This window comes from Symphalangus syndactylus, chromosome 11, assembly GCF_028878055.3.
Source record: "Symphalangus syndactylus isolate Jambi chromosome 11, NHGRI_mSymSyn1-v2.1_pri, whole genome shotgun sequence".
Lineage (NCBI taxonomy): Eukaryota > Metazoa > Chordata > Mammalia > Primates > Hylobatidae > Symphalangus > Symphalangus syndactylus.
Genome location: NC_072433.2, coordinates 101,733,121 through 101,805,209, shown reverse-complemented (window position 1 = coordinate 101,805,209; position 72,089 = coordinate 101,733,121).

Genomic DNA, 72,089 nt, shown 5'->3' with positions numbered 1-72,089 from the left:
TCTTCAGGGTCCGGCTCATATTTTGTTAATCCTCCTGACAACCCTTTAGGGCAGTCACTATTATCCCATTGTCATGGAGGATGTGAAGCCAAGTCCTCTAGGTTCTCCAGCTCCTCTAGGAAAGTAACTTGGTTAAGGTCAGACAGCCAGTAAGAGGTATTAGGGCTTGAAGCCTGTCTACCAAATCAGCTGGTCTACAGAGCACCCTCTACCCCTTTTCTGAGAGTTCTGGATAAATAGGAGTTTGCTACATGTTGAAAGGCTTTGACACTTGTGAGGTCAGTGTTGTCACTGTTGTCATTTCTGTTCTTGCTAAAGAGTGATTTGGGGTAAGGTAAGGGCCTATAGATGGAATGACAGAGGCCTATGATCCATTATCAAAATACATGAGGTCTGTGAGGAGAAAAGATGGGCCTTTGCAGGGAACTGATTCATCCTTGTTGACTAATGATCTTGGGGACTTCTGGTTCTTGAGTGCTCAGTTGACGTATGTCATGACCATAACCAGGGTATAGGAAACAAAGGAAATGTCTTCTTGTAAAGCAGAAAGAGTACATGTTTGGAGACTGGCAGACCTGGGTTTTCTTTCCATCTCCACTATTTACTTGAATACCTGGAGTCTTGCTGTTTCCTCATGTTGCCAACAGAGATGAGAACACTGACCACACTGGGATGCAGAGGATGGGGCACAGAGCAGGCAGCCCAGACAACTGCTAGCTTCCTTTCTCGTGCTTGTTCAGCATCTGATGTAAGCCCCGAAAGGTCCCGTCAAAAGCTCCCTCCGCAGGATATTTGGCTAGTGCGGAGAGGGCCATGCCAGCTTCTCCATCCCCTGGACTCCGGAAAGCGGAGACCTCCTTGGCCAGCAGTGTGGCCTGCTGAGCCCACTGACGCAATGGCTCGGGCAGAAGGCCCAGCTCTGCCTGGCCTTTTGCCTGGGCTACTTGAGCCAAAATGCAGGGGGCAGGAGGCCTGGCTGGGGAGATCCAGAGGCCTATAGCCGGCTCTCCTCTTCAGTCCAAGGCCTCCCTCTTCATGCTCAAAGGGATACTGAGACTTTTGCAGAAATAAAATAGGAGAATTGGTGCCAAATATTTGTTCCTCATTCTTCCTGAATGATTTAATTTTGTGTTGTAGTACAAAGACAGGCAAGCAGTAAAGCCATTCCTGAGACACCATCAAAAGTAGCAATTTGTCTCCTGGTCCAGGGCTGCAAAAGAGCAAGGAAGCTACAATTTCACAGTTTTTGGTATTCTTTAGGGGAGAGTAAAAAGTCCTGGTCTCAAAATATTTTCAAAGTCTTTCCTCTTCTCCCTCTGCCTGGCTCTGAGGTAACAGAGGAACCTGGAGCATATGTTCCATATTGATTTGCATTTGCACACTTTCCTGCATCCATTATCTCACCTCATTAGGGCTTGGAAGGGGAAGCGGAGCCGAGTGTGGCAGCAGCATGCGCTTTCCTGAGCCCTGTGGAGAATTGTCCCAAGCAGTAAATGAAACAGTTGCAAGGGCCAGCCAGGAGCCTGTGGGTGGGCGGGCATCTCCGGGCTTGGGCCCAGCAGTGCCCAGCCAGTTTCGAAGGGTCCAGCTGTGCCCAAGTCACATGTCCCAGTGAGGGAGCATCCCAGGCCAGGCAGCTCCATGATTGATGATCCCGCCTGAGCTCAGAGTCTGCACAAGGCCCTGTAGACCCCATGTGCCTGCTCTCCTTGAGCAGTGAAGCTAATGATTAAGGTAAAGCAGCTCTCCTGCTTTCACTAGTGGGAAAGACTAAAATTGACTACCTTTTAAAAGAGAGAGCAGACAGAACCTATTGTATTATCCTTAATGAAAATGGCTTAAGGAAATTCCCAAGGTCAGGGCTGGTCAAGAAGCAGGAGGAGAGGCGTGGTGATAGAGTGGGGAGGTGGGCAACTTGTCTATGTCACTTTCAACTTTCATGTACCCTTTGAATTTATGACCCAATGAGGTTTTAGGTTCATTTGTATTTTGTAAGTGTATTAAAAAGTGTGTGTGTGTGTGTGTAAAGCAACTAGACCATTAAAATACAAGTATGTATATGTATATGCTGAGGCCTCACTAGACCTCCCAGCATCCCTGCCTGGGGCTATCTTCAAATGTCCATGTAAGCGTCAACTTTGCTTCTTTGATGTCTTATGTTTTGCTTCTGAGACTTCTCTCTCTCCTTGAGTGGAGACCTGGTTTCTATACACGGCTCTACCATTCATCAGATGTGTGAACATGATCAAACTATTTACCATTCCTGTGACTCAATTTCCTTATCTGTTGAGTAAATGGCACCATATTGATCCAGTTGTTGAGGTTTCGTAAAAGCAAAATGAGAAAACGATATCTGCCAAAGTGTTTTTACAGTGTTAAAGTGTCATGCAAAAGTGGAGTGGTTATTATTTGGGCACGAATAGAGCCATTTTTTCTTGCCTGTGAAAAATTATCTTTATTGATTATCTACTAAATTTTTTTCCTGAAAGAAATCTGGATTAGCTCTGGCATACCGTAGGCAAAGCATGCTGAGACCAAAAGTTATTCTTTGGGACAAAAAGCCTCTTATAACCATCTCCAAGGCACAAGAAGTAAGCAAATTCAGGACTTACTGAAGAAGTGCTATATAACAAGTGTCTGGTTATCTTGCCTGCACCCAGAATGGAAAGTGGGAAATGAAACATTTGCTGACCTACCCAGTGGTCCCAATGAGAACAGAGGGAAAGGTCCAGGCTGAAGAAATGTAAAGAAGATACACAGAGAATCTGTGGCAAGAGGTGAGTTCCAACCAGCTGTAGGGTCATGGCATGACCCAGGCTCAGGGTGGCAGAACATCATTTCATAGACCCTGATTTCCATTTAATTAATCAGGAGTTGTCAGGACGCTTTTCACCCTATATCCTCCAAGGAAGGTTTCTCATGCATATGTGTTTCGTCAGCTCTAAGTTAAGTGGTTCACAGTGCCATTTGCTTTAAGGTAACTTGAAAAGAAATAATTAGGCCCTAGAACCCACGGTACAGAAAAGTGGGGTGGATTAGAAAGTAAAGTCATGCATCAGGATGACAACAGTTTACCCTCATGGAAAGAAATACTCTGCCAACTGTTCCCATATACTTTTATTTCAAACATCCCCTCATTACTATTTTAAAACATGTGCTTATTCAGCTGCTCTCTGTTTCTGCAACTTGGAAAATAAAGTTGATAATAAAGTATTAGCCCCTATGTCCTAGTTCAGGTGCAAGGCATACTGGATCTTTGACAACTCAAGACTTGAGAGGGTGTACAGGAGGAAGAGGGGAAGGAGAAGCCAGTTACAGAAACTGGAAACCATCAATACCAGATCCTCAATGGGGAATGGGCATCGCAGTGAGGAATATAGGGAAATCCTTGAAAATCTGCAGACTAGGCTGGCTGTGGTTGCTGTCCATCACAGGGGGATCACCCTGTCTTCAGTTTGGAAGGTGTGATTTTATCCTAGAAGAGGATTCTGGAAGACAGTACAGAGGCAGAGTATCTAAACCAATCAAACGGACTGGGTCCTGGGTTGGACTTGAGTATTAGGCCAGCAGGCTGCACAAAAACGTCAGCTGATGCCCTTGGCCTTCTGGAATCCAGACACTAAAGCAGCACTTGGCTTAGGGGCCACATACAAGCTTTGGCTTGGCCCTACTGAGATTAGGCTGGCATTGGGGGAGTGGGGTCCACTTGGCAGACAGAACAAACACCAGCTGTCTTGCTGGGGCTACTAGTAATAATTCAAACCCCTATTGGCTGGTGCTATTTACTGATTGGATTAGGAATTGGGGCCACCTGAATCTGAAGGATGGCGACTTCAAGAGATGCTTCCTTGGCTGGGTGCAGTGGCTCACCCCTGTAATCCCAGCACTTTGGGAGGCCGAGGCAGGTGGATCACCTGAGGTCAGGAGTTCAAGACCAGCCTGGCCAACATGGCGAAACCTTGTCTCTACTAAAAATACAAAAATTAGCTGGGAGTGGTGGCAGGCACCTGTATTCCCAGCTACTTGGGAGGCTGAGGTGGGAGAATGGCTTGAACCTGGGAGGTGGAAGTTGTGGTGAGCCGAGATCACACCATTACAGTCCAGCCCGGGAAACAAGAGCGAAACTCCATCTCAGAAAAAAAAAAGAAAAAGAAAAAAAAAAAAAAAAAAAGGAGAGAGAGAGAGAGAGAGAGATGCCTGTACCGGGACTTGGAGAAGACAGAAGCTGAGCTTTGCGGATAATATGACTCTCTTAAATATTATTTGCTAGTATTCAAGGACAGAGTTATAAAGCAGAGGAAGTTTCCTCTTTGGAATAATCTCTTATACTTTTAACACTGCCTTAGATGAAGAGGGGATATGGATTGGCTCTAAGAGCACTTTACCATTTCACCCAACCCACCCATGATCATTTTCATGGGTTTGCTAAGTAGGTGGCTGGACTCAAGAGTAGTCACTTAACACGGCATATAGAAAAACTAATGGGTTCAAATGGGACTTTTGGCCTTAACCTCATTAACTTCAGCCATCAGTCAGTTGAGCCTAACTCTCTCCCCTTCGTGGGAGGTAGTTTTGATAGCTGCTGATGCTTTGAGGAGACAGAAACAGTGTGCACAGGAGTATTATCATAATTGGGGAAGGGGATTTCTTAGGAAGGGAATTGAGCACAGGGTATGGAAGGGGCGATTGATCAGCATTGCGTAAATAGCAGGGCTTTGTTTGGAAGTAATAAGGAATGTGAAGCCACAAAACTTTACTTTTGAATTTCTGAAGGGGAGAAGTCAGTCTTGTTTGAAAAGGATTTTTGGGTTCTGAACAGCATCCTAATTTTGAAAATGACAAGCATACCAGGACTGACTGAATTCAATAGTCATTTTTCTTAAGTCCCATGTTTCTTTGGCCGGTACTACCTGAGTAATGACCGTACATGCACGTGAACAGTGTGTGTGTCCTGTGCAACTCCCTACCAGTAAGTAACATGATCTATAAATAATAAATAATGTGATTGTGATGATAATAAGCACTGAGGTGCATTTCCTGGACCTAACGTAATATGTTATTATCTGACTGAGAGAGCAGCTTCCTGTTGGGTTACTAAATTATTCTTTTTATTATATTTAAGGCACAATGTTTAGTAATTTACTCCTTTTGTAATTAGGCTGGATGATTAGAGAAATCTCTCAGTGGTTCTGTTCTTTCCCATTAATAACACATTCACAGGGAGTATGAAGGTGAGGTGCTGCCTACCGAGCAGAGGAACATTTAGAGTTAGGTCATAACATTTTTACAAAGTGAAGAGAAATTGAAATCTTCTCCAGAGATTATCAGTAGTTACATCTTATAAATATGCCACAACATTATAATGGCTTGTCCATCTGCATGTTTGGGAAAATAGCAGCTCTTCAAAAGGCAACAACCTAGAGGGAGGTCAGACATCTCAAATTTCTGAAGCTTTGCTCTAAAATAGGCTTCCAGAGGGCAGAATCTGGCAATTGAGTGGTACCATTTTGGCTTTACCTACAGAGATTTTATTTTCAGAAGGAATATATACATATAATGTAAATATATATCAATATATTTATATCATATATTCATGTATATTATATATAACATTATATATTATATATAACAGTAGAGACCCTATATACAGAGTGAGCCTATACATAGACCCTACTATTATATATATATATATATATATATAGACAGAGAGAGAGAGAGAGAGAGAGACGGAGAGAGACAGAGAGAGAGACAGAGAGTCTATATATATAGTCTCTAATGTTATATAGCATTCCTTTCGGAGTTGAATCTAACATGAAGGCTGTTTTTTACATGGCCAAAGGTCATTCAGAATTCAGTTATTTGGTAAGAGTCAAGGTTCTGATTGAAACCTCCAGCAGCTACCTATATCTGCAGATTTTTCCACATAGAAAGTTTGGAAGAGGGAGAAGGGCAGACAATCATTATTTTCTTAAATCATACTTTGTGTGTGCGTGTACGTGTCTATTCATCTGTGTGTATTTGGGAAAGATTATGGTAAGGAAAAGTAGAAAGCAGAAGGATACTGCACAGGTAAACTCTCTGCCCCAATTCCTAGGTCCTTCTTTAGTGAAGCTGAGACAAATATAGAACCAATTCAGTTTCATTCACACATTAGGTTTTGGTAACTGAAGAGGGCGGAAGCATTGGAGTTGCTCTTTATTCTAACCTAGTAGTTTTTGACTGCTATAGTTTGGATGTTTGTCCCCTCAAACCTCATGTGGAAATTTGATTTCCATGTTGGAGGTGGAGCTGAGTGGGAGGTGTTTGGGTCATGGAGGTGGATCCATCATGAATGGCTTGGTGCTGTCCTTGTGGTAATGAGTGAGTGCTTGCTTTGTCAGTTGCCATGAGAGAGCTAGTTGTTAAAAGGAGCCTGCCACCTCCCCTAAGTTGCTTCCTCTCTTGCTATGTGATCTCTGCACATGCCAACTCCATTTCACCTTCTGCTATGAGCGGAAGCAACCTGAGGACCTGACCAGAAGCAGATGCTAGCACTTTGCACATTGTACAGCCTGCAGAACTGTGAGCCAAATTAACTGTTTTCCTTATAAATTACCCAGTCTCAGGTATTCCTTTAAAGCAACACTGAATGAACTAACAAAAAATTGGTACCAAGGATTTGAGTGTTGTTATAGAAATACCTGAAAATGTGGAAGTGGATTTGGAACTGGGGGTGATGAGCAGAGGGAGAATTTAGAGGGTACAGAGGAAGACAGGAAGATGAGGAAAAGTTTACAATTTATTATATGTTGGTTAAGTGGTTATGATTAAAATGCTGATAAAAATGTAGACAGTGAAGGCCATGCTGACGAGGCCTTATATAAAAGTGAGGAAGTTATCGGGAACTGGAGCAAAAGTCACCCTTGTTATGCTCTAGCAAGACTTGTCTGCATTATGTCCATGCCCTAGGGCTTTGTGGAAGGCTGAACTTAAGAGTGATGATGTAGGGTATCTGCCAGAAGATATTTCGCAGCAGCATAGCTTTCAAGACGTGGCATGTCTACTTTTAATAGCTTATGATCAGATACGACAGCAAGAAAATTACCTAAAGGTGGACTTTTTAATTAAAAAGGAAGCAGAGCATAAAAATTTGGAAAATTTGCAACCTGACCATGTGGTAGACAAAGGAAGAGCATTTTCAGGAGAGAAATACAAAGGTGCTTGGAGCAACCACTTGCTAGGGAGATTAGCATGGCAAAGGGGAGCCAGGTGCTAATAGTCAAGACGACAGTGATAAGGCCCTGAAGGCATTTCAGAAATATTTAATGCTGCCTGTCCCATCACAGGCCCAGAGACCTGAGAAAATAGAATGGTTTCAGGTGACAGGCCGGGCTGCTGCTACCCTGTGCCAATTCAAGATGCTGCTTCTTGTATCCTCACTGCTCTGCCTCCAGACACTGCTCAATGGTTCACAGGGACTTTTCCGGCCACCACTTTGGAGGGCACAAGCCATAGGTATTATAAACTTCCATATGCTGTTAAGTCCGCAGGCTCTTAGAATGCAAGAGTAATGGAAGATTGGCAGCTTTCACCTAGTATTTTAGAGAATGTATCAGGCAGCTTTCACCTAGTATTTTAGAGAATGTATCAGGCAGCTTTCACCTAGTATTTTAGAGAGTGTATCTGCCTGGGTGCCCAGGCAGAGGTCTGGTGCAGGGTGGAGCCATCGCAGATTGCCTCTACTAGGGCAGTGCCTAGTGGAACTGTGAGAATAGGGCCTCAATGTAATAAAGGCCATATATGACAAGCCCACAGCTAACATCACACTAAATATCACCAATGGTAGGAAAGCTTTTCTTCTAAGATTAAAAACAAAACGAGGATGCCTCCTCTTGCTACTACTATTTGATATAATGCTGGAAGTCCTAGCCACAGAAATTTGGCAATTAGGCAAGAAAAGTAGCAAAAACGCATCTAAATTAAAAAAGAAGAAATAAAGTTGTCTTTTTTCAGATGGCATGATCTTATATAATTAATGTTAAACATCACTAGTCAGCAAATTAAAACCACAATGAAATATCACCTTATACCTGTTACGATGGTCATTATTAAAAAGACAAAAGATAAATATTTGGGGGAGGATGGAAAGAAAAGGGAATCCTTGTATACTGTTGGTGGAGATGTGAATTGGTATAGCTGTTATGGAAAACAGTATGGAGGTTTCAAAAAAAGTTAAAAATAGAACTGTCGTATAATTCATCAATCCCACTTATGGGTATATATCCCAAGGGTATATATCCCAAGGGAAATCGGTATCTCTAAGAGGTATCTGCATCCCATGTTCACTGCAGCATTATTCACAATAACTAAGATATGGAGTCAAGTTAAGTTTCCATTGATGGACGAATGTGTAAAGAAAATGTGAGATACACACACCCACTGACATACCATGGAATATTATTCTTCCTTAAAAAGCAAGGGAATTCTGACAGATGCTACAGTGTGGATGAACCAAAGGACATTATGCTAAGTGAAATAAGCCAGACCCAGAAACATTAAATTCTTACATGAGGAATCTAGAAACGTTAAACTCATAGAAGCAGAAAGTAGAATGGTGGCTACCAGGGCCTGAGGACTGGGGGAAATGGGGAAATGTTGGCCAAAAGATATCATGTTTCAGTTGTATAAGATGTATAAGTTCTAGAGATCTAATGTATAGTGTGGTGACTATAGTTAATGATACTACATTGTATATATGACATTTGCAAAAGGAGTAGACATTAAATGCTCTCATTCTCTCCACAAAAAACATAGTAACTATGTGAGGTGATAGATATCTTAATTAGCTTGATGGGGTAATTATTTTATAGTATACATATGTAATATATATCAAAATATCACATTGTATACCTTAAATATATACAGTTTAAAAATGTATGTATACAATTTTTATTTGTCAATTATACTTCAATACAACTGGAAAAAAATAAACCAAGGATATTGTGTCCTAATTCCAGAACTCTAATTAATAAAGAGTGGGGTTTCAGTTGAATATTGCGTTTTAAAATGTTTCCTGTGATTCATCATGTGTTATAGCAAGGAAGAGTCTCAACCTACAAGACACTTGGCATATATCGGCTTTTGGGAAGTCTGTTTTCTTAGTGGTTATATTTAGCAACTTTGAGAGCCTGGTGATTTTAGTTTTGAGAATTTACTTTTGTATAATTTGGGTAGTTTTTCTCCTAGGATTAGAAAAAAGAGCATCTTATTTTGCTTTTACAAAATTACATGAATTAATGAATCTGAAGTTTCTTGTGAAAATTTAACGGGGGTTGGCACCATGATTGTTCATGAAAAAGATGGGAAATGCGGTATAGTGAACTCAAATGACATAGTACTCCCATTTTAAGGTTCACAGAGACATAACTCCAACAATTTTTATTTTGTTATTCACAGATTTTACTTTCCCTTGGTGTAAGTCCAGCATTCTAAGAAAAGCCACTTATGTTAAAGGTGACATTGCTTTCTCTTTTGGAACATGCACTTGGCAACGAATTCATTAGCCAGACAGGTGTTTATGTCACTGTCAAATTGCAATTGCTAATTTTTTTTCTTTCTCCCTATGGGAATAACACAAGCTATTAGATGTTAATAAGCAGCAACTAACTTTCTATAACGTTTTCTAAGTTTAGGGGTCTGTAAGAAACCACAAATATTATTTCAAGAGTTCCTTACTATTGTGTTCTCTCTACAAACTTAAAATGTCATGAGACCACAGGTAGCCTGAGATGAATATGCTTAAGATACTGGTTGAAACCCTTTATTAAAAGTTTAACCAATGCAAGAGGTACTTGGGAGCCTCTCATCAGAAGGAAAACATCAAATAACACCTGAAGGAGTTGATTGTTGTTGTATAACTGTATAAAGTGTTGGGAAGAAAAAAAGTAAGAGGGCTAAATTAGCAAGAAAATTGGAGAAGTTCATATACAAGTAAAAACGACATGGATGGAGGCTGAAACAATGGAGGTAGAGGGATATGTTAGAACTTGGCACTGTTAGGCTAGTTATGCAGACAAAACAAAAACAAAATCAAAGATGTCTCCAAGGTTGAGACATTAGGGAACAAACTGGAAATACCAGCCACCATAGGGAAGAAAAGAAAAGGAATAATTAGGGAATAAGCTATTTCTCACTTTAAATGGTAGCAAAACATTGGAGCGGAAAACCTGGACAGCTGGAGCTGGCAAGAAGCCTCCTAATCATTCAGACTGCTCATCCCAGAGATGAGGAGACTGGAGCACACACATTTCAATGAATTGCCTAGTCAGTGACACTTCTGGGACTACTATCTATATCTCTTGGGTTGTGTTTTATACCAAGTTGCCTTGTCAATGCCTTATAGACAATGAATGAAACAGAAGGGATATACTAGTGTTGTAGGTACCCATGGAGCTAGAGGTCAGGATTCAGGATTATACTTACAGGGTGGAGAACCAAGGTTTGAGTATGAAGCAGAGTTCTGGAACTGCTCTTTTGTAACCTGGTGTATAACTATGGAGACATAATGGAAAGGACATTCAGGAAAGACCAATTAGCCAAAAGCTCCAATAGCAGTATTGTGCAACTGCAGGATGTTAGATGTGTGGGAGTTCCTGGGGAGCTCAAGCCGGAGGTGGGATGCACAAGTTCTGGGGCGAATCTTGAGGGTGTTTCATGTAGTTGTAATATACCTAAAAATTTTATAGCGATCCTCTGAGAAGGCCAAGTATGGCTAATATGGGCCATACTTATGATTGGGCCAGATGTTTCCATTGCCTTTGTCATCCTGACTAGAAATTTAGCAATTAGCTTGGTTAACTTGGCAACTTCCAGTGAACCCTCACGTAATAGTAGAGAAGTCTCTGGGGCCTTAGTTCTGTGAGCTGGTCAGAAGCCAAGCTTGGCTATTTTGAGAGTTTGATGGCCTCTCTGGGAGAAGAAGTAGGGATGATGACTGTCATTAATAGTCAATGACTCCAAGGGTTTATCTGGACTCTTTAGGACTATGTTGGACAATCTTTCCCTATTCTGAGTTTCCCTGTTCTGAGTTTCAGAGCATCTCTGATTTGGTTCAGCTGTGTCTCCATGCAAATCTTATCTCAAATTGTAGCTCCTATAATTCCCTTGTGTTGTGGGAGGGACCCAGTGGGAGATAATTGCATCATGGGGGCGGTTTCCCCCATGCTGTTCTTGTAGCAGTGAATAAGCCTCACAAGATCTGACGGTTTAATAAGGGGAAACCCCTTTCACTTGGCTGTCATTATTCTCTTGTCTGCCACTGTGTAAGATGTGCTTTTCACCTTCTGCCATGATTGTAAGACCCTCCTCAGCCATGTGGAACTGTAAGTACATTAAACCTCTTTCTTTTGTAAATTGCCCAGTCTTGAGTATGTCTATCAGCAGTGGGAAAATAGACTAATACAATCTCCTAGGGCCTCATAGAAAACCTTCTTTGTGAGCTATGTTTGAGGGGGAGCTTCTAGCTCTGCTTAGCAGTTCTCAACAAGCTTTTCTGGGCTGGACCATCATGTCATCTGCCAGCCTCTTAACTAGACAAGGCATCTGAAACTGGCTTATAAATGCACAGATTAGTAACATATTAGGGCTGGTTTCAGAGGGCTTGTTAAAGAAATAATTTCAGTGGCAGTATTCCTAGTAGTTAAGTGCATTCAGACTTGACTTTGGCACCTACTAGTTTTGTGATCTTGGGCAAATTGTTTAGCCCTTTTGAATCTCAATTTCTTCATCTGTAAAATGGACATAAAAAAATATTTATCTCATTGAGATTTGAGGATAATTGTGATCATGTATATGAGGTGCTTAACACTGGAGAAACTCAATGGGAAGAATTTATTAAGAATTCACTAAATTAAATGTTATTATTTTTCTAACTTCTGGTAAGTTAAGGACCTGGGCTGTATTTGAAGAATCCCTCAAAATTTTCAGTCCTGGAGTGCTGTGCATCTTTGACCAGCAACCCGGTTAAAATGTCATGAGGCCACAGGTAGCCTGAGATGAGGCTCTTAAAATGTAGCAGGAAAAATATCCCCAGGCCTAAAGGAAACCCACTGATTCAAGTCTCCATGAATTCAGAAGGAAGAAAGAACAGGATAGCAAGAGGTGAAGTTAGCACCACTTCCAGAGAAATAGGGTCTGTGAGTCGCTGTGAGGCTCTAAACCTTGGAATTAACTGGTCCAAAACATTGCATTACCAGGAATCCCAAGGACAAGATCTTTGGGTCTGGGCACTAATAAGAATAAAAGTATTTGGATGTCTAGGGGAGAGAGAAGTTTAGAAAATATTCAAGCTTAAGTGGTCCAGAGATAAGAGGAAGGGACTATGCCAAGTATTCTTAGGCAGTGAAGATAGTGGGCTTCAATAAAGGATAGGAAGAAGAAGCTTTGCTTATTGGGGAAACCCAGGAGCCAGGGCCCTGACATTGTAAGAAATCACTGAAAGCCAATTCCTTATATAGTCTGGGTAGTGTTTCTGGAGACATGGACCACTGTGGGGTAAAGGCTGGGTATTATTCCAAACTGCCAGGCCTGGTTGGTGGGACTGGTGGTGCAGCACAGGGGAAGACCTGAAAGTTCTCAGGGATTCTGAACACAGAGAGAGTTCTTGCTGACCATGGAGATGTTAAGAATAACAATAGTGTTCTCAACAAAATACTAGCAAACTGAATTCAGCAATACATTAAAAGATCATTCATCATGACCAAGTAAGATTTATACCAAGGATGCAAGGATGGCTCAACATATACAAATCAATCAATGTGATACATCATATTAACAGAATGAAGGACAAAAACCATACGATCATTTCAATTGGTTCTGGAAAAATATTTAATGAAATTTAACATTGCTTCATGATAAAAACTCTTCAAGAACTGGGTATAGAAGGAACAAACCTCCACATAATAAAAGGTATATACAACAGACTCACAGCTAGTGCCATACCAAGTTGGGAAAACCTGAAATCCTTTTCTCTAAAACCTGGAACAAGATAAGGAGGCCACTTTCACCATTGCTAATCAAAACAGTACTGGAAATCCTAGCTAGAGCAGTTAGACAAGAGAAAAGTATGAAGGGCATCCAAATTGGAAAGAAAGAAATCAAATTATCCTGGCTTTCAGATGATGTAATCTTATATATGGGAAAACCTAAAGACTCCACCAAAAAGCTATTAGGACTTATCAACACATTCAGGAAAGTTGCAGGATACAAAATCAACATACAAAAATCAGTAGCATTTCTATATGCCAACACTGAACAATGTGAAAAAGAAGTTAAAAAGTCCCATTTACAATAGCCACAAATAAAATTAAACACCTAGGATTTAACTTAATCAAAGAAGTCAAAGATCTCTACAATGAAAACTATAAAACACTGATGAAAGAAATTCAAGAGGATACAAAAAATGGAAGTATATTCCATGTTCATGGTTTGGAAGAATCAATATTGTTAAAATGTCTATTGTTCAAATGTCTATGCCATGCAAAGCAATCTACAGAATCAATGTGATCTCTACCAAAATACCAATGACATGCTTCACAGAAATAGAAAAACAATTCAAAAATTTATATGGAACCACAGAAATATCCAGAATGGCCAAAGCTATCCTAAGCAAAAAGAACAAACCTAGAGGAATCACGTTGCCTGACTTCAAATTACACTGTCGAGCTATAGTAACCAAAACAGCATGGCACTGGCATAATAAAAGACACATAGATCAATGGAATGGAGTAGAGAACCCACAAACAGATGCATACAGCAACAGTGAACTCATTTTCAACAAAGCTGACAAGAACATACATTGGGAAAAAGACAGTGCCTTCAATAAAGTGTGCTGGGAAAAATGAATATTATGTGGAAGAAACTAGACCCCTATTTCTTGCCATCTACAAAAATCAAAATGGATTAAAGACATACATCTGAGACCTCAAACTATGAAACTTCTAAAAGAGAATATTGAGGAAAATCTCCAGGACTTTTGCCTGGGCAAAGATTTCTGGAGTAATACCACACAAGCACAGGCAACCAAACCAAACATGGACAAACAGGATCACATCAAGTTAAAAAGTTTCTGCACACAAAAAAACCAAACAAACAAACAAACAAAATGAAGAGATAACATACAGAATGGGAGAAAATATTTGCATACTACCCATCTGACAAGGGATTAATAACCACAATATATAAGGAGCTCAAACCAATCTATAGCAAAAAATCTAATAATCTGATTAGATTGCTAATGAAAAATTAGCAAAGTATCTGAATAGACATTTCTCAGAAGAAGAAATACAAATGGCAAACAGGCATAATGAAAAGGCGCTCAGCATCACTGATCATCAGAGAAATGCAAATCAAAACTACAAGGAGATACAATCTCACCCCAGCTAAAATGGCTTATATCCAAAAAACAGTCAATAAGAAATACTGGCAAGGTTATGGAGAAAAGGGAATCCTCATACACTGTTGGAGGAAATATAAACTAGTACAACCACTATGGAGAACAGTTTGGAGATTCCTAAAAAAATTTGAGCTACGATGCCATTAAGCAATCCCACTGCTAGGTATATACCCCAAAGAAACGAAATCAGGTTATTGAAGAGATATCTGAACTCCCATGTTTATTGCAGTACTATTCACAATAGACAAGATTTGGAAGCAACCTAAGTGTTCATCAACAGATGAATGGATAAAGAAAATATGGTACATATGCACAATGAAGTACTATTCAGCCATAAAAAAATGAGATCCTGTCATTTTCTACAACATGGATGGAACTGGAGGTCATTATGATAAGTGAAATAAGCCAGGCACAGAAAGACAAACTCCACATGTTCTCACTTATTTGTGGGAGCTAAAAATTAAAACGATACAACTCATGGAGATGGAGAGTAGAAAGATGGTTACCAGAAGCTGGGAAGGGTAGTGAAGGGGTTGGTAGGGAGAAGAGGGGGTGGTTAGTGGGTACAAAAATAGGAAAAATGAGTAAGACCTAGTATTTCATAGCACAACAGGGTGACTGAAATCTATAATAAATTAATTGTACATTTAACATTTACTAAAGTAGTATAATTGGATTTTTTTGTAACACAAAAGATAAATGCTTGAGGGAATAGATGCCCCATTTTCCATGTAGTGATTATTATGCATTGCATGCCTGTATCAAAGTATCTCATGTACCCCATAAATATATACACCTACTATGTAATTACACAAAATTAAAACTTTTTTTTAAAAAAAGCAACACCAACAGTGATCAATAACAGTGTCTTCCATTTGCCTGGAACTTCGCAAAGTGCTTTATTTTGAGGATTAAAAAATATATGATTACTTTACCTTAGAGCACCAGAGTTGGGTTTTTTCCCCCTAAAAGGAATTGTAGTGTATTAAATGTTTTGCTAATGGCTTGAGGAGTAGAAGACCAGGCCTCAAATGTATTAATTTTAAAGAGACAACAAAGAACTGAGCTATTTTATATCAACAGACATAGATTTTGGGTGGTGGGAAAGATGAACGATAAGCTAGTTGTACTGGGGAGAGAGGACATCAATAAGGTTAAGCACCATATTGTAGAAGCCTAATGCCTGCCTTGGTAAATATGGCCAAGAAAGTGTTATACTGTGGTACCTAATATTCAGCCTTAAATTTTTGTGTGTGTGTTGTAATATCTATTAATTTCTTTAAACTTTTAATAATGTTTGCTAATCACTCAATGGCCTTGGTGAATGTGACAGAGTGTATGTGCAAGTTGGTGGGGGGCATGATCTAAGTCATGTGGCTGGGTTATGTGGTGACAAAACCCTTTCAGCCAGCTTCGTGTACTGTCTGGAGGATGAGTAGGGAGAAGAAAAAAGGAGCTCAGAATGGTTTGCCTCTTAGATATTTCATTTGTCCACCAAGTTAAGGTAGGAAAAAAAGATATTAAAAATGTTTCACATTTCTTTCAATACAAATTTATTTTACAGAATTTTTTACAATGGCCACTTCTCTCAGATACTTAATTATGGTTTCCTATTATTAAACAGAAACTCAACTGAGGGAGACCTTCAGCAATCACTGTCAATAGATGGGACAGGCTGACATCTGTGTCTACTGTTGGGGATCTGAGAGCTCATTAACAGCCTCTGCCCAGAGATCACAATTACCCACATGCTATTATCATTTATATAGTCCAGAAGCAAATTATTTTACATCTTTAATTCCCCAGGGATTGTTATACAAAGTGGTACCAAATCATCAGTAAAATGGTTTCAGATCTTTTTACTTTTTTTTTTTTTTTTTGCAGGGGTAGGGGAAGCTTGGCATTCCACATTAATCATTTCCTTATATCTTCCAATGCATATTGTCTTAACCTTCCTTGGGTTCCAGGTACCACTTTCAAATGCCAGCCTTTCCAAATCTCTGTGTGGTTAAACAAGGCCTTCCCCTCCTCCTCATTTGTACTCCATTTGTGATCCACTCCTGTTTTCCACTTTAATGAGATTGTTAATGATATTTACACCACTGCTGCTATGAAAAATAGTGAGAGCTTCCACATCAGCTCATGCATCCTCATATATATTTTTTCCAGTTAAAAAAGCTTTTCATGCTAGCAGACAAATAAATTTACCTTAAAAATCTAAAGTATATAAAGTTTGAATATATAATTTCCTTTTTAATCTTCTTTCATTTGTAGCTATAACACATTTTTCTTTCCCTGGCTACTTATACTTTTATTTGTTAAACACCAAATTCCAAATACAATGCTTAAAGAACAATGTGCCCATAAATTATTAGGTTTCCTTTTCTTTAGATCTCTTTGTTCTAATTTTCTTTTCATTAAAATTCTATCTGAAAATTTTCAGTGATGTCAGACTGTTTAGCTTTTAATATTAATGATCTTTGAATATAAGAGACAGTCAAAGCAACTCTCACTGATAAATTTGCTTCCTTAAAAACATTTTTGGGGCAAAGCCAAGATGGCCGACTAGAAACAGTGATGTCTGGAGGCTCCCATTGGAAAAAAACATAACACACATGTGAATCTTTCACTGGCAACCAAAGTATCCAGATTCGCTCATCAGAACTGACTAGGAGGCTGATGTGACCCACGGAGAGAAGGAAGAACAGTGTAGTGCAGTGACCCACCTGAGAGCCACATGGGGAAGGGGAGCCCCACCCCCCCACCCCAGCCAAGGGAGGTGGTGAGTGAGTGTGCTACTCAGCCAGGGAAACCGTGCTTTCTCCACGGAATGATGCAATCCATGAATTGGAAGATCCCACTTGCAAACTCATGCCACCAGGGCCTATCCTCCCAACCCTGGAATGTGCAGACTCAACATTCTCTCAGCTGGAATCTGCTTAAGCCCACCAAACTCCCGAGGGGAGGGGGGACCAGCACCACAGTAGCTGAGGCCTGCTGTTTAAGTTGTTTGAGCTCCTTGAAGGAAGGGCAGCAGCCAACACTGGGACTACCTAACACACTAAGCTCCCTGGGTTGGGGGAGGGCAGCACTCATCTCTAAAGCTACAGGCTTTGCTTTTCCCTTGCTGGAGCCAAGAAGGTCGGACAAGGCTTGGTCCCAAGACTTGTCCTCCATGGCCCAACACACCAGCTGTGGCAGTCTGCAGCCAGAGTGCCCCGTCAGGCCTGATCCTGACCCATCCTTCCTCACCAGACAGGGCTTCCCTACAGGAACTCCAATACCTCCAACCAAAGGCTGAGGGACAGAACCCGGATACCCTTGGGCCTGACACCCTAGTGAGAGAGGTGGCCGCAGTCTCTGTGGACCAGCAGACTTAGCCTTTCCTCCTGATAGTTCTGAGGAATATGGGCAGCCCAGATGAGCAGGTTTCCTCCGAGTGGGGCACACCCCTTCCACCAATGGACAAAGTGCTTCATTAAATGGGTCTGTTCCCCATGCCACCCAACTGGGTGAGACCCTCCAACAGGGCTTGTAGACACCCTATATAGAAGCAATCCTACTGGCTTCAGGTTGGTGTCTTTTGAGGTCAGAGGTCCCAGAAGAAGGAGCAGGCACTCATCTTTGCTGTTCTCCAGCCTCCTTGAGTGACATCTCCAGGTGCAGGAGTGAATCAGATGAATAAGGCCTGAAGTAAACCCCCAGAAAACTGCAGCAGCACTACAGAAGAGGGACCTGACCATTTAAAAGCAGACAAGCAGAAAGCAACAACCACAGCATCAACAACAACAAAAAACTCCCCACAAAAACCCCATCCAAGGGTCAGCAGCCTCAAAGACCAAAACTAGACAAACTCACGAAGATGAGAAAGAATCAACGAAAAAATGCTGAAAATCAAAAAGGCCAGAGTGCCTTTTCTCTTCCAAATGATCACAACGTCTCTCCATCAAGGGCACAGAACTGGACGGAGGAGGAGATGGATGAATTAATAGAAGTAGGCTCCAGAAGATGGGTAATAAAAAACTATGCTGAGCTAAAGGAGCAAGTTCTAACCCAATGTAAAGAAGCTAAGAACCTTGATAAAAGGTTAGAGCAATTTCTAACTAGAATAACCAGTTTAGAGAGGAACATAAACGACCTGATGGAATTGAAAAACAGCGCAAGAACTTCATGAATCATACACAAGTTTTAATAGCCAAATTGACCAAACAGAAGAAAGGATATCACAGTTTGAAGACAACCTCACTGAAATAAGACATGCAGACAAGAATAGAGAAAAAAGAATGAAAAGGAATGAATAAAGCCTCCGAGAAATATGGGACTTCATAAAAAGACTGAGCCTACGATTGATTGGAGTACCAGAAGGAGACAGGGAGAATGGAAACAAGCTGGAAAACACACTTCAGATATTATCCAGGAGAACTTCCCCAACGTATTAAGATATTCCATGAGAAGATCAACCCCAAGACACATAAGCATCAGATTCTCCAAAGTTGAAATGAAGGAAAAACTAAGTCAGCCAGAAAGAAAGGCCAGGTCACCTACAAAGGGAAGCCCATCAGACTAAGAGCGGACCTCTCAGCAGAAACTCTACAAGCCACAAGAGATTGGAGATTAATATTCAACTTCTTAAAGAAAAAAATTTTCAAACCAGAATTTCATATCCAGCCAAACTAAGCTTCGTAACGAAGGAGAAATAAAACCCTTTCCAAACAAGCAAATGATGAGGGATTTCATTACCACCAGGCCTGCCCTGCCAGACCTCCTAAAAGAAGCACTAAATATGCAAAGGAAAAACCAGTACTAGCCACTGCAAAAACACACCAAAATAAACAGACCAATGGCATTATGAAGATACTGCATCAACTTGTATGCAAAATAACCAAATAGGATCATAATGACAGGATCAAATTCACACAAAACAATACTAACTTTAAATATAAATGGGCTAACTGCCCCAATTAAAAGACACAGACTCGCAAATTAGATAAAGAGTCAAGACCCATTGGTGTGCTGTATTCAGGTGACCCACCACATGTGCAAAGACACACACAGACTCAAAGGGATGAAGGAAAATTTACCAAGCAAAGGGAAAGCAGAGAAAAGCAGGGGTTGCAATCCTAGTCTCAGACAAAACAGAGTTTAAACCAACAAAGATCAAAAGAGATAAAGAATGGCATTACATACTGGTAAAGGAAATAATTCAACAGAAGAGCTCCCTATTCTAAATGTGTATGTACCCAATACAGGAGCACCCAGATTCATAAAACAAGTTCTTAGAGACCTACAAGGAGACTTAGACTCCCACACAACGATAGTGGGAGACTTTAACACCTCACTGTCAGTATTAGACAGATCAATGAGACAGAAAATTAACGAGGCTACTTAGGACTTAAACTCAGTTCTGGATCAAATGGACCTAATAGACATCTACAGAACTCTCCACCCCAAATAAACATAATATACATTCTTCTCAGTGCCACATGGCACTTATTCTAAAATCAACCACATAATGGGAAGTAAAACACTCTGCAGCAAATGCAAAAACCTGAAATCATAACAAACAGTCTCTCAGACCACAGTGCAATCGAATTAGAACTCAAGATTAACAAACTCACTCAAAACAACACAATTACATGGAAATGGAACAACCTGCTTCTGAATGACTCCTGGGTAAATAATGAAATTAAGGCAAAAAATCAAGAAGTTCTTCAAAACCAATGAGAACTAAGAGATAATATACCAGAATCTCTAGGAGATAGCCAAAGCAGTGTTAAGAGGGAAATTTATGGCACTAAATGCCCACATTAGAAAGCTTGAAAGATCTCAAATTGAAACCCTAACATCACAATTAAAAGAGCTAGAGAGGCAAGAAAGAACTAATCCAAAAGCTAGCCGAAGACAAGAAATAACTAAAGTCAGCACAGAATTGAAGGAGATGGAGACACCAAAAACTCTCCAAGAAATAAATGAAGCCAGGAGCTGGTTTTCTAAAAAAAATTAACAAAATAGATAGATGGCTAGCTAGACTAATAAAGAAGAAAAGAGAGGAATCAAATAGACAATAAATAATGATAATGGAGATATCATCACTGATCCCACAGAAATACAAACGACCATCAGAGAATACTATAAACACCTCTACGCAAATAAACTGGAAAATCTAGAAGAAATGCATAAATTCCTGGACACATACACCCTCCCAAGACTAAACCAGGAAGAAGTCAAATCCCTGAATAGACCAATAACAAGTTCTGAAATTGAGGCAGTAATAAGTAGCCTACCAACCAAAAAAAATCACAGGACCAGATGGATTCACAGCTGAATTCAACAAGAAATACAAAGAGGAGCTGGTACCATTCCTTCTGAAACTATTCCGAACAATTGAAAAGGAGGGAATCCTCCCTAACTCATTTTATGAAGCCAGCAACATCCTGATACCAAAACCGGGAAGAGACACAACAAAAAAAGAAAACTTCAGGCCAATATCCCTGATGAACATCAATGCAAACATCCTCAATAAAATACTGGGAAACTGAATCCAGCAGCACAACGAAAAACATATCCACCATGATCAAGTCAGCTTCATCCCTGGGATGCAAGTCTGATTCAACATATGCAAATCAATAAATGTAATCCATCACATAAACAGAACCAAAGACAAAAACCACATGACTATCTCAATAGATACAGAAAAGGCCTTTGATAAAATTCAACATCCCTTCATGTTAAAAACTAACAATAAACTAAGAATTGATGAAACATATCTCAAAATAATGAGAGCTATTTATGAAAAACCCACAGCCAATATCATATTGAATGGGCAAAAGCTGAGAGCATTCTTTTTGAAAACTGATAGAAGAAAAGGATGCCCTCTCTCACTACTCCTATTCAACATAGTATGGGAAGTTCTGGCCAGGGCAATCATGCAAGAGAAAGAAAGGGTATTCAAACAGGAAGATAGGAAGTCAAGTTGTCTCTGTTTGCTGACAACCTGATTTTATAGTTAGAAAACCCCATCATCTCAGTTCCAAAACTCCTTAAATGGATAAGCAACCTCAGCCAAGTGTCTGGGTACAAAATCAATGTGCAAAAATCACAAACATTCCTTTACACCAACAATAGGCCAGCAGAGATCCAAATCATGAATGAACTCCCATTCACAATTGCTACAAAGAGAATAAAATACCTAGCACTATGGCTAATGAGGGATGTGAAGGACCTCTTCAAGGAGAACTACAAACCACTGCTCAAGGAAATAGAGGACACAAACAAATGGAAAAACATTCCATCCTCATGGATAGGAAGAATCAATATCATGAAAATGACCATACCACCCAAAGTAATTTATAGATTCAATGCTATTCCCATCACACTACCATTGACATTCTTCACAGACTTAGAAAAAACTATTTTAAATTTCATATGGAATCAAAGAAGGGCCCACATAACAAAGACAATCCTAAGCAAAAAGAACAAAGCTGGAGGCATCACAGTACCTGACTTCAAACTATAGTGTAAGGCTACGGTAACCAAAACAGCAGGGTGCTGGTACCAAAACAGACATATAGACCAATGGAGCAGAACAGAGACCTCAGAAATAACACCACACATATGCAACTATCTGATCTTCAACAAACCTGACGGAAACAAGCAATGAGGAAAGGATCTCCTATTCAGTAAAGGATGCTGGGAAAACTGGCTAGTCATATACAGAAAACAGAGACTGGACACCTTCCTTAGACATTCTATGAAAATTAACTCAAGATGGATTAAAGACTTAAATGTAAAACCCAAAACCATATAAACTCTAGAAGAAAACCTAGGCAATACAATTCAGAATAGGCATGGGCAAAGACATCATGGCAAAATGCCAAAAGCAATTGCAACAAAAGCCATAGTTGACAAATGGAATCTAATTAAAGAGCTTCTGCACACTAAAACAAACTATCATCAGAATGAACAGGCAACCTACAGAATGGAAGAAAATTTTTGCAATCTACCCATCTGACAAAGGTCTAATATCCAGAAATTACAAGGAACTTAAGCAAGTTTACAAGAAAAAAATAAAACAACCCCAACAAAAATTGGGCAAAGTATATGAACAGACGCTTCTCAAAAAAATACATTTATGCAGCCAACAAACATATGAAAAATAGCTCAACATCACTAATCATCAGAGAAATGCAAATCCACAATTCAAAACCGCAATGAGATACCATCTCATGGCAGTCAGAATCGTGATTATTAAAAAATCAGGTAACGATGCTGACTAGGCTGTGGAGAAACAGGAATGGTTTTACACTGTTGGTGGGAATGTAAATTAGTTCAACCATTGTGGAAGACAGTATGGCGATTCCTCAAGGATCTAAAACTAGAAATGCCATTTGACCCAGCAATCCCATTACTGGGTATATACCAAAAGGATATAAATCATTCTACTATAAAGACACATGCACATGTATGTTTACTGCAGCATTATTTACAATAGCAAAGACATGGAACCAACCCAAGTGCCCAACAATGATAGACTGGATAAAGAAAATGCGGTATATATATACACCATGGACTACTATGCAACCATAAAGAAATGAGATCATGTCATTTGCAGGGACATGGATGAAGCTGGAAGCCATCATCCTTAGCAAACTAACACAGAAACTAAAAACCAAATACCATATGTTCTCACTCATAAATGAGAGTGGAACAATCAGAACTCATGGTCACAGAAAGAGGAACAACACACATCAGGGCCTGTTGTAGGGTGGGGGTGAGGGGAGGGATCTTAGAGGATGGGTCAATAGGTGCAGCAAACCACCATGGCACATGTATACCTATGTAACAAACCTGCACGTTCTGCACATGTATCCCTTTTTTTTTAAGAATAAATAAAAAAAACTTATTGTCTCATCAACATCAAATGATATTAGAGAGTTTCACAATGACTGTGACAATAAATGGCGTAGATGGTAAAAAATATTTTTAATTTGCTTCTTATATAATATGTTCATATAATTTTGGAAAACTTATTAAAATCTTAAAAATGCACAATATTAACTTTTTTCCTAGGTTTAAGCTGAAATGTAGGAGAACAATACAAAAGTCATTGTTTTTGTTGTGTCTTTAGAGGACAGGGTGGCTGTCTTTTAAAAAATATATATATCGAGGGGGGTGGAGCCAAGATGGCCAAATAGGAACAGCTCCGGTCTCCAGCTCCCAGCCTGAGCGACACAGAAGACGGGTGATTTCTGCATTTCTGCTTGAGGTACCGGTTTCATCTCACTAGGGAGTGCCAAACAGTGGGTGCAGGACAGTCGGTGAAGCGCACTGTGCGCGAGCCCAAGCAGGGCGAGGCACTGCCTCACTCAGGAAGCACAAGGGGTCAGGGAGTTCCCTTTCCTAGTCAAAGAAAGGGGTAACAGACGGCACCTGGAATATCGGGTCAGTCCCACCCCAATACTGCGCGTTTCCAATGGGCCTGGAAAATGGCACACTAGGAGACTGTGTACCGCACCTGGCTCGGAGGGTCCTATGCCCAGAGAGTCTCGCTGATTGCTAGCACAGCAGTCTGAGATCAAGCTGCAAGGCAGCAGCGAGGCTGGGGGAGGGGCGCTCACCATTGCCCAGGCTTGCTAAGGTAAAGAAAGCAGCCAGGAAGCTCGAACTGGGTGGAGCCCACCACAGCTCAAGGAGGCCTGCCTGCCTCTGTAGGCTCCACCTCTGGGGGCAGGGCACAGACAAACAAAAAGTCAGCAGGAACCTCCTCAGAATTAAATGTCCCTGTCTGACTGACAGCTTTGAAGAGAGTAGTGGTTCTCCCAGCACGCAGCTGGAGATCTGAGAACAGACAGACTGCCTCCTAAAGTGGGTCCCTCACCCCTGAGCAGCCTAACTGGGAGGCACTCCCCCAGTAGGGACAGACTGACACCTCACTCAGCCAGGTACTCCTCTGAGACAAAACTTCCAGAGGAACTATCAGACAGCTGAATTTGTGGTCTCACGAAAATCCACTGTTCTGCAGCCACCGCTGCTGACACCTAGCCAAACAGGGTCTGGAGTGGACCTCTAGTAAACTCCAACAGACCTGCAGCTGAGGGTCCTGTCTGGTAGAAGGAAAACTAACAAACAGAAAGGACATCCACACCAAAAACCCATCTGTGCATCACCATCATCAAAGACCAAATGTAGATAAAACCACAAAGATGGGGAAAAAACAGAGCAGAAAAGCTGGAAACTCTAAAAAGCAGAGCACCTCTCCTTCTCCAAAGGAACGCAGTTCCTCACCAGCACGGAACAAAGCTGGATGGAGGATAACTTTGACGAGTTGACAGAAGAAGGCTTCAGACGATCAAACTACTCTGAGCTATGGGAGGAAATTCAAAACAATAGCAAAGAAGTTAAAAACTTTGAAAAAAAATTAGAAGAATGGATATCTAGAATAATCAATGGAGAGAAGGGCTTAAAGGAGCTGATGGAGCTGAAAGCCAAGTTTCGAGAACTACGTGAAGATTGCAGAAGCCTCAGTAGCAGATGCGATCAACTGGAAGAAAGGGTATCGCTGATGGAAGATGAAATGAATGACATGAAGCGAGAAGGGAAGTTTAGAGAAAAAAGAATAAAAAGAAATGAACAAAGCCTCCAAGAAATTTGGGACTATGTGGAAAGACCAAACCTACGTCTGATTAGTGTACCTGAAAATGATGGGGAGAATGGAACCAAGTTGGAAAACACTCTGCAAGATATTATCCAGGAGAACTTCCCCAATCTAGCAAGGCAGGCCAACATTCAGATTCAGGAAATACGGAGAACGCCGCAAAGATACTCCTCGAGAAGAGCAACTCCTAGACACATAATTGTCAGATTCACCAAAGTTGAAATGAAGGAAAAAATGTTAATGGCAGCCAGAGAGAAAGGTCGGGTTACCCACAAAGGGAAGCCCATCAGACTAACAGCTGATCTCTCGGCAGAAACTCTACAAGCCAGAAGAGAGTGGGGGCTGATATTCAACATTCTGAAAGAAAAGAATTTTCAACCCAGAATTTCATATCCAGCCAAACTAAGCTTCATAAGTGAAGGAGAAATGAAATACTTTACAGACAAGCAAATGCTGAGAGATTTTGTCACCACCAGGCCTGCCCTAAAAGAGCTCCTGAAGGAAGCACTAAACATGGAAAGGAACAACCGGTACCAGCCACTGCAAAAACATGCCAAATTGAAAAGACCATCAAGGCTAGGAAGAAACTGCATCAACCAACGAGCAAAATAACCAACTAACATCATAATGACAGGATCAGATTCACACAAAACAATATTAACGTTAAATGTAAATGGGCTAAATGCTCCAATTAAAAGACACAGACTGGCAAACTGGATAAGGAGTCAGGACCCATCAGTGTGCTGTATTCAGGAAACCCATGTCACGTGCAGAGACACACATAGACTCAAAATAAAGGGATGGAGGAAGATCTATCAAGCAAATGGAAAACAAAAAAAGGCAGGGGTTGCAATCCTGGTCTCTGATAAAATAGACTTTAAACCAACAAGATCAAAAGAGACAAAGAAGGCCATTACATAATGGTAAAGGGATCAATTCAACAAGAAGAGCTAACTATCCTAAATATATATGCACCCAACACAGGAGCACCCAGATTCATAAAGCAAGTCCTGAGTGACCTACAAAGGGACTTAAACTCCCACACAATAATAATGGGAGATTTTAACACCCCACTGTCAACACTAGACAGATCAACGAGACAGAAAGTTAACAAGGATATCCAGGAATTGAACTCAGCTCTACACAAAGTGGACCTAATAGACATCTACAGAACTCTCCACCCCAAATCAACAGAATATACATTTTTTTCAGCACCACACCACACCTATTCCAAAATTGACTACATAGTTGGAAGTAAAGCTGTCCTCAGCAAATGTAAAAGAACAGAAATTATAACAAACTGTCTCTCAGACCACAGTGCAATCAAACTAGAACTCAGGATTAAGAAACTCACTCAAAACCACTCAACTACATGGAAACTGAACAACCTGCTCCTGAATGACTATTGGGTACATAATGAAATGAAGGCAGAAATAAAGATGTTCTTTGAAACCAACGAGAACAAAGACACAACATACCAGAATCTCTGGGACACGTTCAAAGCAGTGTGTAGAGGGAAATTTATAGCACTAAATGCCCACAAGAGAAAGCAGGAAAGATCCAAAATTGACACCCCAACATCACAATTAAAAGAACTAGAAAAGCAAGAGCAAACACATTCAAAAGCTAGCAGAAGGCTAGAAATAACTAAAATCAGAGCAGAACTGAAGGAAATAGAGACACAAAAAACCCTTCAAAAAATTAATGAATCCAGGAGCTGGTTTTTTGAAAAGATCAACAAAGTTGATAGACCGCTAGCAAGACTAATAAAGAAGAAAAGAGAGAAGAATCAAATAGATGCAATAAAAAAATGAAAAAGGGGATATCACCACCTATCCCACAGAAATACAATCTACCATCAGAGAATACTACAAACACCTCTATGCAAATAAACTAGAAAATCTAGAAGAAATGGGTAAATTACTCAACAAATACACCCTCCCAAGACTAAATCAGGAAGAAATTGAATCTCTGAATAGACCAATAACAGGTTCTGAAATTGTGGCAATAATCAATAGCTTACCAACCAAAAAGAGTCCAGGACCTGATGGATTCACAGCCAAATTCTACCAGAGGTACAAGGAGGAACTGGTACCATTCCTTCTGAAACTATTCCGATCGATAGAAAAAGAGGGAATCCTCCCTAACACATTTTATGAAGCCAGCATCGTCCTGATACCAAAGCCTGGCAGAGACATAACCAAAAAAGAGAATTTCAGACCAATATCCTTGATGAACATTGATGCAAAAATCCTCAATAAAATACTGGCAAACCGAATCCAGCAGCACATCAAAAAGCTTATCCACCATGATCAAGTGGGCTTCATCCCTGGGATGCAAGGCTGGTTCAACATACGCAAATCAATAAATGTAATCCAGCATATAAACAGAACCAAAGACAAAAAACACATGATTATCTCAATAAATGCAGAAAAGGCCTTTGACAAAATTCAACAACCCTTCATGCTAAAAACTCTCAATAAATTAGATATTGATGGGATGTATCTCAAAATAATAAGAGCTATGTACGACAAGCCCACAGCCAATATCATACTGAATGGGCAAAAACTGGAAGCATTCCCTCTGAAAACTGGCACAAGACAGGGATGCCCTCTCTCACTGCTCCTATTCAACATAGTGCTGGAAGTTCTGGCCAGAGCAATCAGGCAGGAGAAGGAAATAAAGGGTATTCCATTAGCAAAAGAGGAAGTCAAATTGTCCCTGTTTGCAGATGACATGATTGTATATCTAGAAAACCCCATTGCCTCAGCCCAAAATCTCCTTAAGCTGATTAGCAACTTCAGCAAAGTCTCAGGATACAAAATCAATGTACAAAAATCACAAGCATTCTTGTACACCAATAACAGACAAACAGAGAGCCAAATCATGAGTGAACTCCCATTCACAATTGCTTCAAAGAGAATAAAATACCTAGGAATCCAACTTACAAGGGATGTAAAGGACCTCTTCAAGGAGAACTACAAACCACTGCTCAATGAAATAAAAGAGGATACAAACAAATGGAAGAACATTCCATGCTCATGGGTAGGAAGAATCAATATCGTGAAAATGGCCATACTGCCCAAGGTAATTTATAGATTCAATGCCATCCCCATCAAGCTACCAATGACTTTCTTCACAGAATTGGAAAAAACTACTTTAAAGTTCATATGGAACCAAAAAAGAGCCCTCATCGCCAAGTCAATCCTAAGCCAAAAGAACAAAGCTGGAGGCATCACCCTACCTGACTTCAAACTATACTACAAGGCTGCAGTAACCAAAACAGCATGGTACTGGTACCACAACAGAGACATAGGTCAATGGAACAGAATAGAGCCCTCAGAAATGATGCCACATATCTACAACTATCTGATCTTTGACAAAGCTTACAAAAACAAGAAATGGGGAAAGGATTCCCTATTTAATAAATGGTGCTGGGAAAACTGGCTAGCCATAGGTAGAAAGCTGAAACTGGATCCCTTCCTTACACCTTATACAAAAATTAATTCAAGATGGATTAAAGACTTGAATGTTAGACCTAAAACCATTAAAATCATACAAGAAAACCTAGGCAATACCATTCAGGACATAGGCGTGGGCAAGGACTTCATGTCTAAAACACCAAAAGCAATGGCAACAAAAGCCAAAATTGACAAATGGGATCTAATTAAACTAAAGAGCTTCTGCACAGCAAAAGAAACTACCATCAGAGTCAACAGGCAACCTACAGAATGGGAGAAAATTTTTGCAACCTACTCATCTGACAAAGGGCTAATATCCAGAATCTACAGTGAACGCAAACATATTTACAAGAAAAAAGCAAACAACCCCATCAAAAAGTGGGCAAAGGACATGAACAGACACTTCTCAAAAGAAGACATTTATGCAGCCAAAAAACACATGAAGAAATGCTCATCATCACTGGCCATCAGAGAAATGCAAATCAAAACCACAATGAGATACCATCTCACACCAGTTAGAATGGCCATCATTAAAATATCAGGAAACAACAGGTGCTAGAGAGGATGTGGAGAAATAGGAACACTTTTACACTGTTGGTGGGACTGTAAACTAGTTCAACCATTGTGGAAGTCAGTGTGGCGATTCCTCAGGGATCTAGAACTAGAAATACCATTTGACCCAGCCATCCCATTACTGGGTATATACCCAAAGGACTATAAATCATGCTGCTATAAAGACACATGCACACGTATGTTTATTGCGGCACTATTCACAATAGCAAAGAGTTGGAACCAACCCAAATGTCCAACAACGATAGACTGGATTAAGAAAATGTGGCACATATACACCATGGAATACTATGCAGCTATAAAAAAGGATGAGTTAATATCCTTTGTAGCGAAATGGACGAAACTGGAAAATATCATTCTCAGTAAACTATCGCAAGGACAAAAAACCAAACACCACATGTTCTCACTCATAGGTGGGAATTGAACAATGAGAACTCATGGACACAGGAAGGGGAACATCACACTCCGGGGACTGTTGTGGGGTTGGGGGTGGGGGGAGGGACAGCATTAGGAGATGTACTTAATGCTGAATGACGAGTTAATGGGTGCAGGAAATCAACGTGGCACATGGATACATATGTAACAAACCTGCACATTGTGCACATGTACCCTAAAACCTAAAGTATAATAAAAAAACAAAAAAACAAAAAAACAAAAAAATATATATATCTCCTAGCATATTTTTATACAAAAACAGGAATTAAACCCTTCTAAACTTGAAAAGTAGATACATATTTACATTGTGATTTACGTATCTTCTGTTAGGAGGAAATGGATAATGCTGACACCTGATCTTTTGTCAACAAGGTGATGCTTAGAGTTTAGAGTAAGTTTCTTTTTGTCATTAGATTGTTATTATAAGTTATGTTAGGTTTATGGGTTTCATTTATGCAATAAATATTCATTGAGTAATTACCTTGTGACAGACATTGTTCTATGTACTTGGGATACATCAGTGAACAAAATACACTACAGTTCTTACTCTCGTGAGACTTATGTTCTAGTGTGTATGTGTATGGGAGGAGGGGTAGTGAGAGAACAGCAAAGAATAAACATGATAAATGTATATTTATATTATGTTTAAAAGGTGAGGGTGTTAAAAATAGAACATGGTAAAGGGGGGACTGGGATACAGGCAAGGGAGGAACTTCCCCAGGGTTATGGAGAGCCTAGAGTGAAAAAAAACATGTCATGGAACTTCTAAATCCAAAGTCTGTGTTATTTTGTGAAGTAAAGTCTTAACTTTGTTTAAGAGCTGAGATATGATGGTTCCAGCTTTTTAAAAATTCTCACATTGTTGAATGTGCCATATTGTTGGAAATGCATTTATTCTAATTCAATAAAGACAGAGCAATAATATATTAAGATTCAGGGATTTTCTAAAATTGCTCTTAAATGCTATGTGCAACTGCTTCCTTGCTCTGCCAAGGACAAAAAGTCAAGGCAGACCTTCATCTTGACGACTGTCTGGTCTATTTGGGGTAGACAGAAGATGGAGAATGGATGTCAGAAGTGAGGGGTGTTGAGCAGCCCTATTCCTAATATTTTTGGGGCTTCTCCCATAAACACTAGGACAAGAGCACAAATGGAGGCTGCAACCCACACCCTTTTCTTCACATCCTCTTCTCCTTTCTGCACTGCAAAAGGTTTCATGTGTATGTGTGTGGACTGCTCAGACTACTTTTCAGGCTCTGTTCAGTTCCTTCCCCATCAAACAGCTGCCCCTTGGCCACCTCTCAAGAGGATAGACCTAAGATAGTGGCCTGTGCACAAGTGGATTGAAGTCATGGGGTAGAAAATTCTCCCCAGGTATATCCTGAGTGTGATCTAGAAAGGGCCTGTGGGCTAGGAGTGGACATATCTCCTTGGCTGTAGGTTCTTTAGTGAGTGTGACAGGCAGGGCCAGAGAAGGGTCAGAGCAGGAATCTCTAAGCCTGGGCCCCTGGCAAGAGTCCCATTTGTACAGGGTTTAAGGGCTGTGTTCTATCAGAGGTGGAGGATGGACAGGGAAAACTGAGAGAGCCAATAAGAAATGCGGATGGAGCTATTAACTCTATACTGGCTAAAATTTAATCTGTCACTAGTCCTGAAGAATATCAAGTTTCATTTTACTGCTAAACCTAAGAAGAAAAAATAATTAACTGTAACCAATAATGATATAATTCACGTTTTAGAATGATTTCCAAGAGGTCTTTAAAGTGAAAGATATTTTTAAAACATTTTATTTATCACCTTTTTGAAGTATTATGTGATCCCATTACAAAATTCACAGGATATTAAAGATGCTGATATGGTTAGGGCAAATCTCATCTTGAATTGTAATCCCCAGGTGTGTAGGGAGAGACCTGGTGGGAAGTGATTGGATTATGGGGGAAGATCTCCTCATGCTGTTCTTGTGATACTGAGTGAATTCTCCTAAGATCTGTTGGTTTTCTAAATGGTAACTTTTCCTGCACCAACACACATGCTGTCTCTCGCCTGTCACCATGATTGTAAGTTTCCTGAGGCTTCCCTAGCCATGTGGAACTGTGAGTCCTTTAAATCTCTTTCCTTTATAAATTACCCAGTCTTAGGTATGTTTCTATAATAGTGCGAGAATGGACTAATACAGGTGCTCAGTGAAAAATAAGTCATCTTTTCTTATTTTAAAATAAGAAAATTTACTCATTTTAAAATAACTCTTACCCCAGGCATACAATTCTCTTTTCTAGAGACAACCACCATTCCAGTTTTGTGTGTCTGTACAGAGGCAGTTTTATGTATTTACCACGAAAAGAATATGTAGCATTGTTATATCCTTTAATTTTAAACTTAGTATTACTTGGGAGGTTATCCCATACTGTATCGGTATATTTAGAGTTTATATAGAAAATGATATTTTTTGCCTTCTGTTCTCTACTTCTGCTGATAGTTCAAAGCTGACCTGTATGTAAAGATATAAAAAAGAAGATTCCACAATCTGTCTTGAAAAAAACTATGAAACTTTGCTATTGCGTTTTAAAAATTTATTTTTCAAGTACTGCCTTTTGATGATCTAATATAAAATTTAAGAGTTAAACATACAAGTTCATCTCATTTAGAACCATTTTTAGGTTCAATTTCCAGTTCAGTTGTAGTTTTCACAGAGTAGATGAAATACATAGGCGATCAAAGATAAAAACCAAGTGGATTTATTCCATCGAGACTTGTGAAATAGCAGGTTACTCCATCAAAATTTCCCAAACATCATTGATGATAAGAATCACTTGGGGTACTTGGAAAATTAAGTTTCCCAGGCTTTTCCCTGCCTAGGGAATCTCACTGAATGAGTCTGAAGTGAGGCCTGGAGATTTGTAGTTGTAACAAGTATATTTAAAATTATTGTGTTAGTTATCCATTACCTCAAATTACTCTGTCCTTATTATGTTCTAGCCTCAGAGGGTTTACAGAACATCACTTCTGCCATACTCCATTTGTTGGGGTAGTAACCCACCCTCTCCCCAGTTTAAGCAAAGAAAACATAGATCCCACCTATTGGTGGGAGGAGTGTCAGTCACAGTGCAAGAAGAGTATGTGGGATAAAAACATATATGTGCCTTTCTGTGGAAAATACTGTCTCAGTCCTCTCCATGGCCACAACAATTCACATTTCTTCCACATGTAGAATATACTAATCCCATCCCCTGGGCCCTCAAATCTCATTCCATTACAACAGCAGGCTCAGAAATGGGGGCTAGAGGGTGGACGGTTGTAGCCAGACTTAAGACTGCCTTCCCCAATGAACTTCGCTTCCTGGTGTTTTTGCCTTTGTGTTGTCTCCCACATGAAATCCAGGCTGACCCATTTGACCAAAGAGCACAGCAGAACTGACAGTGTGTGACTTCTAATGGCAGGCTATAAAAGGCATTGCAGCTTCTGCTAGGTCTCTTGTTGCTTGCTCTGGGGGAACCTAGCTACCATGTCATGAAGATACACAACGGCTCTGAAGAGAGGCCCCCATGGAGAGGAACTGAGGCTTGCTGATGACAGTCAGCACTACCTTGCCAGCCATGTGAATGAGCCACATTGGAAGTAGGTCCTCTACCCCAAAACTGATCTTCTAACGACTATAGCCCCAGTGGATGTCTCACTACAACTCCTTGAGAGACTGAGCCAGACCTGCCAGACATGCCTCTTCTAAATTATTTTCCCTGAAGTAACTAAATTTTGAGATGACTTATTTCACAGCATTACACAACTAATATATAGCTCTCCAGGTAATTCTCATTTTATTAGTTATGTAGATTGGGTTCCAAGCACGGCAAGGAAGTACAAAAGAGCCTTGTTGGTGGAACACCTTTCATCATTATAAACAATCTTGTTAGAGGTGAACTGTGACCACCAAACATGGGAAGTACAGATTCTGCTTCTCATTTTTGAGATATAGCATGGGACAGGATGGAGCTTTACCCCGGAAATAAATAGGGAAGCTTTAGCCACATTTTTAAGTGTTGTGGAAAAAACAATTCTGGACCCCATGTCTTTCAGGAAGAAAACTCCACGAGGGGTGTGTTCATCCTCAGATTTTGATTTGCGTTTGCATGCTTCTTGGCATTTGAGTTTGCTTGCTTATTTTAGCCATTAGTTTGTCTAGTTATCTAGATATTATCAATCTCTATCACATTTAAAAAATAAAATGGGGATGACTTTATACATATTCTATTATTTTTTAAAGTAAAGAGCATATTTCTCCATTACTAAATATCTTTTTATAACATTTTAAAACCTTGGCAGGTGTTAGCCCTGGGTCACTTCAAGAATAGAAATATAGAACACCATGTTTAACTCTGTTACTCCTGAGATTAGGTTCCCTTGTAAATGATAGTTTCCACACTCATAGATTTTTTTCTGCAGGCTGCATGCCAGTTAGTAATTATTCTCCTGGTAGAAAGTCTACCAGGCTGACTCAGCTCTTTATGTCCCTACAATCTGCCAGGCAGCAGGATTCTAAGTGTGTTTTTGAAGGAATAGAAGCAATCTTCCAGTGAGAGAGTTTACAGTGATATCAATCAAGGAGTAAATTGTTGATATTGTAAGTTACCAAGGTTTTAAAATATCAAACAATCCTTAAATATTCTATGATTTTTTTCTTTGGGAAAAGAAAATCGAAATGTTGGGTATTATAATTTCCTATGGTAGGCTTGTGGAATAAATATAAAAAGTTTATCTAGAGTTAATGGAAAAACTGAAGAAGTGGGATTGAAAACTCAAGAGTAAACCAAATATACCTCTTGCATTGACCAGTGGCCATTGTCTCCTTTTTAATCTGCAGCCTTTGTGCTCCTATCTACAGCCTAAATGTCACTCCTTTAGTGATAAAATAGTGAGTATCCAGCTGTGTGAGATACTGGAGGACCCAAAGCCCTTTGAAATATACTCTGCTATCAAGTAGCTGCGGGGTTTGTAGAAGAAATAGAGACACATAAATATCTATGATACAAGCTCCTAGGTGATGTAACAAATGAACACTTAAGTAGCCAAAGAAGAGACTGCTTAAGAGCTGTTTTTTAAATAATAGCTAAGAGTTTTCCAAGTTGTGAAGATAATACACATTTACTATAGAAAATTAAACCAATACAAGTAAATATATAGAAGAAAATTTGTTATTCCACCACACAGAAATAACCATTGTTAAAAGATTAGTGTATATTCTTTTAATTTTTATCTGTCTAGTTATCTAGATATTATCAATCTATCACATTTAAAAAATAAAATGGGGATTACATAACACATATTCTATTAATTTTTAATATAAAGAACATATTTCTCCACTACTAAATATCCCTCTGTAACATTTTTTAGTAACTGCATATTTTATTATTAAATATCCCATTACTGAACATTTAGACTATTTCCAGTTTCCCGTTAAAGAATGTGGTAATATAAACATCCTTTAAGCCAAATTTTTGTTCACATCCATTGTTATTTCCTTAGTGTAAAATTCTAAATGTAAAATATTAGAATAAAAGGGCATGAAAAATTTTAGTGCTTGTTGATTTTTGCTTTCTAAAAAACTGTACCAGTTACATTTTCATTAAGGATGTATATAATTTTGATAGTGAGGAGGGAAGACATTCCAGCTACAGACAGTGGTATGAGAAATGGATTGAAAAAAGAGTCCAGGAAGTTTGGCTGGAGCACATTCTGCATAGTGGCAGGGGACACAAAAGGGAAGTTTGCTGAAGGCTAGACTGTCAAAGTTGGACTTTTTAAAACTTTTTTCAGCAGGCAATTGATAATCACTGAAGTTTTAGAAGAAAATAGTTATAGGATTAAAATAGGTTTCAAGACATTATTCTTTAAACATGTAAAGTGATATTGTCAGAAAGACCATTTGGGAGGTCAAACTTCAGTAATGGCAGAGAATAGAACATTTTCTAAGAATAGAAAATAAATGATGGATATGTGAGACATTTGCAGTTTGAGAAAGGAGGTAGTGTGAAAGATCACCATGGGTTTTGGAACCTGATTGAAATTATACTAACATTAAATGCATTAGAAGGAGCCCCTGGGTTATAAAGATTAGAATAAAAAGTTGCTGGAGGAAGAAAAAGATGATAATTTCTGTTTTGGATATATTGTATTTAGCGTGTTGATAGTCAGTCCAGGTAGAGACATCCAGCAGACCACTGGAAAATACTGGACTGTAACTCAGGAGAAAGTTCCAAACCAGAGAAATAAATACTTTAGGCATAGTCTTCTTAGAGGTTTTGTTGTTGTTGAGGCTGTTAGATTGATAAGATCTGAGGAAGTGAAGGTAACAAAGAGTATTCAGCTCAGTAGTAATTATTAAATAAATGTAAAGAAATTTCCAGAGGTTGAGGGGAAATACTACCCATTAGATCTATCAGTGTACAGTGTTCACATGGGGATGGGGTAGTACCATTGGATAAGGCATAGAGAAAGGTCTTGCCACACCGTGGGAATGAATTAGCCCTTATAGTTAGCATTGCTCTGTTTCTGCCTAATAAATCCTAAAAGCAAAATCTGAAAGCATCAAACTGTATCCTTGTAGCTTAGCTGCACTCAGTTCAAGCACATTTATAAAAGTACAAAAATATCTAGCATCTAATAAGGTAAAATTTACAATATCTTGAATCAAATAAAAGTTGAGTCATGCAAAAAAGTAGGAAATGCAACCCATAATGAGAAGATGAACTCATAATTGAAATTGTCCCCAAACTGATACAGATGTTAGAATTATCAGACAAGGACATTAAAATATTTTTTGCTTAAAACATTAGGTAGAGACATGGAAAGCATAATAAAGACTCAAACTGAACTTCCGAAGGTGAAAACTACAATAAGGAATAAAAAATACTTTGTCTGGGAATAATTTCAGAATAGACATTGCAGAAGAAAAGATTAATGAACTTGAAGATATGAAAATAGAAACTATCTAAAATGGAACACAAAGGGAAAAGAGAATAAACAAAACTGAACAGAATGTCAATAAATAGTGAGATCATGACAACTTCAAGCTGCTTAATATAGATAAAGTCTCCAAAGGAGAGAAGAAAGGGATGGCTATATCAAAAATATTTGAAGAAATATTGGCCAACATTTTCCCAAATTTTATGACAATTGAGTTCTAAGAAGCTCAATAAAACTCAAGCCAATAAACATAAAGAAAAAACAAGAGAAAGCACAAGCTTTAAGATTATATTTCTTAAAGAGTAATACCAGAGTAAAATAAAATCTTATTTTACATTTACCATTCTTGAAGAGGTCAATTTATCAAGAAGAGATAATTATCCTATTATTATACAAATTGCTCAAAACCAGTGATAAAGAGAAAATCTTAATACTATCTAGAAGAAAAAAGACATTACATACAGAGGGACAAAGATAAGATTACAGCAGATTTCTCACAGGGAGCAATGCAAGCAAGAAGACAGGAAGTTTTTTTTTTTTTTAAAGTTCACGGAGAAAGCCAGTGATGAAGAATTCTATATCCAGTGAAAATATCTTTCAAAACTGAAGGCAAAATAGTTTTTAAAATATGCAGAAGCTCATAGAATTAATCCAGCAGACCTGTAATGTGAATGCAGTCTTTAAACAGAAGGAAAATAACGCTACTTGGAAATAAGACTCTACACAAAGAAATACAGAGCCCAGAAATGGTGACCACATGGTAAATATAGAAGATCTTTTTTTAACTACTTAAATCTTTTAAAATGGTAGTAGACTATGGAATTTTTAACATATATAAAGTAAAATTTATAATAAAAATAGCAAAATGTGAGGGGAAAAATAAAAGTATACCGATGTAAACTTACTATACTAAATAGGAAACAGTATAAGATAACTTGTAGTTGTATTCTATAAACCCTAAAGCAACCCTGAAGTTAGCCAAGAAAGGAATAACTATAGGATTATAAAACTACTCAATTAATTTAAAATAAACAGAAAAGTAGAAAAAGGAAACAAAGCAAAAATGGAACAAATGAAAATCAAATAGCAAAATCATGGATTTAAACTGTATCAATAATCACATTAAGTGTAAATGATCTAAATAACCCGATGAAAAGGCAATTATTGCCAGACTGGACAAAAATCACGACCCAAACTATATCTTGCCTATAAGAAACACATTTGAAATGAAAAGAAACCAACAGGTTAAAAGTAAAGGATGGAGAAAGCTTTTCATGATAACAATAATCAAAAGAAAGCTGGAGTGGTTATACTAATATCAGACAAAGTAGATTTTAGAGCAAAGAATATTACCATGGTCAAATAAGGTTATTTCTTAAAGATCAATATGATATTATTTAAAGACTAATACCAGGGTAAAAAAAAAAAGTCGTTTTTTAAGGATAAAGAGATCAATTTATCAAGAAGAGATAATTATCCTAACTTACCTGGTTTAAACAATGAGGACACATTATCTTACATGACAGAAAATGCAGAAGTCTCTGGCTCCAGGGTTAGCTCACTCAACAGCTCAACGATGTCATCAAGGACACAGATTATTTCACTATTTCTGCTCTGCCATAGCCAGGATGTCAACTTGGTCTTCAGACTGGCCTCCCTCATGAATACAAGATGAAATCACATCCACAACTACAGTGGAAGAAAAGGAATCTCTTTTTCCCCAGTTGTCCCCCAGCGACTTTTCTTAAAATATCATTTATTAATACTGGGTTACTTGTCCACCTGTAAAGAAACCAAACACTGGCAACGGGAATTGTATTGTTATGACTGGCATAAAGCAGCAGTCATCAAACATTTTCTGTGAAGGTCCAGATGGTCTCTGTTATAACCACAGCAAGTCCTCACTTCATGTCATTGATGGGATCTTGGAAACTGCAACTTTAAAACAAAGTATAAAGAAGCCAATTTTACCTTGGGCTAATTGATATAAACAGGGGGTAAGTTCCTATGGCCTGCAGTATGTTGTTTTGCTTAAAGTCAACAACAGCGTTTAGTGAGGATGTACTATACTCAATTTTGGTATTGTGGCACAAAAACATATATAAACAGTACATAAATGAATTTTTTAATTTACAAAAATAGGCATGGACTGGATTTGGTGTGTGAACCATAGTTTGCTGACCCATGACTCAGACTTATCAGCTGTAGTGGAGACAGGGCCACCTTCCCTGAGGGTTGTACAGACACTTAAACAAAATTTGAATGCTCTAAGCAAGGAGGTTGGAAGGAATGGCTGTTGGGTAAGCAACCAGTAGTATCTGTCACATACTGTTTCTCTGTACCTCCCACAGTACCTAGCAGTTATTAAATATTGGTTGAAGGTATGGTGAATGACATATGCAGTTATATAGTGAATTAGCACCTTTGCAAGACAGCCCTAAGCTTTCGTAGTTTGAAGCTCAGGGAATTGTTTTTAATAGTTCTTGACATTTCGCCTTAGGGCCTTGCAAACCCTTGAGATAAGATTTATTCTCCAAGTTCTTGCAGGATACAGTATGCGTAAGCTTGAAAGGAAGTAAGTGAGGGAGAGAGCTCACAGTGCCAAAGGGACATCCCTGCTTCCCCAGGATGACATCCTTGCCTCCCTCTGGTCCCTTACATCAAAGTTTCCCAGCAGCAGCAGCAGCAACACAAATAATACATTAAAAGGGAAAAGATCAAGCATGGAAGTACATGGCTGAAAGGCTGAATTCTGATCTTAGGAAGAAAGAGAAAGGGAAGTGCCCCCTCCCTTTTTAATCTTTGAGTTACATTTTTCCTTCCCTTGGTTAGTGAATGCAGTTCTGTTATTTCTGCAAATGCCTTCTTTCTGAACTGTATGTGTACGTGCTGTGGAAATATGTTGGTACACCAGCTAGGATGATTCATTTCCTGAAAGTATCCAGCAATTGGGGGAATCATATCGCTACATTGCAGATTTGGGGCACTCCTTACTGCAGTGAGCCAGGAGTTATCATAGTCATGACCCCTTTTTTGTTCAACCAGCCAGGATCCTAGGAAATCCTGAGGCAGAAGGACACCTTTCTCAAGAGATGAGAAATCATTTGTCAGTTTTCAAGTAATTTTACTAGGATGAATTCTAGGAAAGGAAACCTCAGGGTTGATTGTAAAAATTGTTGTACAAGTAAGCCTTTTAGGAGTGTTGCCTTTACTTTTAGCAGAAACAGAGAATGAGAAATTTCAAACGTTGAAGATGCACAGTCCAGCTCTATGCCACTTTACCCTCAGTGTAAAGATATTTGTAGAAAGATTGCCGTTAAGAAGTGGGGAACACAGTGGCCTCTGGGCTCAGATCAACTCGGGGTTCAAATCTTGACTCTTATTGACTGGCTGAATGACCTTGGTCAGGTTGATTAAACTCTCTAAGCCTCTGTTTATTTTTAAAATGGGTATGATAATAGCCTCTCAGAATTGCTAGGATTAAAAAAATTTGTTTATATAAAATGCTTAACACAGTTCATTCATCATTGCAAAGGATGGGGCAGTGATTGAAATGCTAGAAAGAGATATGGGACCCTCATTCTTTTGTAATAGGGGTATGGAGAGCTGGAAATGGTGCTCTAGTGGTTATATTTTCTTCTTGTTCTGCACCCACCCCACCCTGACTCTTAGTTGGCTTCCAGGGGACATGGCATTACCTTTATAGAGAAAAAAATACAGGAGAGTATTTCCTGGGAAGCCTAGCTCAGAAAATAAACAATGGTGTGAGCCACTTGCCTCCATTTGGCCCACTTCTTGATGAGGTCAATTGAACTAGGATTCCAAGGATAGCAAAGGTAGGGTCCCACTTCTGGACATCTCAGCTGAGGCTCTTAGTGTTAGGCTATAAAAGTTTTGTTTATTTTTCTATTCTCTCTTCTCAAAGTTGCGTCAGCTCAGGAAACGCAGATATTCCTGAATCTGTTTTAATCTAGTGTAAACATTGTGTTTTTCTCAGACAATGATAGGAAATATGAGCCACTCTGGGAGAAATTCAGAAGAATAGTAAAAACACGATTGTGAAATATTTTATAGAACATTAAAACCTATGAATATGATAATAAGTATTCATATTCTACTTTACTGTCTTTTAATTCTAACATATCTACTCAAATATTTACATAAATATCTAGTTAGCTTTCTACATACATGATTTTCTTCAGGCCAGTGTGACTATTTTGGTTACTTTTCCCTAAATTAGATTGATATATTAATATTTATCATAACCCTGCTATAAGGCTATAACATGGTTTTCTTTCTAAAATTTTGCCCTCACAGCTTCTTCAGTACAGAGTGGCAAAAGTGGGTGGATTCACTGTTACCAAAGCTGCTGAGATATTGTTGTTCTTTGTTATCTTATCTGAATCCCTTCCTGCTGTTACAACAAGATTCCACAACTGGGTAATTTATAAATAATAGAAATTTATTTCTCACAGTTCTAGTTTCTGGGAAGTCCAAGATCAAGGCACTGGCAGATTCAGTGTCTGGTGAGGAACAGATGTCTTCTTCCAAGATTATATCTTGTTGCTACATCCTCACATAGCAAAATGTGGAAGGGCAAAAGGGGGCTAGGGCACTCCCTTCCACCTCTTTTATAAAGGCACTAATCACATTCTTGATGGGGAAGTGCTTCCCATTCATGATGGTGGAGTTCTCATGACTTAATCACTTCCTAAAAGACCCTATGTCTTAATATTATCACATGGATTATTAGGTTCCAACATAAGAATTTTGGAGGGACACATATATTTAAACCATCGCACTTGTCCTTCTAGAAAAGAATATTAACTAAGGAATTTAGTGTAGTTCCTGATGCCAACAGATATTCTCCATGTCGTATTCCATAAGTTACCTACAGTTCCTTTATTTTTATGGTTACTGATAGAATATTGAAGTAAATTTCATATATGAATGTCTATCACTGTACACATAGCTTAAATAGGAGAGCAACATGCAGGAGACCTGACAGACAGGTGAGAATGAATCTTTTTTTTTTTTTTTTTTTTTTTTTTTTAGTTTTTTTTTTTTTTTATTATACTTTAGGTTTTAGGGTACATGTGCACGATGTGCAGGTTTGTTACATATGTATCCACATACCATGTTGATTTCCTGCACCCATTAACTCATCATTTAGCATTAGGTATATCTCCTAATGCTGTCCCTCCCCCTCCCCCAACCCCACAACAGTCCCCGGAGTGTGATGTTCCCCTTCCTGTGTCCATGAGTTCTTACTGTTCAATTCCCACCTATGAGTGAGAACATGCGGTGTTTGGTTTTTTGTCCTTGCAATAGTTTACTGAGAATGATGTTTTCCAGTTTCATCCATGTCCCTACAAAGGACATGAACTCATCATTTTTTATGGCTGCATAGTATTCCATGGTGTATATGTGCCACATTTTCTTAATCCAATCTATCGTTGTTGGACATTTGGTTTGGTTCCAACTCTTTGCTATTGTGAATAGTGCCGCCATAAACATACGTGTGCATGTGTCTTTATAGCAGCATGATTTATAGTCCTTTGGGTATATACCCAGTAATGGGATGGCTGGGTCAAATGGTATTTCTAGTTCTAGATCCCTGAGGAATCGCCACACTGACTTCCACAATGGTTGAACTAGTTTACAGTCCCACCAACAGTGTAAAAGTGTTCCTGTTTCTCCACATCCTCGCCAGCACCTGTTGTTTCCTGATTTTTTAATGATGGCCATTCTAACTGGTGTGAGATGGTATGTCACTGTGGTTTTGATTTGCATTTCTCTGATGGCCAGTGATGATGAGCATTTCTTCATGTGTTTTTTGGCTGCATAAATGTCTTCTTTTGAGAAGTGTCTGTTCATGTCCTTTGCCCACTTTTTGATGGGGTTGTTTGTTTTTTTCTTGTAAATTTGTTTGAGTTCATTGTAGATTCTGGATATTAGCCCTTTGTCAGATGAGTAGGTTGCAAAAATTTTCTCCCATTCTGTAGGTTGCCTGTTGACTCTGATGGTAGTTTCTTTTGATGTGCAGAAGCTCTTTAGTTTAATGAGATCCCATTTGTCAATTTTGGCTTTTGTTGCCATTGCTTTTGGTGTTTTAGACATGAAGTCCTTGCCCACACCTATGTCCTGAATGGTATTGCCTAGGTTTTCTTGTAGGATTTTAATGGTTTTAGGTCTAACATGTAAGTCTTTAATCCATCTTGAATTAATTTTTGTATAAGGTGTAAGGAAGGGATCCAGTTTCAGCTTTCTACATATGGCTAGCCAGTTTTCCCAGCACCATTTATTAAATAGGGAATCCTTTCCCCATTTCGAGAATGAATCTTTAGGGTAAAATGCCTGAGTGTTAAAGCCAAACCCCACAGTTTACTGATGATCTAATCTTGAGACAGTCACTTTGTGACTCTCAGTTTTGTTTGTAAAATGATAATAATTTTGACATGCAGATGGCAAATTAGTTAAGAGGATCAACTTAAAACTTTTATGTAATACTTGTAAGTATTTGTCTAGCTACATTGGCCTCAACGTCCTAGTGATCATTCCTAGTGAGCTACATGGTAACCCAAAGCATCTATTACTTAATCTTCCTCACAATGTAGAAAAAGCAATGTTTTCCTATGGACTTGGATTTTCTGCCCCCACGCCTGTGGACTCCAATTTCTCGGTTAATGCTCAGATACTAATTTAAAGTTTGGGAATTGTTCTTAGTCAGATTCTCTCTGTCTCTGTACTCTCCTTTCTTTATCTGGTTTTACAATTGTAATTTTTTTTGCTTTCTTATGATCAGAATATCAGGATGGCTTTTGCAATATCATTAAATATCAGAATTAAAATAGCAGGTCACCTGTTTCACAGACTATTTTTCTTGAAGGAATATCTTTAGTTAAAAGTTAACCAAATGCAAAATAGGGCTTTATTTTTATAAATTTCCACGTCTTAGTTTGCTTCTGATGTATCACTGGCATTTTGTTCAATCTGCATAAGCTGCTGTGTAGAACAGGAAATTGCAAAAGGAACACGAGTCACTGACTATCATGCCTGTCACTAATTTATCCATGTGGGGTTCATTTCCTCCAGCAAAGCCCAGGATTGAAAATGATGGATGCTTTCCAGGGGCTCTGATCCATCATCAGATAAATACGCTGCCACCTCCCCAAGGAAGCTCCTAGTTCATTGACATGCTTAATTCTCTCCTTATTTTCATTACTGTTTCTCGTTTGTATGGATTATTTTTCTTCAGTAATCTGGGCTTTACATGACTGAATAAGAAAATCATTTGTTCATGGATGGATTTATCCATTCATTCATTTAGTCAATAAAAATGCATTTGGAGTCACTTTGCAGTAGTCCCACTATATAATGCACTGAAAATAGAAATGTGAATATAAATTCGTTCTAGCCCTCAGGATTTCCAGTCTTGGAGATTCATGATCAGATAAACCAGGCAGTACTTACAATGAACTATATACTTGAAGAAAGGACTATCTCTGTACTATTGCTATGGGAGAGTAGTAGTAGCTATTTTTTAAAAAAATTGTTGCCTGTGTGCCAGGCACTGTTCTTGGCACATGGAACGTACTAACCCATTAAATCCACATAACCTTATGAGGTAGATACAATGTTACCCACTTTCACAGTTGAGGAAATTAGGCACTGAGTGTTTAAGAAACATGCCCATTGTCACAGAGCTGATGATTTTTTCTTTTTCTTGTAAGGAAAGGCGAGCTGAAGGAAATGACTTCCTGCTGCTCGAGTTGGTTAGTGTGTTGTGATTAGATAGATGACTCCATTGTGTGGTTTAGGCACAGGCCTGCCCTTAAAGGGAGTGGTACACTGCTCCGCTGGGGAGGAGTCAGGGCCTGGGGAGGAAGGTAGACCTTAGATCTGGAAGATCTTGCTTGCCCATGAGCCTCACTCTTCTGAGCTTGGACTCTTAAGTGCCCAGATATGACTCGGGGTGCTCCTGCATTGTAGATATGCTATGTTCCTTTGTCAGGACAGCCTGAGACTGTGGGTTCCCAGGAGTGTTGTTCTGAGGGATAATAATAGTAATAATGATGATTGTGAGTACAGTTGGTATTCACTGAGCACTTGTCTAGCAGACATTATTCAGTGCTTTGAATATATTAGTTACAATTGTCTAACAATGCAATGAGATATACACTATATGCATTTAACTGATGAGACTAATGAAGAATAGAGAGTTTAAATAATTTGTTCCTGATTATACTAGTAAGTGAATGTATTAGGCCATTCTCACATTGCTATAAAGAAATACATGAGACTGGGTAATTTATAGTGAAAAGAGGTTTAATTGGCTTACAGTTCTGCAGGCTGTACAGAAGGCATAGTGGCATCTGCTTCCGGGAGGCCTTAGGGAGCTTATATTCATGGCAGAAGGCAAAGCAAGAGCAGAAAGTTCACATGTTAAAAGCAGGAGCAAGGGAGTGGGAGAGGTAGCCCACACTTTTAAACAACCAGATCTCATGAGAGCTCACTCATGAGGGCAGTACCAGGGGGAAAATGCTAAACCATTCATGAGAAATCTGCCCCCATGATCCAATCACCTCCCACCAGTCCTCACCTCCAAAATTAGGGATTACAATTTGACATGTGACTTTGTGGGGACACAGATCCAAACCATATTCATTTCACCCCTGGCACCCCCAAATCTCATGTCCACCTCACATTGCAAAATACAATCATGCCTTCCCAAGAATCCCCAGTCTTAACTCATTACAACATTAATTAAAAGTCGGAAGTCCAAAGTCTCATCTGAGGCAAGCCTAGTCCCTTCCCACTATGAGCCTGTAAAAATAAAAAACAAGTTAGTTACGTCCAAGATACTATGGGAGTACAGGAATTGGCTAAACATTCTCATGCCAAAAGGAAGAAATTGGCCAAAAGAAAGGGGCTACAGGCCCCATGCAAGTCAAACTCAACAGGGCAGTCATTAAATCTTAAATCTTCAAAATAATTTCCTTTGACTCCATGTCCCACATCCAGGGTACACTGGTGCAAGGGGTGGGCTCCAAGGCCTTGGGCAGCTCAGCCCTGTGGCTTTGCAGGGTTCAGCCTCTGCAGCTGCTCTCACAGTCTGGTATTAAGTGCCTGCAGCTTTTTCAGATGCAGAGTAAAACTGTCAGTGGATCTACCATTCTGCGGTCTGGAGGATGGTGGCCCCTTTCTCACAACTCCACTAAACAGTGCCCAAGTGGTGATTCTGTGTGGGGGTCCAACCCCACATTTACTCTTTACACTGCCCTAGTAGAGGTTCTGCTGATGGCTCTGCCCCTGCAGTAGGCTTCTTCCTGGACCTCTAGTCTTTTCCATAATCCTCTGAAATCTAGGTGGAGGCTCCCAAATTTCAGCTCTTCACTCTGTGCATCTGCAGGCTTAAAACCATGTGGTAGCTGCTGGCTGGGTGCAGTGGCTCATGCCTGTAATCCCAGCACTTTGGGAGGCTGAGGTGGGTGGATCACGAGGTCAGGAGATTGACACCATCCTGGCTAACATGGTGAAACCCTGTCTCTAGTAAAAACACAAAAAATTAGCTGGGCGTGGTGGTGGGCATCTGTAGTCCCAGCTACTCGGGAGGCTGAGGCAGGAGAAGGGCGTGAACCCGGGAGGTGGAGCTTGCAGTGAGCAGAGATAGCACCACTGCACTCCAGCCTGGGCGACAGCGTGAGACTCCATCTCAAAAAAAGAAAAAAAAAACAACAACTATGTGGAAGCTGCCAAGGCTTACAGCTTGCCCATTCTGAAGCAGCAGCTGAAGTTGTACCGAGGCCCCTTTGAGTCAGGGGTAGAGCTAGAGTCACTGGGATGCAGGGAGAACTGTATTGAGGCTGTGCAGGGCAGAGGGGCCCTGGCCCTGGCCCATGAAACCATTCAGTCTTTCTAGGCCTTGGGCCCTGTGATGGGAGGGGCTGCTGCAAAGGTTTCTGAAATGCCTTCAAGGCCTTTTTCCCACTGTCTTGGCTATCAGCACTTGACTCCTTTTTAATTATGCAAATTTATGAAGCTTGCTTGAATTCTTCCCCTGCAAATGGGGGTTTTTTTTCTTCTACATTGCCAGGCTGCAAATTTTTCAAACTTTAAAATCCTCTACTTCTCCTTTGAATAAGTTGCAATTTTAGGTCATGTCTTTACTCACACTTATGAGCATAGGTTGTTAGAAGCTGCCAGGGCCACATCTTGCAAGCTTTGCTGCTTAGAAATTTCTTCTGCCAGATACCCTAAATCATCACTGTCAAGTTCAAAGTTTCACATATCTCTTGGGCAGGGGCACAATGCAGCCAAATTCTTTGCTAAGGCATAACAAAAGTGACCTTTGTTACAGTTTCTAATAAGTTACTCATTTCCATCTGAGACCTCCTCAGCCTGGGCTTCACTGTCCATATTGCTATTAGCATTTCGGTCACAACCATTTAACCAGTCACTAGGAAATTCCAAACTTTCCCTCATCGTCCTGTGTTCTTCTGAGCCCTCCACACTCTTCCAGCCTCTGCCTGTTACCCAATTTCAAAGCTGCTTCTACATTTTCAGATGTCTTTGTAGTGATACTCCACTCCTGGTATCACCATATACCCCACTAAATACTCTGTATTAGGTCATTCTTGCATAACTATTAACAAAAATACTACAGATAGTGCATTTATAAAGAAAAGAGGGTTAATTGGCTCATGGTTCTGCAGGCCGTACAGAAAGTATGGTGGCATCTGCTTCTAGGGAGGCCTCAGGGAGATTGTATCCATGGCAGAAGGCAAGGTGGGAGAAGAAAGCTTACATGATAAGATCGGGGGGAGTAAGAGGTGGGGGAGGTGCCACACACTTTTAAATTACCAGATCTCATGAGAACTCACTCATGATCGTGAGGACAGTACCAAGGTTTTGGTGCTAAACTGTTCATGAGAGATTCGCCCTCATGATCCAGTCACCTCCTACCAGGCCCCACCTCCAATATTAGGGATTAAAATTCAACATGAGATTTGATGGGGACATAAATCTAAACCATATCAGTGAAGAAGTTGCCCAAAAAATTAAGGAAAATGCTGTGGCCATACTGGGGCTAGAAGTATTAAGGGTAGAGAAGGGCCTTAACACCAGGGTGGACTTAGCAGCAGCAGCCCAGGCCCGTGGTGGTGACCAGAGACTGTGGACTGTCAGGAGGGTCCATGGGAGTGGGAGCATCAAGAACATCAAGGTGAGCAGCGGAGGCACGGGGTAGGTCCAGTCATGGTGATGGAGGAGAAACTAGAGCAGAGCAGGGGAGACAGGGAAGCTGTGGCAAGAATGTACCTATTCACGTTAGATGCCTGCAGGAACTGCTGGAGAGGGAAGAGGGAACCTCAAACTATAAACTGAGGTCCTAAAATAATGCAGGAGGAAACTGCAAGCTCACAAAATTTGCATATACATTAATGTTTTTCTAGTTCAATTGATATTTGTTAAGCACCTATGTGTCAAGCATTGTTCTAGGGGCTGAAATTTCAGCAATAGACTAGAGCAGACAAAACCCCCTGCATTCATAGAGCTTAATCAGAGAAGAAATACAACAAAGAAGGTAGGTAAAATGCAACAGATGGCATGCCACATAGTGACAAATGCTACAGGTAAAGCAGGGAAAGGGATAGGAAGTGTGGGACTGGGGTGGGGGACTTGTAATTTTAGATTGGAAATACGGGGAAGTCTTCACTACGAATGTAATAGTTAATGAAATTCTAAGGTGAAGGAGATAAAAGATGAATCACACATACGGGGGTGGGGGAGAGAATGATAGAACAATGAAGACAGCAAATTCAAAGGCTCAGAGGCCAGAGAATTCCTGGCTTGTTCAAGGAATGCCAAGTGGGCCATTTTGGTGTCTGAATCAGAGTAAACGAGGGGCAGGGTACTAGAGGACGAGGTTGGAGAAGTTGAGGCAGAAGGCAGGTTACTATAAGAACCTTTACTTTTGTTCTGAGGTGGAAAGCTGATGAAAGACCTTGAGGTAGTATCAGCTGGTCAACATTTAAACATGATCACTCCGGCTTTTTCTTTGCAAACAGGGTCAAGGGAGAAGGCAGGTAGGTTAGTTTGGGGGCTATGCAATAATCCAGGTGAGAGATGATGGTGGCTTAGACCAGGTTGATAGCAGTGGAATTGGTGGCAGGAGTCAGATTCTGCAAATAATCTGGTTTTGCTTATGGCTTGAATGTAGAGTATGAGATGAAGAGACAAGTCCAGAATGATTCTTGTGTTTTTGATCTGTGCATATGAAAGAATGACCTTGACATATTTCTGCAATGAGAAAGAATAGGAAGAGTAGGTTTGTGGTGTATAGGATCACAAGCTCAGGCTTGCATATGTTAATTTGGGACACCTATTAAATATCCAAATGTTCACATACGATCATTTTTGTCCAAGACTTGCTTAGACTGAAGAATACTCTTTGAATTAATTGAATAAAATAAAGTAAAAAAAAAAGGAAAATTCTTAGAAGTGACAGAGAGTCAAAGCAAATTCATGTCACTGATGTTGCCCACAAATTTTGGTTAAATGAATTCATAGAGGAGAAGGCCCTTGCAGGGTAAGTCCCTTGGCAGGGTAAATCCCTAAGCAGAGTGGCAAGTGTGGTGTCCCTGGAGAAAAATGCTTTTGAAAAGCAATGTCTAGGGCTCATAGCTCTCAGAAAGGAAATGTCAGTATGATATGCTTGGACAGACTTTCTTCTCTTTTTTTCTGTGATACCAGTAAACATTCTGAAACTTGCAATTAGTTAATATACTTGAGCGAACCTTTTTGATTTTCATCATTTGAAAGTTCAAATCAGTCATATTCTATTATTCCTATCGCACAGGTTGAGAAGATCTTTGGCTTCTAACTGGTGTTACTGTTTACTCTCTCCACTTTTAAATGGGCTGTCAACAATTTCTCGAAAGGTGAATTGGATAATTCTGCATTTGCTTTTCTGATATAAGGTGTGAAATTTAAACCAGAAAATGAGTTGAGGCATCATTTCTGTAAGGTTATTATACCTGAGTGTATTCTTATTATATTAGATTTACACCTCAGGGCATGATATTTTATTAGATTACTTGATCTAGCAAGGTCTTACCGGCTGGAATGCTCAGTTTTGATAACAAGAGACTGGTGAGGGTTTCTAAATGGTGAGCTACCTATTTAAAGTTGGGTGATGTGTCTGCTCAGGTGTGTCTCAGAATGAGATTGGACAGTAGGAAGCATCTGGGGTCTTGGAGATTGATATTTAATGGGACTGGGGTTCCAGCAGATGAAATGAATATAGTGGAGGATGAGCTTCATTTGCTTAATGTTTGCTTTAAAGCAGCCTTGATCAACAAACATGGCTTGCCTTAGAAGAAAATAAAATACCTTGGCTAGTCCTTTCAGGTGATCATTGCCAGTGAAAACCTAGCGAATAGAAAAGGTTGTGACATTCGATAGCAAAATATAGTTTCTGGATTTTGCAATGAATTGCAAAGGCACACATGGCATGTAATTTTGAGCCAACTGGGAGGGGGATAAGTCAGGGAATAGACATGCCCGGTCACCTTGAGATGAGGGCTCCAGCTGTTCATTTATAATTGCCACCACAAAAGCATTTGTCCCTACTAAGCAATCAAATTTCCTTGGTAAAAAAATCCAAGGAAGAAGGTGTTTCCATTTAACACTATCATTCTCTAGCTTTTGTACGCTATTTACCAAGTTGCTAAAAGGAGCAAACAAGGTGAATAGTAATTGCTTGTGGACCAGTCTTCACAGCAGTCTTGGGCATGTGTGTGATGTCTTAGTTCTCTTGCAGGGAGGAGGGATGCAGGTGAAGATAAGTTAAGAGTGTCCCAGAGCAATCAGCTAGCGTGAGAGCTAGGGAAAGAATGGAAACCTCCTTGGACTGGGGTAGAAACACATGAGAGAGAGGAACGAGTCCATCTTACCCTTTAGCTAAATCTTCTCAGTGTAAAGCTAATTGGTGATGATAGGGATAGTGGATTCATCTGGTCTCTGAAGACATCTCTTAAAATCCCTGCTTGCTTGGGCAGTCCTAAATTGAATGAATTAAAATCCTAGGAAAACAACATTTCAGGTGACAAGGAGGATACAAAATTTGATATGAAAGGCCTTACAAAATGTTAGTTTGGCTACAGTGTTCACAATAGAAATGAGGCTTCACTGTACAGAAGTTTTTTTGGGATAACCTGGGTCTTCTCTGTCCAATTTGATAGAAATGGACTCCGGTGTCTACTTAAATCTAAGTTAAATGAATTAAAATTAAAAATTCAGTTTCTTAGCCACACTAGCCACATTTTAAGTGATCAATAGCTACAGAAGGTCAATGGCTAGTGTATTGGGCAGCACAGATCTAAAACATTTCCCTCATCACAAAAAAGTTCTATTGGTCACAGCTGATCTAGATCATGAAACTGGACACAGCTTTCCCTGTTTTCACTAAGGAAAGGACAGACACAGGTGGAAATTACAACACGTAGCACGGATTAGGCACTTACATGCACTTCCCGGCTCTGGAGGGTTGTTGGAGTCTGAGCAGCATAACCAAGTGAGTGCTCAGGATTTTTTCCTTTCTTTTGTTTTTTCCTTCTATCTCTGAAATCTTAGGGGAAGGGTAACTTTTGTGTGTATGTGTGGAGTGGTTCTGCATGGATTGGTAGGATGTTATATTATAAAGAGATTATTTCAGGCTGTGGATTGTGACCCTTTTGGTTATAAGTTAGTGGGTTGTACAGGCATTAAAACAAAAGGAATAGAGTGAAAATATCAGCATGCTTCTTGTGTAGTGAGGGTAAATGATATTTTGTAAATTTTGTTTCATACATGTATATGTTTGGACATATTGGTTCAGTGTGTAAATTGTGTATCTGAATCATGTTTAAAATATATTTGAAAGCTAACTCTGAAGTTGAAAAACTGAAATGAAGTATCTTGAATCCTGCAGCAAATAGCAAGCAGCAAGTGAAAGCTTAGAAGCTCTTTTAGTTATTAATGCCAAAGACAATTTATTAGATCTCATCTGAAAGCTGCTTATAGAAACAAAAGGGAACAGGGCATTTTGCTATATGAAGAGGAACATCTTTAAGGAAATCACGTAGTGGTGTACAGGGGTAGAATAGGTGGGGTGGGATAAACAGGATAATTGCTGTCATCTAATGTTCTTTAGTACCTAATGGTAAATGCATTTGTGAAGAAAGCATCTTATAAATGTGAAAGAAGTACGTGGTATTCAGTTACATTTGAGTACCTTGTTTCTGTTTTGTTTGATGCACTTGTAGCACAAGAGATACTTGTCCCATTTCCATTGGTTTTTGCTAAGTCACGTGGTGTATATACATATATATATATATAAAACTTGTATATGTAATTTCATTGTATTGATCAATACATTCTACTTATATATAATTAGGCCTTCTATAAGAGTGGCAGTGATAATTTAATTTTCTGATCAAAAACTTATTTCCCTCCTGGTTCTAAAAAGTATAACAATGTGCTTTCTTTTTTTGTTTTGTTTTGTTTTTAATATTATTATTATTATACTTTAAGTTTTAGGGTACATGTGCACAATGTGCAGGTTTGTTACATATGTATACATGTGCCATGTTGCTGTGCTACACCCACCAACTCCTCATTTAGCATTAGGTATATCTCCCAGTGCTATCCCTCCCCCTCCCCCGACCCGACAACAGTCCCTGGTGTGTGATGTTCCCCTTCCTGTGTCCATGTGTTCTCATTGTTCAATTCCCACCTGCGAATGAGAATATGTGGTGTTTGGTTTTTTGTCTTTGCGATAGTTTACTGAGAATGATGGTTTCCAGTTTCATCCATGTCCCTACAGAGGACATGAACTCATCCTTTTTTATGGCTGCATAGTATTCCGTGGTGTAGGTGTGCCACATTTTCTTAATCCAGTCTATCATTGTTGGACATCTGGCTTGGTTCCAAGTCTTTGCTATTGTGAATAGTGCCGCAATAAACATACATGTGCATGTGTCTTTATGGCAGCATGATTTATAATCATTTGGGTATATACCCATTAATGGGATGGCTGGGTCAAATGGTATTTTTAGTTCTAGATCCCTGAGGAATCGCCACACTGACTTCCACAATGGTTGAACTAGTTTACAGTCCCACCAACAGTGTAAAAGTGTTCCTATTTCTCCACATCCTCTCCAGCACCTGTTGTTTCCTGACTTTTGAATGATGGCCATTCTAACTGGTGTGAGATGGTATCTCATTGTGGTTTTGATGTGCATTTCTCTGATGGCCAGTGATGATGAGCATTTTTTCATGTGTTTTTTGGCTGCATAAATGTCTTCTTTTGAGAAGTGTCTGTTCATATCCTTCGCCTACTTTTTGATGGGGTTGTTTGTTTTTTTCTTGTAAATTTGTTTGAGTTAATTGTAGATTCTGGATATTAGCCCTTTGTCAGACGAGCAGGTTGCAAAAATTTTCTCCCATTCTGTAGGTTGCCTGTTCACTCTGATGGTAGTTTCTTTTGCTGTGCAGAAGCTCTTTAGTTTAATTAGATCCCATTTGTCAATGTTGGCTTTTGTTGCCATTGCTTTTGGTGTTTTAGACATGAAGTCCTTGCCCACGCCTATGTCCTGAATGGTATTGCCTAGGTTTTCTTCTAGGGTTTTTATGGTTTTAGGTCTAACATTTAAGTCTTTAATCCATCTTGAATTAATTTTTGTATAAGGTATAGGGAAGGGATCCATTTTCAGCTTTCTACATATGGCTAGCCAGTTTTCCCAGCACCATTTATTAAATAGGGAATCCTTTCCCCATTGCTTGTTTTTGTCAGGTTTGTCAAAGATCAGCTAGTTGTAGATATGTGGCATTACTTCTGAGGGCTCTGTTGTGTTCCATTGATCTATATCTCTGTCTTGGTACCAGTACCATGTTGTTTTGGTTACTGTAGCCTTGTAGCATAATTTGAAGTCAGGTAGTGTGATGCCTCTGGCTTTGTTCTTTTGGCTTAGGATTGACTTGGCAATGCAGGCTCTTTTTTGGTTCCATATGAACTTTAAAGTAGTTTTTTCCAACTCTGTGCAGAAAGTCATTGGTAGCTTGATGGGGATGGCATTGAATCTATAAATTACCTTGGGCAGTATGGCCATTTTCACAATATTGATTCTTCCTACCCATGAGCATGGAATGTTCTTCCATTTGTTTGTATCCTCTTTTATTTCATTGAGCAGTGGTTTGTAGTTCTCCTTGAAGAGGTCCTTCACATCCCTTATAAGTTGGATTCCTAGGTATTTTATTCTCTTTGAAGCAATTGTGAATGGTAGTTCACTCATGATTTGGCTCTCTGTTTGTTATTGGTGTATAAGAATGCTTGTGATTTCTGCACATTGATTTTGTATCCTGAGACTTTGCTGAAGTTGCTTATGAGCTTAAGGAGATTTTGGGCTGAGACAATGGGGTTTTCTAAATATCCAATCATGTCATCTGCAAACAGGGACAATTTGACTTCCTCTTTTCCTAACTGAATACCTTTATTTCCTTCTCCTGCCTGATTGCCCTGGCCAGAACTTCCAACACTATGTTGAGTAGGAGTGATGACAGAGGGCATTCCTGTGTTGTGCCAGTTTTCAAAGGGAATACTTCCAGTTTTTGCCCATTCAGTATGATATTGGCTGTGGGTTTGTCATAGGTAGCTCTTATTATTTTGAGATACATCCCATTAATACCTAATGTATTTAGAGTTTTTAGCATGAAGTGTTGTTGAATTTTGTCAAAGGCCTTTTCTGTATCTATTGAGATAATCATGTGGTTTTTGTCTTTGATTCTGTTTATATGCTGGATTACATTTATTGATTTGCGTATGTTGAACCAGCCTTGCATCCCAGGGATGAAGCCCACTTGATCATGGTGGCTAAGCTTTTTGATGTGTTGCTGGATTCGGTTTGCCAGTACTTTATCGAGGATTTTTGCATCAATGTTCATCAAGGATACTGGTCTAAAATTCTATTTTTTGGTTGTGTCTCTGCCAGCCTTTGGTATCAGAATGATGCTGGCCTCATAAAATGAGTTCGGGAGGATTCCCTCTTTTTGTATTGATTGGAATAGTTTCAGAAGGAATGGTACCCGCTCATCCTTGTACCTGTGGTAGAATTTGACTGTGAATCCATCTGGTCCTGGACTTTTTTTGGTTCGTAAGCTATTGATTATTGCCACAATTTCAGAGCCTGTTATTGGTCTATTCAGAGATTCAACTTCTTTCTGGTTTAGTCTTGGGAGGGTGTATGTGTCAAGGAATTTATTCATTTCTTCTAGATTTTCTAGTTTATTGGCGTAGAGATGTTTGTAGTATTCTCTGATGGTAGTTTGTATTTCTGTGGGATTGGTGGTGATATCCCCTTTATCATTTTTCTATTGTGTCTATTTGATTCTTCTCTCTTTTCTTCTTTATTAGTCTTGCTAGTGGTCTAACAATTTTGTTGATCTTTTCAAAAAACCAGCTCCTGGATTCATTAATTTTTTGAAGGGTTTTTTGTCTCTGTTTCCTTCAGTTCTGCTCTGATTTTAGTTATTTCTTGCCTTCTGCTAGCTTTTGAATGTGTTTGCTCTTGCTTCTCTAGTTCTTTCAATTGTGATGTTAGGGTGTCAATTTTGGATCCTTCTGCTTTCTCTTGTGGGCATATAGTGCTATAAATTTCCCTCTACACACTGCTTTGAATGTGTCCCAGAGATTCTAATATGTTGTGTTTTTGTTCTCACTGGTTTCAAAGAACATCTTTATTTCTGCCTTCATTTCATTATGTACCCAGTAGCCATTCAGGAGCAGGTTGTTCAGTTTCCATGTAGTTGAGCAGTTTTGAATGGGTTTCTTAATCCTGAGTTCTAGTTTGATTGCACTGTGGTCTGAGAGACAGTTTGTTATAATTTCTGTTCTTTTACATTTGCTGAGGAGAGCTTTACTTCCAACTATGTGGTCAATTTTGGAATAGGTGTGGTGTGGTGCTGAAAACAATGTATATTCTGTTGATTTGGGGTGGAGAGTTCTGTAGATGTCTATTAGGTCTGCTTGGTTCAGAGCTGAGTTCAATTCCTGGGTATCCTTGTTAACTTTCTGTCTCGTTGATCTGTCTAATGTTGACAATGGGGTGTTAAAATCTCCCATTATTATTGTGTGGGAGTCTAAGTCTCTTTGTAGGTCCCTAAGGACTTTCTTTATGAATCTGGGTGCTCCTGTATTAGGTGCATATATATTTAGGATAGTTAGCTCTTCTTGTTGAATTGATCCCTTTACCATTATGTGATGGCCTTCTTTGTCTCTTTTGATCTTTGTTGGTTTAAAGTCTGTTTTATCAGAGACTAGGATTGCAACCCCTGCCTTTGTTTTCCATTTGCTTGGTAGATCTTCCTCCATCCCTTTATTTGGAGACTATGTGTGTCTCTGCACGTGAGATGGGTTTCCTGAATACAGTACACACTGATGGGTCTTGAGTATTTATCCAATTTTCCAGTCTGTGTCCTTTAATTGGAGCACTTAGCCCATTTACATTTAAAGTTAATATTGTTATGTGTGAATTTGATTCTGTCGTTATGGTATTAGCTGGTTATTTTGCTCGTTGGTTGATGCTGTTTCTTCCTAGCCTTGATGGTCTTTACATTTTGGCATATTTTTGCAGTGGCTGGTACCGGTTGTTCCTTTCCATGTTTAGTGCTTCCTTCAGGAGCTCTTTTAGGGCAGGCCTGGTGGTGACAAAATCTCTCAGTATTTGCTTGTCTGTAAAGGATTTTATTTCTCCTTCACTTATGAAACTTAGTTTGGCTGGATATGAAATTCTGGGTTGAAAATTCTTTTCTTTAAGAATGTTGAATATTGGCCCCCACTGTCTTCTGGCTTGTAGAGTTTCTGCCGAGATATCTGCTGTTAGTCTGATGGGCTTCCCTTTGTGGGTAACCTGACCTTTCTCTCTGGCTGCTCTTAACATTTTTTCCTTCATTTCAACTTTGGTGAATCTGACAATTATGTGTCTTGGAGTTGCTCTTGTTGAGGAGTATCTTCGTGGCTTTCTCTGTATTTCCTGAATCTGAATGTTGGCCTGCCTTGCTAGATTGGGGAAGTTCTCCTGGATAATATCCTGCAGAGTGTTTTCCAACTTGGTTGCATTCTCCCCGTCACTTTCAGGTACACCAATCAGACGTAGATTTGGTGTTTTCACATAGTCCCATATTTCTTGGAGGCTTTGTTCATTTCTTTTTATTCTTTTTTCTCTAAACTTCCCTTCTTGCTTCATTTCATTCATTTCATCTTCCGTCACTGATACCCTTTCTTCCAGTTGATCGCATTGGCTACTGAGGCTTCTGCATTCTTCATGTAGTTCTTGAACCTTGGCTTTCAGCTCCCCCAGCTCCTTTAAGGACGTATCTGTGTTGGTTATTCTAGTTATACATTCATCTAATTTTTTTTTCTAAGTTTTTAACTTCTTTACCATTGGTTTGAATTTCCTCCTGTAGGTCGGAGTAGTTTGATTGTCTGAAGCCTTCTTCTCTCAGCGTCTCAAAGTCATTCTCTGTCCAGCTTTGTTCCGTTGCTGGTGAGGGGCTGCATTCCTTTGGAGGAGGAGAGGTGCTCTGCTTTTTAGAGTTTCCAGTTTTTCTGCTCTGTTTTTTTCCCATCTCTGTGGTTTTATCTACTTTTGGTCTTTGATGATGGTGATGTACAGATGGGGTTTTGGTGTGGATTTCCTTTCTGTTAGTTTTCCTTCTAACAGACAGGACCCTCAGCTGCAGGTCTGTTGGAGTTTGCTAGAGGTCCACTCCAGACCTGTTTGCCTGGGTAGCAGCAGCAGTGGCTGCAGAACAGCGGTGGCTGCAGAACAGTGGTGGCTATAGAACAACAGATCTTGGTGAACCGCAAATACTGCTGCCTGATCGTTCCTCTGGAAGTTTTGTCTCAGAGGAGTACCTGGCCATGTGAGGTGTCAGTCTGCCCCTACTGGGGCGTGTCTCTCAGTTAGGCTGCTCAGGAGTCAGGGAGACACTTGAGGAGGCAGTCTGCCTGTTCTCAGATCTCCAGCTGCGTGCTGGGAGAACAACTGCTCTCTTCAAAGCTGTCAGACAGGGACATGTAAGTCTGCAGAGGTTACTGCTGTCTTTTTGTTTGTGCCCTGCCCCCAGAGGTGGAGCCTACAGAGGCAGGCAGGTGTCCTTGAGATGTGGTGGGCTCCACCCAGTTTGAGCTTCCTGGCTGCTTTGTTTACCTAATCAAGCCTGGGCAATGGCAGGCGCCCCTCCCTGAGCCTCGCTGCCACCTTGCAGTTTGATCTCAGACTGCTGTGCTAGCAATCAGCAAGACTCCTTGGGCGTGGGGCCCTCTGAGCCAGGTGCGGGATACAATCTCCTGGTGTGCCGTTTTTTAAGCCCGTTTGAAAAGCGCAGTATTAGGGTGGGAGTCACCCGATTTTCCAGGTGCCGTCTGTCACCCCTTCCTTTGACTAGGAAAGGGAACTCCCTGAGCCCTTGTGCTTCCCAAGTGAGGCAATGCCTCACCCTGCTTCGGCTCACACCTGGTGCACTGCACCCACTGTCCTGTGCCCACTTTCTGGCACTCCCTAGTGAGATGAACCCGGTACCTCAGATGGAAATGCAGAAATCCCCCGTCTTCTGCATTGCTCATGCTGGGAACTGTAGAACGGAGCTGTTCCTATTTGGCCATGTTAGCTCGACCCCCCAACAATGTGTTTTCTTAATGGAAAAAACACTTTTTCGTTCGCTAACTGCTGGGGTTTCTGCTTTTAGTTGGCCTTTTTGTCCAGTTTGAGAAGGGAATTGCTAAAACTTAACATGTACTTGGTTCTGCTTTGCTGGCTCCAACCCTATACTAGCCCAAGAAAGGACCAGAAGAACAAAGGGTACCAGCACTCTAGTTGGAGATGCCAGTTCCCAGTCATCTCCCATCCTAGGGAATTTCTGAGAGAATTTAACAGTTGTCACTACCCCCTAATTCTGCTCATTGGTTATTTGCTTATTGTCTGATGTCTATTATTAGATGTTCTATTATTAGACTGTAAGCTCCATGAGTGCAGGAACCTTGCCTGTTTTGTTTACTGCCATCACCTGAACCTGGAACAGTACTTGGGACATATATTAAGTATACGATATGATTGAGCAGTGCAGTGATCCTCAAAGTAAGGTCTCCGAATCAGCAATATTAGCCCTGTTAGTAGCATGGGGGACTTGTTAGTAACACACATTCCGAGAAAAGAAACACATCATCATAACTCCTTTCTTGGATGATGTAATAGACTGCTGATTTTCTTAATTTTTCTTTGAATTTTTCATTTCTTTACAATTAAAAGATTTTAAAATCAGATTATAACGTATGTTATAAAACACTAAAAAATTGAAAGGAAAAACTTACCCATTCTACAGTGATAACAATTATATTTTTTTCTGGTTTTAGTTCATATGTATGCATTTTAAAATATGATTGGGTTGATCAAACAAATTTTAGCATTTATAAATGCCCCCAAACAAGGAGACTGGAAACTGTATTACTACTATTTTCTTTCTCAAACTGATGTTTAAGGGTTGCAGATTTCTTGGTATAGTTAGAACAGCGGCAGAACATTTAGTACTCTGAAATTTATTTATTTATTTTTTGAGACAGAGTCTTGCTCTTGTTGCCCAGGCTGGAGTGCAACGGCATAATAACTTCCGCCTCCTTTGTTCAAGCAATTCTCCTGCCTCAGCCTCCTGAGTAGTTGGGATTACAGGTGCCTGCCACCATGCCCAGCTAATTTTTGTATTTTTAGTAGAAACGAAGTTTCGCCATGTTGGCCAGCCTGGTCTCGACCTCCTGACCTCGTGATCCGCCCACCTCAGCCTCCCAAAGTGCTGGGATTACAGGCATGAGCCACCATGCCCAGCCTGAAATTTATTTTTATAAAGAAAGAGCCCATTACATAGAACAATGTCAGTTCAGATGTACTTCCAGGGGGTGTCTTAGGAAGAGAACAGAGATAGGAATTGGTGAAGCCAAATTTTTCAATAGATATAAGATGAGGGTAGTGCACGGGAAGGTGGAAGTGAGATGGGATGGGCAAAGACAGGGTCCTGAAGCCTGAGATACCCTTCCATGAGGGTGAGATTTCAGGCTCAGTCCCACCAAAAGTGAACATCAGTGTCCTTTAAGAGCTGGATGAGTCACTGCCTCTGCTTTTAGGAAACTTATGATTTCGTCTTTCTATTGAGTGAAATATAACTCAGGAAAAAAATTAAGCAAATGGTATTTGAACCCATAGTTCTGAGTAGGGGGAGCAGAGTTAGGCCATTTCAAATCAATCAGAATAAATGTCTGGGGAAGAAATCCTCAGGAGCAGCTAGTTACTGAGACCTTGGGCCACTACATTGGACACAAATTTCTTGCTTCCATACGACACAATGGCTCTAATGTTTTGCACTTTTACTGAAATTTTAGTAAAATTAGATATAAATCTTTGATCCATTTGAAATTTTCCCTAGTGTAAGGAGTGAGGTAGTACTTTTTTTTTCCAGATTGGTGGGTGGTTTTCACAACATTACTCATTGATTCAAAATGCTAGATTTATCATATCCTAAATTCTTATGTATTTAGGCCTGATTCTACTGTGTTCTATTAGTCTCTTTACATAGGTACTAGTACCAACCATTCTATTTGTAATGCGTTTATAAGTTTTATTACCTGGTGGGGCTGGTTACCTTTCAGTGCTCTTCTTTTTCTGTTTTTTATGGCAGTTTTTGATTCTTTTATACATGATTTTAAGAGTCAACTTGTCCATTTTAAAAACTAATGAGAAAATTGATGTCTTTATAACTTTTAGTTTTCATATTCAAGAATAAGGTATCTCTTTCTATTTTTCCACCCCCAATATATTTTTTGTTTCAAAGTTTTCTTCATCTAGAACCAGTACATCTCTTGAAAATTTTATATAAATGTATTTTATCTTTCTGTAGGTGTTGTAAGTGAGCTTTTTTCTTGTATTTTGAAATTGTTTATTACCTTTATATAAGAAACCCATTGGTATTAATAATATAATAACCAGTTATATTACTAAATTCTGTTACTGTTTCCTATTAATTTTCACCTGATTTTCTTGGAGCTTGCAGATGTGAAGTCATGTATTCTAAAATGATGAATAACTTTATTCCAGTTTTTATGTCTCATATCTTTCTCTTGGGTAACTTAATACATAAGAACTTGTGAAACAGTGCAACTATTATGATAATGTGAATCCTTTTAAAAAATAATACTATGGAAATATTTCTAATAATGATTATGATGATAAAACCAAATAGGCGTGTGGTACTAATCATGTTCAAAAACTCTTCTAAGCATTTTACTTGTTAACTTATTAAGAGTGGCTGACCTGAATAGCCAAGGCAATCCTAGGCAAAAAGAACAAAGCTGGAGGTCTCACATTGCCCAACTTGAGACTATACTACATGGCTACAGCAACCAAAACAGTATGCTACTAGTACAAAAAACAGACACTTAGACCAATGGAACAGAATAGAGAACCCAGTAGTAAGACCACACACCTACAACTCTGATCTTCAACAAATCTGATAAAAACAAACAATGAGGAAAGGATTCCCTATTAAATGGTGCTGGGGTAACTGGCTAGCCATATGTAGAAGATTGAAACTGGACCCGTTCCTTACACCACATACAAAAATTAACTCAAGATGGATTAAAGACGTAAATGTAAAACCCAAAACTGTAAAAACTCTGGGAGACAACTTAGGCAATACCATTCAGGATATAGAGGTACAGGCAAAGATTTAATGATGAAGATGCCAAAAGCAGTTGTAACAAAAGCAAAAATTGACAAATGGGATTTCATTAAACTAAAAAAGCTTCTGCACAGCAAAAGAAACTGTCAACAGAGTAAACGGACAACCTACATGATGAGAGAAAGATTTTTGCAAACTATGCATCTGACAAAGGTCTAATATCCCACATCTATAGGAAACTTTAACATATTTACAAGAAAAAGACCTCATTAAAAATGGGCAAAGGACCTGAACAGACACTTGTCAAAAGGAGACATACATGAGTCCAACAATCATCTGAAAAAAGCTCAACATCTGAGAAATGCAAATGAAAACCACAATGGGATACCATCTCACACAAGTTAGAATGATTATTATTAAAAAGTCAAAACATAAGAAATGCTAGCAAAGTTGTGGAGAAAATGGAAAGCTTTTACACTGTTGGTGGGAGTGTAAATTACTTCAGCCATTGTGGGAGAGAGTGTGACGGTTTCTCAAAGACCTAAAAACAGAACCACCATTCAACCCAGCAATCTCATTACTGGGTATGTCCCTAAAGGAATGTAAATCATTGTTATCGAGACACATGCATGTGTATGTTCACTGCAGCAGCATTCACAACAGCAAATACATGGAATCAACATAAATGCCCATCAATGATAGACTGGATAAAGAAAATATGGTACATTTACACCATGGAATACTATGCACCTGTAGAAAGAACAGGATCATGTTCTTTGCAGGGACATGGATGAAGCTGGAGGGCGTTATTCTTAGCAAATTCATGCAGGAACAGAAAACCATATACTGCATGTTCTCACTTATAAGTGGGAGCTAAGTTATGATACCACATGGACACAAAGAGGGGCACAGCATACACTGGGGCCTGTCAGAGGGTGGAGGGTGAGAGGAAGGGGAAGATCAAGAAAAATAACAAATGGGTACTAGGCTTAATACTTGGGTGATAAACTAATCTGTACAACAAACCCCCATGATTCAAGTTTCCCTGTGTAACAAATCTGCACATGTATCCCTGAACTTAAACGTTGAAAAAAAGAGTGGCTGACATTTGACCTGAAATATATTTATTTTACCATGCACTGGAGATTCTAAATACTTTGTTAAAAATTAGAATTCTTTATCCTTTCCAGATTTCTAAAATCAAATGCCATTTCAGCATCTGTATAGCTGAACATATGGAGTGCTTTTCTCTTTTGACTTGTTGACAGAGTGAATTACATTAATAAATGTCTTACAGTTGAATCATCCTGGTGTGGTATGTGATATATCATTCTTTTACTGTGATTCTGGCTTCTATTTGCTTATATTTTTATATAGAAATTTCACATTAATATTTATAAGTCAGATTAGACTATAGTTTTATTGCTATATTTATCAAATTTCTGTATCACTATCATGCAAGCTTTTTTAAAAACTGGCAGTTTTTGTTCCCTCTGTCTCTTGGAAAATTTTAAACAACTGAGTTTGTTCCTTGAAGATTTTACAGAACTCACCTGTGATATCATCAGTGCATGTGCTTTTTGTGAGGAAGTTTTTTGATAACATTTTTTTTCTACTGCTTTTCATTTCTAGGGTCAGTTTTAAGTGATGTATAATCTTCTCTCTGTTTCTTCTTGGTTTTCACATTTATGCATAGGTTTTTACAAGGTATTGCATTTAGTTTTTTTTTCTACTTCATACTGGCATATATCTACTTTTCTCTGAGCTTCACTTCTCCTTTCCCCATGCTTCTAAATTTGTTTGTTCTATTGCCCTCCTCCATCCCAAACCAATTTTAGCCTTAGATTTAATCTCAAATGTCTACTCATTTGAGAAACATTACTATACAGTTTTTTATTTGTACATTTTAATATTTTTTCAAAAGGTACTTTTTAAAAAAATCACTATTTTTCCAAAATGCTGATTTTGTTCTTGTCAGAGATTCATGGTTTTAAAAATAGCTTTGTTTTCTAGATGAGGGAGAGAATAGAAAAGTAAGGTAAGATCATCAGCCTCACAGTGCAGTTTAGGAGCAATGAATGCACTTAGCAGGGGAAATGGATTTGGTTTTAAAGAGCTGCCACCTTGCTCGTAACCAGAGGCTTTTAGGCTTTAGTGGTGAGTCTATCTCTCAGCAAGCTGGAATTCACAGACATAAAAGCGCATAGAGCACTCTTCATTCCATGTTCATTTTCAGCAATTTTTACTTTTATTTCCCGCTTTCCCTGCCACCCGACCCTCATCCCTCAGCCAAGCTTAGGACAGTGACATAAATGCTGGTTAATGACTTTGTGTAGTAGGTATGGGCAAACACACTGGGCAGAGGAAACGCTGGCTTTATGGCCTGCCCGATTGAGAGCACCAGGGACCCTGCTATTTGGGGCTAAGGAAGCATCCAGCAGAGCCATTAAGAGAAGGGGTGGTCCATGCCAACTTCAGGGTGGGTATAGTACTTGAGGCATATAGAACAGTAACTAAAAAGGGAAGGGCAGTAATGGTTCTATGACTACAAAATTTTCAGAAGGCCAGTGTTGTTGGAGTGCACGGAGCAGGAACAAGAGCAGCACTGGGTAGATCAGGAAGCAGCCACATCCAGAGCTTTGTGGGCCATGGTAAGGAATTCCAGGGCCAGGAACTTTATGGGTATCTACGTGCCTTTTGGTATCATCCATTTGTCTCCATTGCCTGGCACATAATAGGGAAACACTAAGTATTTGAAGCCCATAAATGATGGAAGAATTTGCATGGAGTTTTCTTGAGATTAAGGCATATTATGGTTTTTTTGGTTTTGACCCCTGCTTATCCTTTGACTAGTAAATCACTGGGACTTCTACTTTTCCACTTCATACTGGATTACCAGAAGAGAAAAAAACTCACAAAATAAAAACAAATAGGAAAAATAGTAAAGTATAATATATTGCTTTAGGTGTTGCCAATGGAGGAAATCAGAAACATGTCTCTGATTTCTAAGTGTCTCTACTGTGCACTTAATTTTTGTGGTCATTAGCTATAATTTCATATATGCCATTAATTATACTTCGTATGTTTTTTGGAATCAGTGAAACTTATGTTTACCCTGTAGGTAATCATGAACTTGAATTTCTAAGATACAAACTTTTTTTTCTTAAATTATTAGATTTATTATTTGGGGGGAAATTTGAAGAATTAAGGTATATGAATATAATTTAAAGACAGCCACCTTTTAAAATCCTTATGGAAAACAAATAACCCATTTCATTAGAAGGTTTTGAATTTAAATCACAAGGCAACAAACGTCCCAACTAACAGTATCAGGAAGAGGTATTTAAAGGCCACCTGAGATAATAAATACTGGTTTTGAAGATAAAAGGCACATTCTACCAAATCGTCAGAGAGAGGATGGCTATGTGTGGAAAGTGGCAAAAAGTTGAAAGTGGTCATTCCCAAGCATGGCTGGACACTGAAGTCATTTTAGGGGAGATTTAAAAACCATAGATGCTGGGGTCCCTGTCTCTCACGTTGTTCTGATAACTTGGGTACCACGTTAAAAGTTTAAGGGCAGAGGTGGGAAGATCCAGAAGTTTGACCTCCTCCTTTTAGCATCCCGAAAGTCTCCCTGGCTGCTCCTGCTTGCAGAGCTATATGCCTTTGGCCCTGGTGTCTCCAGGAGGGGAGGGCTGCAAAAGTGGAAGGAAAATTCTCCACCTGGACTCCAGTAGTCCCCTCCCACTTCCAGGGAGCCTGGCAGCATCAAACCACTCCCTCCTGTATCTTTGATGTCTCTGCTTCCCAAGCTGTACATATGCTCGGGTGTCTCTTCTTTAAAACAAAACCCCTTCCTTAAATGTCTTGTCCTCTTTAGCATCCTCCTCCTGTTCCCCCACAGCCCAGCATTTCACAGAGTGGATCACCATTGCTGGCTGGACTTTGCACCTCCTGCACTGTCACCTCTTCTTCCAGGCATGCCTTCCACTATCAGTACTCCCCAGCTCCTCCAATGCTCATCACAGCCAAGGAAATAAAAACCACTTTGTGGAATTGTCCTCACTAAGGTTACCAAGGATTTTCTACTTTCCTAAATCCAGGAATTGTTTTCCAGTCTTTATTTAGCGTCTGGTAGACACTGTTTTCCACCATTCTGTTGTTGCAACTTTGTCGTATTTTCTTTGACACATGCCCACCGCTTCTGTCTTTGTTGTTCTCTGGCCATCTTCACCTGTTACACGCCCCACACCAGCACTTTGTATCTTTCACCCCTTAGTAGTGGTGTGCTTCAAGCTGAAAGCTTCCATCTGCCTTCTTCTGTCTCCATGTCCTCCCTCGTGGCCTCCTCCATTCCTGGTGCTCTGAGCGACACATACCTTCTTACTCTCCCCTGAGCCCCTGTTTTACATGTTGAAATGCTCACTGAATATTTCACACTAGATGTCTTAGAGGCTTTGCACACTCTACATATCCAGAATGGAACTTGTTACCTTTCCAACCAAATCTCTCTTCCCATGTTCTTCTGTCTTGCTTAATGGTCCTTTTTCTTTATCCAGCTTCCTCACCTAGAAACAAATGAAAGTGTCAAGATCCTGCTTGCTCCTGGCCCCCCTCTTTAGTTGATCACCAAATCCTAATAATTTTGGGTTTAAGTATCCCAAATACTTTGTTACCTCTTTGTCTACCACAGCCTTTGCCTTATGTCAGATATCAATACTTAGTTTCACATGTAATTATTGCAATAGCTCTAGTTTTCCTTTCTGCCAGTGGAATGTGTCCAAACAAATCCAGAAAAAAGTCCTTCAAACTCTTTGGCATGACTGGTAGGGCTCTTCATGGTTGTTTATTCCTACTTCCCCCTTTCATGTTTAACTTTCACACCACTATCTTTGCCCTGACCCATAAATATATATCCCAGGGCCAGTCACAATGAGCTATTTTATTTTCTGAACACTTTGTCTCATGACTCAGTTGAGTTTCACACATTGGTTATTGTATATTGCTCCTCTGCTTGGAGTACCACTTACCTCATATTTGTAGTATCAGGCTCATCCTTCCTTCCAGACCAGCCTAAATGCTACCTCCTCTGAGGAATTCTCCACAGCCTCCAATGCAGGGTTAACAGTGCTCTTCTTTGTTGACTCATAGTGTGTTCATAGTGTGTTCACTGATCATTCATCAGAAATCTGTTTTCTTATTAATCAAATGTACCAAAGAACAGCCTCTGCAGGTAGAAATTCACTTCTGTGCCTCTGGTTCTTGGATCAGTCCTGCCGTATATTGGGTGGAATGTTGGATAAATGAATAGGTGACCCTCTAATCAGAATGGCATTTGGTGAGAATTTCAGGTTGGATAATCAGTGGAAGTGAAAGGTGACACAAGCAGATGAGATATTTTGGGTCACAATGTGTCTGCCTGTCCCTGGGGCATAGAAAACACCCAGATATACCGATCTGCTGGGCCAAAGGTGAGCTTTAACCCCCAGACTCTAGTGCCACTCTGAATTGACTCACTCACTTCACCCTGCATTCTTGCTCCAATTCTCTCTTCTCTAAATTTCATATCACGTGGTATCACTTCTCAACCACAGTCCCACCGTGACTTAGAATTTGCTCTTAATCCCACTCAATTTGAATCTTTTCATTTTCTGATTGGCTCTGCAATACCTCACACTATTTGTTCTCTTCCCTTGTCTCAGCCAGAAACTCTTCCCCTCCCAAACCTGAAGAGCCAGCTTGCCAAATAAATTAATAGATTCCTGGTGGAGCCTGGTCTGGTCCTACTGTGGGGGGAAAATTGACATAGGCAATGTTAATGGTTGTGGTTTTTTTCTCAAACTCTCATTTTCTATCATAAGTAGTCATGGATACACACAAGACAAAAATAGGGATAATGATTTTGTGTCTTTGAGAGAATCAGTTTGGAATATCTCAAAAATATATTTTTTTCTGCAAGAGGGTAAATGATGACATATCATTTTCACCTGGTGTGGTTCCACAAGTTTCTGAGATAACGGTAATTACCCAAACCATATCAACCCATTTGTCCTGTTGAAAACTCTTTGGAGAGTGTTCTAAGGATATGGCTTGGAAATAAAATTAAGACCTGTTGCTATGAGATGAATCCCAACAGGCAATGGGGCCTCGTCGGTACTTACATTAAGTGTATATGTAATGTTAATGGCCATGATTACCAATGGCCCAATAAGGAAAACCAAGCCCCTGTGAAGGAAAACTAAAATCAACAAGGAAAACCAAAAGCCCCTGTGAAGAGACCCCTGAGCAAGAGAATGACTGTACATTGCACAGTGTCATCTGAGAAGAAGGGAGGACAAATTACTATGGAAAGTTCTGTGTAAGGAGTTAAGGAAGAGTTCCTCATTGGTTTTGTTAAGCCTTCTTGAGCAGACATAAATGTCTTTTCTCTTTTTCTTTGTCCTTTGATTTCACCATTAAGTAAAAAGGAAAATCATTTAGAAGGAGTAATACCCCAACAGTGATTAAGAATTTATCATCTAACAATACCATGTGGATTAATTCGTTTATCTCACACTGTGAAGATACTTCTCACCCTGTGTAGCAGGCCACATTATTATCTCCATTTCATTGGCAAATAAACTGAGGCTGAGAGAGGAGTAGTGGCTGTGCAAGTCATTTAGACAGTAGGTGTCAGAGCTCAGCATTGACTGTGGAAGCTTCACTTCAGAAGCTGCACTTTTTGCTATTCTAAGACTTCAACTTGAGCCTATGCTTAAGGATTGCCTGCTGAGCTATCTGGTCTGAGAGGTGAGGTGAACAAAAATGAGCTCTGGCTGAACTTGGCTCAGAAATAGAAGATGCCATCGAGACAGGGAAGTGGCAGGTAATGGGAATTCAGGCCTTTGGCTGTTTTGGATAAGAGTGGAAACTGGAATGTGGGCAGGTAGACTAGGATGAAACTGTACACACAGCAGTGACCCTGGAGCCATCATCCCACCCAGTGTTCTGTATCAAGGAGGACAACAAGATAAATCCATATGCACTGAGGCTTTAGAACCCCTGACTCTCCCCAAACCTCTTGGGGAGAATGGATGCAAGGTGATGTCATTAACTGACTTGTGATGGGGAAGGGATTAGAAATCCAGACCAGAGGCCGGGCCCAGTGGCTCACGCTTGTAATCCCAGCACTTTGGGAGGCCGAGGCGGGCGGATCACGAGGTCAGGAGATCGAGACCAGGGTGAAACCCCGTCTCTACTAAAAATACAAAAAAATTAGCCGGGTGTGGTGGCGGGCGCCTATAGTCCCAGCTACTCGGAGAGGCTGAGGCAGGAGAATGGCGTGAACCCGGGAGGCGGAGCTTGCAGTGAGCCGAGATCGCGCCACTACACTCCAGCCTGGGCGACAGAGCGAGACTCCCTCTCAAAAAAAAAAAAAAAAAAAAAAGAAAAAAAAGAAATCTAGACCAGAGGAAAAGCAAAGGGAGACAAGGAATAGTTGTCAAAGGTCAAATTGTCTGACTGAGTGGTATAGAAATTAGAAAAGCCTGTAACTGAATTCAGGGAGATTGAGAATTCCTGGGACCTGAAATTAGCACAAATGAGTCCCTGTGGTGACTTGTGACCTTCCATCAACAGGACTGGTTTGTCCCAGCACACAGGACAGAAAAGGAGTTGAAAATGTGTAGGAAAGGGAGATTTTAGAAGAGATATTTATGTATTTTGTTATAAAATGTGTATTTCTTTGGCTTCTAAAGTCAATCGTGCAAAAAACATTTTGAAGTAGAATTATAGTCCTGAACTTCTTTCTCTACCAGAACTTTTCAATATTATTCATTTCAAGGGCTTGAATTTCCTCTAATGTCAAGATCCTGTGGTTTTACAACTAAAGATTGGCCCTAGATACATCAGGATTTATCTAGGTCATGTTTCATGATTAATGTATTCTACCCTCAGGACATTAGTAGCTTCTTTTCACTTATCTCATTTTTTATATTACTGTTAATGACCTTTTAACCTATTTTCATATAAAGTAAAACCTCTCCTCTGGGAATGGCAATTCCTGAAAAGACTTATGTATTAAAGCTGTTTATGGAGAAAAACATTGTGGGAATGGGGTTAGGAAGAAATTATACAAAATTCCCTTTTATTTGGAAAAATTTATAATTTGGCCCATTTTCAAGTAATGAGAACTCTAAATAGAATGACACTAAAAAAAACTTGCTGGTTTAAAAAAAGTTAGCAAGCTTGCTGAGATATAAAAAAAAGTAAGGAAATAAAAATAGGAACGAAAATGAGTCCCAGATTTAGTGAAGATGACAGCCCTCTTTAATGCTGCCATCCTAAGCCACCCTTTACAAACTCTTCTGTTATGTTTTCAATGGAAAGCAGCTGCCTTGGAAGGCATTGTTTACAATGGATCTCTGTCACAGCTCTGCATTGTAGCTATAAATAATGTCAACACATTCTCCTATCCAGCAGCCTAAATGCTGATGCCACCCATCCATACCAGATGAGGTTATATTATTCTTTCTCAAACATATTCATTATCATCTCATGCTGTCCCCATCCCTGAGGGTAATGATGACCCTTTGTAACACCATTCATCACTGCCTGTGATTGTTTGCAGCTGAGGCTATTGGCCTGGGGGTCCTCTCCCACCCAGCTTCTCTGTTCTCAGTCATATAGTGTCTGCTTTGTTGTCTTATTGATCTCTTTCTTCCAAACATTTTCTTCTTTTCCAGTAAAGTCCTGTGGCTGTAAAAGCAAAGCAAATGCAAGGTACTTTTATGTTAGCATCAAACAGCCATATAGAGGTCTTGGTGGTTCAACCAGGTAAGGAATGAGTCTCTAAAGGAGAGTCTAGGAAGGATCTTGAAAGGCGAGTATAAGGTCAGGGTGAGGTGGGGATTTTAAATTTTTTTTTTTTTTTTTTGAAAAAGCTGGAGTGAAAGAAAAGTCAATCAGTGACATCACCTTGGACCCATTCTCCCCAGGAGGTTTGGGAACAGTCAGGAGACCCTAAAGCCTCAGTGCATATGAGCTTTTCTAGGCAGGGGGTTTCTTTATTTTGTTGAATTCTCAGGTTATGAGTCAAGTCACATATATAAAATGAGTAAAAGTATGACAACACTAAGAAAAAGATTATTAATGGAACAGAATTTGTAGAATACTTGAAAAAAGGCAGATGAAATTTAATAGGAAAACTAAGCTCAAAATACATACAGAAGATGGCTGCTTCATGTGGAGACAGATTTGGAGATTCTCTAAAAATCAGTTTTGGGTATCAGGCACAGAAGGAGGTCCTAAGAGAATCATTAGAATACTGGTGTTTGTACCAGTAGGTAGACCAACATCCTCCTATCACCTTAGGCAGTGGGGCAGAAGGGGGCTATTTCATCTAGAAGATTAGCCACTGGCACACTGCACACCTTCCCCCAGTAACTGACAAAGGCTGTGGTCAAAATTGTAATAGTTAAAGAGCAAAGAAATGTAAAAAGCAGAAATTTTGGAGAATAAACCTGAGAGGGGCTTCTGGCCGATTTGGGTCAGGAGCACACTCTCTTCCAGACTAAGAATATTTAAGGGTTTTAGGGTGAGAGAATTCATTACAGGCTTGGAATATTTCTGTGTGGAGGAGAAGTTTATTGCAGTGTTGGAATGTCTCTGATGGGAGGGGAGGTTATCTTGGGACTGACATCTCTCCAGCTGGAAGGGAAGTTATCTCAGGGCTGGCATGCCTCTGGTCAGGGAGGGGTTTATCTTAGTGTTGGAATGTTTCTGGTCAGAGATGTTGTTTGTGGTTTATGGTCATGCTAACATTAGCCATTAGACTGATGTCCTTTGGGTGGGATTTAGGTGATTTTTGATCAAGCAGAACTTTAAAATGGCAGTGCTTGTCCAAGATGGTGATGCTTCTTCTCTGTCAATCCAGACCCTATAGTTATAAAAAGGATGAGGGGCAATGTGTTCTTTCTGGCTACTTCCTGCTGATGGGGGAACAGAGAGTTTTCTGGTTTTGGATTGACTGTAGGGGTAATGCTGTCTGTAGATGTTTTTGGGTAGTTGTCTGTGAAATGGCCATGATTCTGTCAGTTAAAAATCTTTGAAAAATGTTAATCAGGCAGGGTAAGAACATTAGTCCTAGGCATATTATTAGGAGAGGGCCCAGGAATGAGATGACTCAACTATGATTTTGTTCCCAAACCAATAATCTATTTGGTTGTTTTGGTATTCCCTTAGCTTTTTAGCCCTTTCTTTAAGTTATTTAGCAATGCTTCTTACTAGGCCAATTCATTGAGATAGAAACAACATTCCTTACCTAATGAGAGGCAGAGGCACATGTTTGGAAAGGCCCATGCATTATGTTCTGTTAGTAACCATTATTTAAAGACCAAACATGGTAGGACTGGTTTGCTTTATTATACTTGGTTTAATTATTTGCATACAGTGCAGCAAGAATAATTGTTGCACAGGCCTTTTAAATCAGCTTTGATGGAACTTTGTTCCAGAGAAGGAATTTGAGATAAGACCTTTTTAAAGCCCAGCCCAGCCATGGATTTTTACCATCAAATACCTATGAGTTGGGTAAATTCCTCTCCTCTTGAGCTTCCAAGATAACTTGGGGTTCCCGGCCTGTCAGAAAGTGACCTTATTTACCTACCACAGATCAGAAACCCTGTACAGGGACTGTGTACACAAAATATGAGGCCAGTTTTCCAAAAGGGCTTTATTGGCTTCATAAATCATGTTTGATTCCTTAAAGGAGAGCACACCATTCCAGTCAAAGCCTTGGTAAAAATAACTAGATTTTCCAGTTGTGTCTTGTTACAAAAGAAAA